The sequence below is a fragment of the Rattus rattus genome, chromosome 14 (assembly GCF_011064425.1).
Source record: "Rattus rattus isolate New Zealand chromosome 14, Rrattus_CSIRO_v1, whole genome shotgun sequence".
Lineage (NCBI taxonomy): Eukaryota > Metazoa > Chordata > Mammalia > Rodentia > Muridae > Rattus > Rattus rattus.
The window spans coordinates 17,670,489-17,731,436 of record NC_046167.1 but is presented as its reverse complement, the minus strand read 5'-3'; the positions used below and the strand labels follow the sequence as shown (position 1 = coordinate 17,731,436).

The 60,948-nt window shown below is 44.9% G+C and overlaps 1 protein-coding gene and 1 pseudogene across 1 annotated transcript; one reads left to right on the top strand and one right to left on the bottom strand.

Annotated features, from left to right (window-relative positions):
• The first annotated feature begins 1,460 nt into the window (after positions 1-1,460).
• Positions 1,461-10,437, top strand: LOC116883949 (annotated as a pseudogene).
• A 4,324-nt stretch (positions 10,438-14,761) lies between these two features.
• On the bottom strand, positions 14,762-58,243 carry Il2ra (interleukin 2 receptor subunit alpha). The gene is made up of 8 exons (XM_032884646.1): positions 58,140-58,243; positions 30,169-30,345; positions 27,741-27,851; positions 24,556-24,771; positions 22,797-22,868; positions 21,997-22,068; positions 20,203-20,269; positions 14,762-15,921 (listed from the first exon to the last, which is right to left on the bottom strand). Exons 1-8 carry the CDS (start codon positions 58,201-58,203, stop codon positions 15,897-15,899), a joined length of 804 nt encoding a protein of 267 aa, XP_032740537.1. The 5' UTR covers positions 58,204-58,243; the 3' UTR covers positions 14,762-15,896.
• Positions 58,244-60,948: the final 2,705 nt, after the last annotated feature.

The window sequence follows — 60,948 nt, the reverse complement described above, 5'->3', positions numbered from 1 at the left end:
TAGAAGTCTGCTAGGATGTGAAACTGCATAAAACAAGAGAAATATCGTCTCGGCCTAGAGTAGTCCAAAACCAAAGTGTCAGTGTGACTGAACCAACATAATTTATAACTGCCCCTCCCCTGTCATTTCAACATTAAAAAGAGTCCTTTAGGGCTAAGGACACGCCTCCCTGGGAAGAGTGTTTGCTGCAAAAACATGAGATTTGAGTTCAGATCCTCAAGACTCAGGTAAAAGCTAGGCATGGTGTGGCCCATGTCTGTAAAGACCGCACTGGGAGACAAAGGTAGGTAGATCCCTGGGGCTGGCTAGCCAGCTAGTGTAGCTAAAACGATAAGTTCTGGTTCAATGAGGCACAGTGTCTCAAATAAATGAAGTGGGAAAGTGATTGAGAGAGGACAGTCTAGCATCAACCTCTGACATGTGCACCAGCAGGGGCAAGCACACACAGACACACACACACACACACACACACACACACACACAGACACACACACACACACACACACACCACACACACACACACACACACACACACACAAAAAAAAACCTTAAAAAGTATCTTTATAAACCGCACTTTGTGAATTTAAGATTCTTTAAACTTGATTTTCTTTCCGTAGATCCCAGTGGGCAGAAGTGCATTTGTGAGCAAGGCCACAGCTTTTACAGTGTTGAACTTCATATTTGGGCTGGAGACTGTAGCCCAGTGGGGAGCGTTTGACTGGCATCCATAAGAGTCCAGGGCTCTGTCGCCAATACTCCCAGAACAGGAAAACATATGACTCCATCACTGATTTCTCCAAGTACTTGCTATCCATTCAAAGTATGCTGTGCTGCCTCAAAATGTCTGTCCAATTTCTTTGGCTGTTGACTTTTTTTCTTTTTACTTTAGTTCATTATGATCTGATGAAATCCAAGTTACTAGTTGTGTTTTCTTTGTGATCCATCTTGGAGAAAGTTCCAGTAAGATGAATGTGTACCCACAGCTTTTGGACAGGATGTTCTGAAGATGTCAGATAGCCGTTTGACCTATGGTGTAGGTTAACCCTGACGCTCACTCATTAGTTGTTTTTTTTGTTTGTTTGTTTTTTGTTTGTTTTTTTGTTTTTTTTTTTTTGGTCTGGATAATCTGTTAATAAGAGTTGGGTATTGTAATCTACTTCTGTAGTATCTAGTGCTATCTGTCCTTTTATGTCTGGTAGTATTGGTTTTATAAGATTGGATGGACCAGTGTTTGGACTTGTGTATTTACAATTAGATCTTCTTTTTATGTGAAAACAAATATTTATTATAGAGCATTAAAATGAAAACGCTAGCCACTTTAAACAAACAAACAAAAACTCCATGTTACTATAAATCTAGTAGCATGTAAATACCTCAGGAAAGACATGCTTGTTTCTTATTCATGTACACATTGTGGTGGTTTGAATGAAAATGGCCGCGGAGTCGTGTCGCGATCCAGGATGTCGAAGAACACAGTGTCATCAGCCCTCTTCCGGAAGAGGTGGATGTGGGTGAATATGATGATAAGTCTGCAGATAAAGAGGATGGCAGCAATGTGGATAATGAGGTGGACTCATGCCTGCAGCAAGGAAACGGGAGAGCTGCCCTCCACACCGTTCTGAAAGCTCGTCTTGAAGCTGCTCATCTCCTTTAAAGCTAATGATATTGAAAATGCTGTTCAGTCTCTGAACAAGAATGGCGTGGACCTCCTAATGAAGTATTTATAAAGGCTTTGGGAACCCATCTGACAATAGCAGTGCTATGTTACTACATGGTATGAAAGGGCACTTGCTCCTGGAGGAGTAGGGTCCATTGTTCGTGTTTTGATTGCAAGAAAAACCGTGCAGTCCAGCTGGAACTGGACACTGTTTGCAGGCATGGGAGATGCTGGTACAAAGACCAAGACAACCAAATGGAACCTCTTCCCTGGGGATAGCATCTGTTTCTCTCAGCTTTGCCTTCTTGCTTCCTTTTTCATATCTATAAAGAAGAAAATTACATATCAGTTTCCTTTAATGAAAATTGAAGTAATGTGGAGAAAATTTTGTCTCAGTGGGGGTGTTTGATTCTTTCATAACCATGTCAATAATGTGTATCCCATTCTGTACTTTACATTCAAGTTTGATTGTGCAATTTCTAACTCTGTTGACTGGTTTAAGGGTTTTACTTTCTTTTTAACCAATACCGAGAGATGTGATCAAAGTTGAGGCCAATTTCCTAACTCACTGCTGGTCAGGAAGTGATCTTTATTTTTAAAAATGACTGGCAGCTAGTAACATTGCAAAACTTCCCTTATTTAAGCAAAATGTGTTTCCAGAGTGAGGAGGTGAGCCCCACTACCAGTTTCCAGCTTTCTTTCCTCTTGCCTCCAGATGATGAGTGTAAGTGTGCACTTCCTGTTATGTGTGCATGCAATTATCATGGCCTCTCAATCTCTTTGTGGTGACCAGGGTCCAGAGCAAGAAGTCTTGCTCTATATAAATGTATTTACACAATATAAGCGCTTCTTTGGCACAAACATCCCATTTCCTTCTGATAATAAGGCTGCCTGGGGAAACTATCCCAAGTCGGAGAATGGACTCCAGCAGCCTCTGAATGGATGCTTTCATCAGAAATAAGTTAGCTGCCTTAGACATTTACGCAAGGGTTCACTGTAACACTTCATATGCCGGATGATGTCCTCAGTGTTCTTCAGGTAACGGGGATCTCAGAAAATGTGGTTCTGATCCAAATACATAGTGTGTGTTTCAGCTCAGTGTCTTATAAGAAAGAAAAATGCCACATAGTAAAAGAAAAGTGTTTACTTTGTTGGACAAACCAAATTGGTTCTCAAAAAATGACCGGTGCCTGTAAAAAGTTATTACAAAGTATTTCTGAAACCAATCACCTGAAATGCGTGTGGCCAAGAGGGAATCAGCCTGGCTTTCCCTAACATGCCAATTCCAGAGTCTCTGACTGAGGTGAGAACCAGGACAGAAACTAAAAACTGCTGTTTTTGATACCTGCTTTTTGTTTTGTTCTGTTTTGCAAGATCATGATAAACTTCAGAAAATAAAATGTCAGTTTTGGAAAAAAAAAAAAAAAAAAAAGGACAAAAAAAAAAAAAAAAAAAAAAAAAAAAAAAAAAAAAAAGCAAACAACTTCGAGAACTCACCATGCAAAAAAAAAAAAAAAAAATGGCCCCCATAGAATCATAGGGAGTGGCACTATTAGGAGGTGTGGAGTGGGTGTGGCCGTGCTGGAGTGGGTGTGGCCATGCTGGAATGGGTGTGGCCATGTTGGAGTGGGTGTGGCCATGTTGGACAAAGTATGTCACTGAGGGTGGGCTTTGAGGTTTCAAGTGCTCAAGCCAGGCTCAGGGTCTCTCTCTTCCTGCTGCCTGGGATCCAGATGTAGAACTGTTGGCTTCTCCAGCACCATGTCTGCCTGTGTGCCACCACGCTTCCTGCCATGACAATAATGGACCAAACCACTGAACTGTAAGCCAGTCCCAGTGTAATATTTCCCTTTGTAAGACTTGTTATGGTCACAGTGTCTCTACACAGCAATAGAAACCCGAGCTAAGACACATATTATAAGTTATTTTAGCAAACATGGCTTGATATGATTTATAACTTGAATATACAGAACGTAAATACAAGAACAATCTAAGCGATAGCATTAATTTATAGGCTCCAACCCAAGCTCATGAACTGGGGAACTATATAATTTTTAAAAGTCTATGATAGCAGTAAGTAGGCAAACCGTGAAACTGCCCTTTAGATCATGATTGAAAAGCATTTATTAAACACATTGTAAGGAAACGGCAGGCAACAACCAGAGTACACCTGTAGTGAACAGTCCTAGTTGGCTGGTATGCACTTCTGGAAGGTTGGCATGAACGCCTATACCTTTCAGTTGTGAACCCTCTGACATGCAAACCTGAATTAGGAAAGTAAGGAGAGTTCCAGTTGAAGGGTATGTGTCAATAGGGTTTAGGGCTACCTAGCACTCCAGTTTATAAGACCTATCACCTCTCTTGTGTAAATTCCTCATGAGAACCAGCTTCATTTTCTGATGTTTTGTATAGTGACTTTCCCTCTACACGTGTGTGTGTGTGTGTGTGTGTGTGTGTGTGTGTGTGTATTATATTTGTAAAAGGTCAGTGAGAAGAAAAATCAGAAAAGGGAGTGGGTGACTTAAGGCAGGACGGGGGTTTATTTGGGAGAAAAGCTACAGAGGTGGTCTTTGTAAGACTCAAAGCTCCTAACTGACTAACGAGATGGGGTAGTTATAGGACAGAAGGGAGAGTCAAAAAAATAAAGTTCAAAAGTTTCCTTTTTTGTCCTACAGTTGGCCGTTGCTAGGGATAGACACTGTGAATTAAATAATTCTAAGAGATCAAGTGATGTGCATTAATTTGTGTTATTTTTGTGGTGTTTTCTTGACCCTCTTTTGATTAACCATTCTGGTATTGTTTATTTCCTGTGATCTCTTGAGTGTGTTTATCGTTATCTTCAGATCAAAATATTCCTTCTGGTGTTTTATGTTATAAATGTATTTAATGTGTTTTTATTTCTCCTTCAATTTTAATAACAGTTTTGCTGGGTATAATAGCCCCAAGGCTCAAGGTATAACAATGGTTAAAGAAACAACCAACTACTTTCTGGTTGTAGTTAAAGCCTACTCCACAAATTAAAATCCATGCCTGGTACAATTATAGATGTTGGGAGAGAGAGAGAGACAGAGAGAGAGAGAGAGACAGAGACAGAGACAGAGACAGAGACAGAGACTGACAGAAAGACACACAGAGAGAGACACAAAGAGAGACAGAGAGACAGAGACAGACAGAGACAGAGACACACACAGAGAGACTGCCATGTTTGTTTGTCTGAGGGCTATAAACCATGAGAGGCTAACCATGGGCCAGGGGTTTGTTTTTTTTTTTAATTATTCATTTCTATACAAACAAAAAGTATAAACTACTATTAAGACACTATTGGGGTTGGGGATTTAGCTCAGTGGTGCAAGGCCCTGGGTTCGGTCCTCAGCTCCAAAAAAAAAGACAAAATAACAAAGACACTGTCGGGATGAGTTCAAAATTGTGCTGTATTTGAAGTTGTCTTTGAATCACATTTTAAGCCATATCTTTTAATCACGAGGTTCTAAGAATGTTCTTGCTTTAATTAATTTTGTTTCCATTTTCTTATTCTTCGTAACTGGCACTGTCACCTGCTTGACATGATATTTTCCTGCTGTTCCCATCAGGGTCTCCTATCTTCTTGCCATTTCTTCCTCTGACACATCAGGTTTTAGCTTCGTCTTCTTGTGCTTTTGCCTTAGTCACTGTTCTATCGCTGTGACGAGGCAACGTGATCAAGGCAACTCTCAAAAAGGAAAGCACTGAATCGGGGCCTTGCTTACAGTTTCAGAGGCTTAGCCCACTATCATCATGGCACAGACGTGGTGGTATGTGTGGGGCTGGAGCATATGCTGAAGTTCTGATCCATAGGCCAAAAGAGAGCAGCACTGGGCCTGGTTTGGACTTTTGAAATCTCAAAACCCAACCCCCAATGACACACTTCTTTTATAAAGCCACACCTACTTCAACAAGACCACACCTCCTTCAACAAGGTCACACCTCCTTCAACAAGGCCACACCTCCTTCAACAAGGCCACACCTCCTTCAACAAGGCCACACCTCCTTCAACAAGGCCACACCTCCTTCAACAAGGTCACACCCACTTCAACAAGGCCACACCTACTTCGACAGGTCACACTTCCTAATCCTTTCAATCCTTTCAAATAGTGCCACTCCCATGACTAAGCATTCAAATATGTAAGCCTACGGGGTCCATTCTTATTTAAACCACCACAACTTCCTTCATGTGAGGAACTCTTCTCAGTTTCAGGATTAAATCATCTGAATGGCATTTGTGCTAGTTCATTTCTGTGTCAGTTTGTCGCAAGCTGGAATCACTGGGAAGAGAGAACCTCGGCTGAGGAAGTACCAGCCTCTGAAGCATTTCTTGATTGATGATTGATGTGGGAGGGCTGAATTCACTGTGGGCAATATCATCCCTCCACAGATAGTCCTGGGTGCTATAAGAGAGTAGACTTGGGGGCTGGAGAGGTGGCTCAGTGGTTAAGAGCACTGATTGCTCTTCCAGAGGTCCTGAGTGCAATTCCCAGCAACTACATGGTGACTCACCACCATCTATAATGGGATCCAATGCCCTCTTCTGCTGTGTCTGAAGACAGCAAGAGTGTATTTATATACATAAAATAAATAAATGAATCAGAGGGGGGGGAGAGACAGAGAGACAGAGAGAGAGACAGACAGAGAGACAGAGACAGACAGAGGTAGAGACAGACAGACAGAGAGAGAGAGACAGACAGACAGAGAGAGAGAGAGGTGGAGGGTGATGGATTCATGGGGAGCAAGCAAAGAAGCAGCAGTACCACTTCAAGGACTCCCCGTCAGTTCCTGCCTTGAGCCTTTGCCCTGACTTCCCTTCATGACGAACTGTAAGCTCTAAGGCTGAATAAACCCTTTCTTCTCTGGCTGGTGAATCAGCGTCTGCATCTGGACAAAGGGGTGGACCTTTGCCTTGTGGACCGCCACCTCTGTGGACTCTGACTCTTTACTGTGAAGGTGGAAGCAGCCAATCTTCTCCCCAGCTGTCTCCATGCAGGTCAAAGGGCAATGTGTGGGAACTGTTTCTCTCCTCCTGCCACATGGATCCCAGGGATCAAATTCTAGTTGTCAAGTTTGGTGGCAAGTGCCTTCGTTGGTGAGCCATTTGGCTGATGTGGAAGAAGAATTTCTGTGAAGTGGAAAGCCAGCAATGCCTATTAGAGCTGTGTACACTAGACAAGACTTTTTGCTTTCCCGCCAACTAGTGGATGGGGCCATATTTACTCTAGATCCAATGAGGAAGCTATAATTTCTTGTTTTGAAAAGTTTTAAGTTGATATAAATGTTCATTGTACATAATGATGCGTTTCCTTTTAATACATGTCTATAAAATGCACTTGGGTCATATGCACCCTCTTTACCCCTCTCCCTCCTGCTGATGGTCTCTTTTCTTATCTCAGATACACATGTACATAGGGTGCACTTGGGTCATACTCATCCTCATTACACTCTTGTCCCTCTACCACTGATCCCTTTACTCACTACAGATAGTTCCCCTTGGATTTCCACATTGTGTGTGTGTGTGTGTGTGTGTGTATGTGTGTGCACAAAAGTGTGCGCACGTGTATGCGTGCATGTGCATGTGTGTGTGTGTGTATTTGTATGTGTGTGTGTGTGCATGTGTGTGCATGTGCATACATGTGTGTATGCATGTGAGTGTGTGTACATGTGTATGTGTGTATGTGTATGTGTGTGTGCATACATGTGTGTATGTATGTGAGTGTGTGTACATGTGTATGTGTGTGCATGTGTGTGCATGTGCGTACGTGTGTGTGTGTGTGTGTGTGTGTTGCATTCAGAAGCTGTGATTACATACATGTTCATAACCTGCAAAGGACCCGCCAACACTCCATCATAGAGGTAAGGGGCTCTCTGAGCATTTACAGACAGCTATTGATCGCTGGAGGAGGGAGAGAGGTTTTCTCCAGTGTTGTAACGCTGGTAAGAAGAAAGTGTTCCTCAACCCCACCCAACTCCATCCTCTGGCCTTTATATTCTTCCTTCATCTGTTTCTTTGCTCTTACGTGAGCCTTGGAGGAGGGGGGATAAATGTCCCATGTACAGCTGAACATTCAACAGCGTCTCTGCATCTATCGGTATGCCTATCTCATCTCTCTCTGTCTCTGTCTCTCTGTTTCTGTCTCTGTCTCTGTCTCTCTGTCTCTGTCTCTCTGTCTCTGTCTGTATCTCTCTGTCTGTATCTCTCTGTCTCTCTCTGTGTCTCTGACTCTCTGTCTCTGTCTCTCTCCCTGTCTGTCTCTGTCTCTGTCTGTCTCTGTCTCTGTCTGTCTCTGTCTCTGTCTCTGTCTTTCACTCTCTTGATGGGTTTCACTATGTAACCGTGACCATCCTGGAATTTACTCTACACAGCAAGCTGGCCTCAAACTCACAGAGCAATTCCTGCCTCTGCCTCCCAAGTGATGAGAGTAAAGACCAGCACCCCCACTGCCCAGCTTAACACTGTCTGATCACCAGCGCTTCGACTAGTTATGTCTCTACCATAACTACTTGTCACGGCAGAAGGAAGCTTCTATGACCAAAGGTGACCAAATAGAATTCTATAGGTATAAACATAAATAATCAGGAGGCAATTCGACCGGACATCTTGTCCATTTGGCAAAACAGCAGCAGATGCTTCTCCAGTAGAGCCTTTGACCTTCCTGGTCTCTGACTTCTGATCAAGTTTACTGTACCAGGCATGAGCTGAGCAGAACAGGCCTCAAATATGATCATAAAGTAGTTGGTCATCCCATAGTAATCATACCCCTGTTGAACAGTGGGCATATCTTGCCTACCAGGTCAGTAGTATGACATACAGGATTCATAACTGAGTAAGACTGTTGTTGAGAATTCTCCCCCACAGCCTACCTAGCACCTTCTAACACTAGGCCAGCTAAGCCAGCAAGACAGGAGAGGCAGCTCTTCTTTCCATCTGGGTCCAGAAGTCTGTGTCAGTCAAACAACAGGCGGGCTTCAGTACCAAAGACTTCTCACTTCTTTATGGTTTGTAACCACACAAATGTGTCCTGTATTCGAGCTACATTGTATCAAATATTGGTTGAGTATATTCTAATTGGTCTTTGCACCCTGATACACTGATAGAAAAAAAAAAAAACACCTTATCTTTAAACTTACCAGGCAAGGAGACCGGAAGAGTAGTTGGTAGGGCAGGTGGTGTCTCTTTAAGCTTCAGCTTGGGGAATGCATATGTGCATGCAACTATCATATTTTTTTTTTGTCTAAGTCAAAGCATATAGCCTTGCTTGATCTTAAGAGTGTGGTGACAGGGCTGGAGAGATGGCTCAGTGGTTAAGAGCACTGACTGCTCTTCCAGAGGTCCTGAGTTCAAATCCCAGCAACCACATGGTGGCTCACAACCATCTATAATGAGATCTGATGTCCTCTTCTGGTGTGTCTGAAGACAGCTACAGTGTATTTATATATAATAAATGAATAAAAAAATGTGTGATGATATCACCCTGTCCAAATATTAAAAAAAAAAAAAAAAGAGTGTGGTGACAGGTATTTTCCCCAAGTGGACCACCAAATATGTATGGACATTTGTACATGCTCTGAGGTAATATGATGGGGTCTCCTTGTAGCCAATGTCTCCCATCATGTGCCTTTTACGATTTCTTTGAATTTGTAATTGTTAACCATGATCGCCCACCTAATTGGATTTAGGATCACCATGGAAACGCATCTCCATGTGGGTCTATGAAGATGCTTCTGAGGGGGGGTCTACCCCGAATGTGGGTGGTGCCATTTCATGGGCAAACTGACCACCACCAACTCATCTATCTCTGCTTCTGGATTTTAGATGTGACCTGTTCCTTTTGCATCGCTTGTCATATCTCTCCTGCCAGGATGGGCTGCATTCCTTAGGACAGCAATCCCAGACAAGCCCTTCTTCCCTTAAGTTGCTTCCTGTTGAGTGTTTGATCACAGTAACTAATACAGAATTATAGTAGATGGTTTTTGTCAACCCCAAGAGATCTTCAGGGATGGGAATTGTTGGAGAGGAAAGGACATAGCCATGACTCCCAAATGTGTCCTTTGTGGAGCAAAAATATCTTTTTTTTCCCCCTAAGATGAGGAGGGAACAAACTGGCCTCAGAACCTAGGGTAAGAATCATCGTTTAGAGTCATAGTCATTGATGTCTGATTCTAAGCACTCGGTTTGAACTCTTTTCACCCCATGCTTATTTCCTTTACCCACTTCAGTGATTTCCTAGATTAATTATTAACTCAATTAGAATTTGGTTTAAAATTTGACCTCAGGGTCAAAGATGTCCTATGATGGAAAGGGAATGTAGCAGGCAGCAGCCTGCAAGTCTGTGTGTCCACTTGATTCCTGGGACAGTGCCCACCTGGAGACCCACTTTGCTGTGGGCCTGTGGCAGGGTCCCTCAGCACTACCCCCGCCCCCCAGAGGTATGCCTGCTCCTGCCCTCAGCTAACCATCCCTCAAAATTTGGGCCGGTAGGAATGCTTGGATCTTGTTTGGACCACATTTATTAAAGGAACATTCAGAGGGATGTCTTTAATGCTCCCTCGTTTTCCTGCATCCAGTCTGCAGGACTGCTTGGTCTCAAAACACGGCTAGACAGTGCTATGTTCCCAGGCACTTCGGTTTCACAGAAACTCGGGGGTTAGAACTGCCTCTCCTCCACAAATCACAAAACATCAAGGAGACTGAAGCTTTGACCCAGACCACTCCCTCTGCATCTTTCCGCTGCCCCATTGCAGTACGGCCATGAGTGGGTAGGAAGGAAATGAGTTCTGTTGTTCCTTGCTTCTCCACCTTCCTGGTCATACTGGAGGCGGGGTGATTTTTCAACCCAGCAGATTAACATCTAGGGATTTTAAGTTCCCCAGTTCATGCGTAGGTGGTTACAAGGGACGTGCACACAGTCCAGTTCCTTCACTTGTTAGCTACAGTACAGAATGTCACCCATCATCCTGTCACCCCAACTATGGATGTACGGTTTCTACAGTTTCTGCATGTAGTGCTCCCAAACCGCCATCTTGATGTATGTGGGACAGAGGTTCTCCTCATCTATATTTACCACTAGAGTTCAGGTTTATCTGGGCTGTTTGCTCAGCACAGGGGGCAGAACTTACAGCTCTAGTTGCAATTCTGGAGGGGAAGAAAAGAGGGAAGATTCGAGAGTTTCCTAATATAGTGGTGTCTGTCTCAGATTTTTTTTTGTTTTTAAGTCTGGCTTGTCAGAGTGCTTGCCTAACCTCCACTAGGCCCTGTGACTTATTGCCAGCACTGTGTAACTGGGGCGTGGTGGTGTGTGCCTCTGATCCCAGCCCTCACGAGGTAGAGACAGGAGGACCAGTAGTTCAAGGATGTCCTTCCATACATAGGAAGTTCGAGGCCCAAGAAAAACAAGTTTACAGCCGGGTAAGCCAATGCATATCTGAAATGCCGGAAGTAGGAAGATTACAAGCTTGAGACTAGCTAGGGCTACATGGTGAGACACTGTCTCAATAACAAAATCGTCAAATTTGTAGGTTTTTTTTTTCCTCTTCTAGGTCACCAGTAGTGTTAGGTTTCTCCAAAGACCAATTTAGCTTTATGAAGCTTGTTTCCCCAAGTTCTGCCTGTAATATATAAGTGTTGAAAAAAAACCTGTACGATGGTCTGCATGTGGAGTTCATGGGATAAGTTAATGAAGTCAGGTCTCTATTTCTTTTTTTTCTTTTTTTCTTTCTTTTTTTCAGAGCTGGGGACCGAACCCAGGGCCTTGCATTTGCTAGGCAAGCGCTCTACCACTGAGCTAAATCCCCAACCCCAGGTCTCTATTACTAAACATGTGGTTTCCAGGGATTGAATTCAGTCAACAATCTTGGCATTGAGCACCTTTGTCCACTGATCCATCTCACTGGCCCCTTTCTATATGTTTTTTGATATATGGGTAAAGGACCAGACTAAAAAAAATCCAAATCCTTAATATTACAGCAGAAGAGGAAATGCATGTTATCCTTCACCCCTGAAGAACAGAATGGGAGTAAGAGGAAGGAAGGGCTTTAGAAATCCCCCAAAAAAAAAGAAATCCCAAAAAAAAAAAGAACCAAAAAAAAAAAAAAAAAAAAAAAGAAATCCCAATAGCTTTCAAGTTCCCATTCGTGACTTAGCCTGAAACCCCATTCAATGGGAACGTCTCCATAGCAACTCATGCATCTCATCTCAGGAACTTATCTGCCGGAGGGGAAACTCTCAGGTAGAGAGCCAGGCAACACAAAACAAGTAGTTACTTGAGTCAGTGCTTCATCAAATGTTAATTCTCTCCCTCTCCCCCTCCCCCTCTCCCTCTCCCTTCCTCTCCCTCTCCCTCCCTCTCCCTCCCTCTTCCTCCTTCTCCCTCTTCCTCTTCCTCCTTCTCCCTTTCCCTCTCCACCCCCCATAAAATATTTTGATGCTAACATTACCATAAGAAAAATTTTGGTATGGGAAGAGGGTATGTGTATAGCTGACAATTGTACAGGTGTTAGTGACCGTTCATTTCATCCTAACAAGGTAAAAGTCATAGTGACCTCAACTGAGGTGGCTTTTCTGACCAAAGTACAGTCCAATACAATCAGCCATGTTGCAACTCCTTCCCCGGCATCGGACAAATGTCTAGACTTCTTCAACTTTGTTTCCTTGTCAAACTTAAAATGGGCTTCCTGCCGTTGGTGGAGTTCTAGCTCCCACCACAAGGCCATGCATGTGCCTGCTGTTAAGAAGAGCTAAGACAGGAAACGCAGTTTACATTCTCTTCAAGACACACCCGGGACATCGTGTGCACTGCTTCTGCTCCTATCTCTGCGTTCAAAACTTAATGACCTGGCCACGTGTAGCTGCAAAGGATGCTGGGAAACGACATTAGCTTTCTGTTTCTGTTTCATTGTGAGCAACGGAACTATGGGTAAGAAATGGTTTACTTCAGCTTCTACTTCTAGGTCACAATCTATCATCGAGGAAAATCAAGCAGAAACTGAAGCGGAAGTCATGGAAGAGCACTGCTTCTAGGCTTACTCAGAGGCTCGTGCTCAGCCTGTTTGCTTATATAACCCAAGTCCTCCTGCCAATGGGTGGCGCTATTCACAGTGGGCTGGGCCTTCTCGTATTAATCATCAGGGAGGACAATCTGATCAAGGGGAGTCTTTAACTGAGGTTCCCTCATCCCAGACGTCTCTAGGTTGTGCCACGTTGGCGATATGAGCTACCTAGAACACCAATGAGATGTGTTCTTCTGAAACACAGAGCTTTTATTACCGATGGAAAGAAGGGAAGAGTGGACGTAGGGCGCCATAGAAGTTTGTGTCATAAGGGTTTGTTTTCCATTGCTTAACATCTCATGCTTGATAATTCCCACATCTCGCCACACCTGAGTCTGGCCGGGATGCTCACATGAGTCTCCAAACCATGCCTTGCCTTTGTCTTAAGTTATGCTTTCCATCACTGTGACAACGACATCAGCAGAGATAACGCAGGGAGGAGAGGTGAGCTCTAGCTCAGTTTTGGAGGGAAGGGCATAGAGCGGGTGCTATGTGACAGCAGATGTATGTTGTGGAACTCCTCACATGGTGGCTTCCTGGGACAGCAGAGAGAGAGACTGGAAGCAAGGCTGGGCTGTCACCCTCAAAGGTTCACCACCAGTTGACCTCCATACGCAAGGCCCCAGCTCTTAAAGGTTCCAAACCCCAAGGCAGCACAGCTAGCTGGTGTTTGAACACAGAAGCCTGTGGGGGCTCCGAACAACAACAGCTTTTTAGCATAATTTGTCAGACCTTCTTTATGTTATCAAAATAATTAAAACAATCCAAAGCTATTGAAGAGGATCCCCCAAAAGCTTTCCTAATGTGAACTGGTATCTCTCGATATGAATCATCTTAAAGACTAAAACCAAGAAAAGCTTAAATATTATTTATTAATTCTTTTATAAACAGCAAGATAAAATCCATTATATGTTAACACCAGACTGATGATATCATGCATGTAGCTTCTAGAAAATCCCACTCTACACTTGTGAAGGAGAGTAAAATAGTTTAAACATCTTTTTTTTTTTTTTTTTTGGTTCTTTTTTTTTCGGAGCTGGGGACCGAACCCAGGGCCTTGCGCTTCCTAGGTAAGCGCTCTACCGCTGAGCTAAATCCCCAGCCCCACTCCAAGTTTAAACATCTTAGTATTATATTAAAAAATTGTTATCATAATCCTATCTCCCATAATGAGTAATGGCAATAAAATTCAATTTAATGGGTCTGTAGAGATGGCTCAGGGGTTAAGAGCACTGACTAGCTCCTTTTTGGAGGACAGGGGTTTTAAGTCCCAGCACCTATATGTAGCTCATAACCACCCGTTCCAGGGAAATCCAACATATTCTTCTGGCCTCCCTGGGCACCGGCCACACACATGGTGCCCAGATAGATATACAGTAAAAATTAATTTTATACAAGTAAGACTGCTTTTATGGAAAGGGTGAGGGGCAAGGCAGGGTTTTGCTAGGTAAGTAAAGCTGACCTCAGACTTACTGCGATCCTCCTGCCTCAGTCTCCTGAGTGCTGCTGGGCTTACAGGTGTGTACCACTACCCACAGCTCCTTAGTAAGATTTTAACATATTTTTTTCTTTTTTTGAGATTCTGCTTAACTTTCCTTCCTGTCACGCCCCCACACGGAAAGGGAGAGCATAGACTGGGGAAGTCTGGTTCGTACTTGGTCACCTAAAAGATTCAAAATGGCTGTCTGACCTTTGAAATCTTTTTCGTAACACTTTCCGGCCTTTTCAGAAACGAAAACTGAGGGTTTAGGCTTCTTGTGAATCCCCTAAAACACTGTCAAGCATGAACATCTGACTTGACTCATCTGAGAGGAAATCTTACGCAAGAGATTGGACAAGAAGGCTCTCAGGAGCCTGGGCATCAAAACCAGTTGCTTTTGGTACTAGTGGGAGAGGAGAGCACACAGGGATAGCCCAGTGCCTCACAAAGTGTGGTCTAGAGATCAGCATAGAAACACCACCCAGGACTTGTGAGAAATCCAAATTGTATATTACTGACTGAGAGACGGGCTGGCTCTGCAGTCTGTTTTCACAAGGCTTCCTGGTGACCTGGATTGGGGGGGACATTATCTGAGGATGCCTGGGATATCCAGTCCATAGTTAATCTTCTGTATAATCACCTTCTCTGTTTGCTTCTTTCTTCCTCCCTTCCATAAACTTGAAAGCATTAGTTTCTTTTCAGTGTTTTCATGATGCGTACGTACCAAGTCCATACCCGCACCTCCTGTGTTCACCTGCAAGCATCAGATTAGTGTAGGCCAACCTGAGAGTACAGTGGACAGCAGTTCCAAAGAAACCAGCTCTTAGCGTGGCCTACCAGTAAAGCACCTGATTCACAGAGTTCATGTCCTGGGACTTCGTTTAGCCTTCCGCTCCAGGCACTGACCCTAGACACGGGCTTCTGAATATTGAAGCCCCACAGATCCCACAGCTTCCCCACTTTGTCTTGATGTGATCCCTAAGTGGTTCTGCCACCGTGTCTGTTCTTCAGAACGTCGAAATCGAAGCTTCGGTGGAAAGGGGGTTTCCTTCTAAGAACATAGAGTCCTCATTGTCAGCCCAGAGTTTTAAAAAACTGATCAGTAAGTGATGAAATCACAAGAACCAGTTAGGCAAACAGAGGTTGAGAAAGGAGCCAGCCATGCATGTGCCTAGGATGACCGTGAGAGCAGAAAGGAAGAAGGAAAGTGGATGGGTGGAGGTGGGTGGACCCAGGGGAGGAGGAAGGAGGAAGAGAAGGAGGAAGAGGAGGAAGACGAGGAGGGAGTATTTACATTAGTGCTGGGCTCTCCAAAAGAAGTCAACCTAAAGCAACTTTTCTATATTGTGTGTCCCACGAAAAGTGACCACACCATCTCAGCTCCCATCAACACATGTACACAAAACAAAACACACAGGGCACCGTTGGGCCCTCCCTCCCATTCGTTAAAGCTTTAGAACTGCTGCACTGAAATGGTCAGATCCTATTCTTCAATGGTAAAGTTCAGTTTAGTGATGAAGTTGCTATTTCCCGATGTGCCGTTGTGTCCCGGGACGTCATAACTTTCCAGGACCCGAGGGATCAAAAGGAGACAGGCACCTGTCGAGTGCACGTTTGACCCCTCAGGTGTCTCTTGAGCTTCACGAGTCCCATCATCTTCCCTTGGGCTCCGACTGTTCTAGCTTGCTAGATGGTTCTCCTGCTCTTCCTCCTGGAAGAAGATTAACCCCGTCAGAGCATGCCATGGTATACTAAGAACCATACGGTCCCCACCCAGACCCGTGTGAATTGAACAGTCCCTTTGAACCCTAATGGAGATTCTTCTAACTTTGAATTCTACCTCAGAATCTTGTTACTTTCCTACCTAACAAAACCAGCCTCAAGGCTTTTGCGTTCCTCCAGAGGAACTGGCTGTCCACTCAGCCTCTGCTCTGTGCATCGGTAAGTCAACCCAGTCATCTCACAGGGCAGCTAACTCCAGGCTTGACCGTAGAGATGTGGAGGCTGATTGGGTGTGAGCAAGTGGATGTCATACTGGGCCGTGCTTGTGGCTAACCTCCAGGGGTGTGTTGCTTGAGACCCCCACTTTATATTTCATGGTAGGATCTAGTGGTCGCAGAGGCTCTCTATCTGAGAAACCCAGGGCCCCTCTCTGAGTCGCCCCTCTTCCGTACTCCCCATTTTTATACAGCTTACCAACCATACTAATCTGCTCAGTTCTTTTCTGTACCCCTTGGTTTGTTTCCTCCATTCAGCCAGATCCACAGATCCACAATATCACGATCACCAACTTCTATGTAGATTTATTCCATCGTGATGCAATCAAATGGCTGGCACATTGCCCATGGTAAACCTGGCCTCTCTGCGGGGTGCAGATCACCCAGAAGCCCGGGGTTGCTGTTTCTCTCCTAGGTGAGGTGATCTGAGGGACTGTCCCCATTGGTGTCTTGTCCCAGCTCCTCAATGTGACCTCATCTTCCACGACAGTGTGGAAGTGCCCATGTGGGCAGTGTAGCCTCGTTGTGGCCATGGTTCCCATTCATTTTACATCCTACAACCCAACCTTCTCCCAGACATCACCACTCGGTTTCACACCTCCATAGGCACCCCAGCTTCCTCTTCCAGAAGCTGTTTCCTGCCTTGTTTTACCTGACACTTCGGAGGCTCAGTAAGCTGTCTTTGGATCCCACATAGATTAAAAGTCCTTTCTGTTTACATATCTTCATCTGAAACTTTTAACAAATCTCTCTCCCTTCCTTTCTCCCTCTCTCCCTCCGAATCTCCCTTTCTTATTTTTCCTCTATACTTAGGATTGAACCCAGGCCAGAGAAAACATCCTACTACTGACACACAAAACCCAACGATCTGACCGGGGGAAGAAAGATGTCTCAGAGGGGTAAAGGAGTTTGGTACCAAGCCTGGTGACTGAAGGAGAGAACCGACTCTCAGAAGTTGCCCTCTGACTTCCGGATGCATGCAAGTGTCCCAATCCCACCCAAAAAATCAACATTAAGAAACAGAAAAAGGAGAGAAAAGGATTAACAAAACAGTTCAAAGGGCTGGGTTGTAGCTGAGTAGAACACGTGTCTAGCATGCTCAAGGCCTCAGATTCAATTCCCAGGACGAAAATTTAAAGCAAAACAAAATTTCCAAGAGCATAACCAACGTGAGCTGGCCCGTGGACACCCCCAACTCCTAGCAAGTGTTCCAAAACAACCAGACCACCTCTGGCAAAGACCAAAATTTCCAGAATCCAGAGGTAGGATTTCCAATTGGCCACAAGAGAGCAGCAATGCATGACATTAGCTCTAGAAAGTAGACTTTATATATAATCTTACTTTTAATTATGCGTCCAGATGGGTATGTGTGCAAATGTGAGCACAGGTACCTATGTGTCTGCAACATGGTCTTGTTAGGCTGGACTCCTTGGGGCTGGGATTTCAGAAGCGTTTTGTTTTGTTTTCTCGGGCGAGAGACCAAAGGGGTCCTTTTGAGATTATATTTCAGTCTCCCTGATGACCCTGGTACGGGGAGGTCCAGGTGAAACCCACACAATCTTAGACAGTTCCCGACTTCACATTGTAAGGTCTAAGCTCTCATCACTCACGAAGAGCCCGGTCCTCTGTTTCTGGGCGTCTGCAGCTTCAAGATGCCAAGCGGAAAGGTCTGTGCCTGGTAGATGCTGACCCTGAGAGGAAGACGGTCTCTCAAGTACTGAGGGCCTAGACTGACAGGGATGTTACATCATGTTTCATCTCCCAGAACTCTAAAAGAACACCTTAAGGAAGTGGGTAGATGGTCAGGCCATGAGTAATTCTTAGCTCAGCAGCTATGGGGCATCCGCATTTGGACCTCAACGACTTCTTCTTGCTTCGCTAGAGGAAAGTGAGGAGTAGGCCACATGAGCAGCACAAGAATGGAAGAAATGGGATTCCCACCCACCTGCCCCATGACTGTGCTATTAAAGATTTAAGAGTATCAGGGCTGGCCAGAACCCGCTCTGGCAGGAGGGGCACACCCTTGACATCTGGCAATGTGATGCTTTGGTGTTAAATTGCCAATTTAACGCAACCTAAAGTTACTGGAAGGGAATCTCACTGGGGGGTGACCTGGGTTAGGTTGTCTGGGGACGTGTCTGAGGGCAGTGTCTTCATTACTGCAATTGATGTGGGAAGACCCGGTCTAACCGGGTTGGGGTCCTAGACTGTACGGAAAGAGGAAGTGAGCTGGGCGTAAGTGTGTTTTCTTGCTTGCTTATTCAGCGCTCCCTGCTTTTGACTGAGGGTGTGATGGGAGGAACGGCTTCAGGTGCGGCCACCTTAGCTGCCACACAAGGACGGACTGCATCCCGGATGTGGGGGTCACATGAGCCCCTTCCCTCTTAGGTTGCTTCTGTTGGGGCGTTTTTATCATATCCACAGGAAACGACATGAAGACAGAACATTTCGCACAGTCGACTCTAACGAGGATGGATTTGGCTTTTCTCAAGATGGTTTTACATCCCTAACTCTATTTTTGTCTTTAAATAGTGTGTTTAGCTTTTGTTTTGTTTTGTTTCCTTTTGTTTGTTTTTTTGGTATGAGATCTCATGTAACCCAGGAGGACCTTGAATTTTGGATTTCCCTGCTTCCGCCTCCTGAGTACTAGGATTAGAGGTGTATACCGCTGTGCCTGGTGTCTTATGGTGCTGAGATCCAGCCCGGGCTTGGTGAGCAGGATTCACTGTACCAACTGAACTACATCCCTCGGCACGTTATGGATTCGTTTATTTTGAGACAGGTCTCACTATGTGGCTGAAGCCGGCATGCGACTTTCTATGCAGCCCGACTGCTCTCAAACTCAAACTCACGATCTCCCTGCCCTCAGCTCTTGAGTGCTGATAGCAATGTACTGCCGTGCACGGCCCTCCCACAACCCCCATTGTATGTGTGAGTGTGTGCACGTGTGTGTGTGTGTGTGTGAGTATGTGTGTGTGCACATGCGTGTGTGTGTGCACGTGTGTGAGTGTGTGTGTGTGTGTAAGTACGTGTGCTCACCTAGATTTCTGGTTTCTGTCTCACACAAAACTCTTTACTCAGTCATGGCTTGAAAATGTGTTTATCCTTAAGAAGACATTCTATGAGCCATGGTAGATATCACTGACCAAGATACTTAGGGCCTAAAAATCGAGGGCACTCCAAGACAGGCAGACACACAGACACAGACAGAAAACAGAGCCTCCCCTGCTCTTGCTAGCAGAGGCCTTTCTCTATATTTAATGCTAAATGCTAAGAACTGTTTTTAAAGCCTTGTGCATGCCCAGCAACCTCCACCCATGTCATCAAGCCTGGTGTAGCCATGGTCCTGTCTCCCCTCTCCGTCCCTTCTACCCATGCTGGTTTCTAGCAGAGGAGCGGCAGAGTTGGAGGGAGGGTGGGGTGGCATGGTCTGTTCCAGCATCATTGGTAAACCTTGGTGGATGGGCTGCAAGGTTGAAAATATCTAAATAGGATTAAAACTCTTCTATCTGCACAATCGGATAGTCTAGGTTCTCCTAATCTCTGAACAGCACAGATCTCTGAGAGCAGGGCTGATGTTTGCTAATGTAACCCAGACAGTACTGGGCATGCGTGTTCAGTAAGAATACGTGTGCCGTGGAGCAAATGTATGTGGAAGCTAGAGGCCAACTAGAGCATTGTTCCTTGGGATTCTGTTCTCATTAGAGTCTCCTAATGAACTGGGCATTCACCAGATTCGCTAGGCTGGCTGGCCTGAGAGTAGAACAGAATCCAACTCTGCCTGTCCCCAACAGCTCTGGAATTATAGAATTATAGGTAAACGCCATCACATTTAATTTGTTTAAACAAAGCTTTTAGGGATTGAATGTAAGTCTCATGCTTGCATGGGAGCCATCTTCCCATCCTGTCGGCTAAGGTCAAGTTCTAAGTAATGTTCACGCTGCCACGTCAGGGACCGAGGTCGGGGCTCTAGGTCTTCCCAGGGTTGGACTTACCATCTATGTTGCCAGGTGAACCCACTCAGGAGGAGGATGCTGAGGAGCAGGAAGATGCAGCTGGCCACTGTCAAGAGAGAGGGAGTTCAGGTTGGGGCTATGCTTTGGGGAGGTGTGGGCGATGGGGAGGTGTGGGGGGGAGGAGGGGCTGCTGGATCCATAGCTCAGGTGAGAAAATTCTCTAGGTGACCAAGGACCTCCCAAACAGCCGAGGCCTATGGTTTCAGTTTCTTTATCTTTCTCTCCTCCTCTCCCTGGGGAGCCCTTAAAGGAGGCTGGTACTTGTCCTCCCGACAGAACAGCTCAACCTGAGGAAGGCCCAGAGGACAGTCCTCACTAACTGCATCTCTCATGAAGGAAACACTGAAACAAGATCCTAAACACACTGATATCCCCTGGAAGTGCTCGCACTTCCCAAAGGCTGACTCTGAAGCTTCCAGAACCCGCCATTTATTCATCGGCCCAGGAAGGTGGAGCTCTGAAGCCTGTTTTTGCCCCTCCTACCAGGGATAACTGAAGTGCTTATGGACAATATTTTTTCTCTCCCTGGGTCCCTGTTTCGTCCCTCACTAAAGTTGAGGGGTGTGGGTTGTTCTTGAAGATGTATGTGGGAGGAACTGGTTCAGGGCGATTTAAAGTTTAGCTCTGATAATGCTCTTGGTTTATGCTGATTGGCAGGTTCTAGAATCACATCAGAGATAAAACTCTGGGCACGTCCATGAGACGGTATCCAGATTAGGTTAAATGGAGGTAGGGAGACCTGCTCTAAAAGTGGGGCCCCATCCCCTGGGCTCCCTAAAAAGAAGAGTGTGAACTGAACACAAGCTTTTATCTTTCTCTTCTTAAAATTGTGTTTTATTTTTATTTTTTTATTAAATCAGGATCCCACTGTGTCAGTCTGGCTGTCCTGGAATTCACTGTGCAGACCAGGCTGGCCTCTGCCTTCCAAGTACTGGGATTAGAGGCGGACACCAGGATGGCTAGCTTGTCTCTGTTTCTTTTCTTTTCTTTTTTTAATGGATTTTTTAAAAAAAGATTTATTTTTATTTTACATGCATGGGTATTTCACCTACATGTATAGCTGTGCATCATGCACGTGCTTGGTACTTTTGGAGGCAAGGAGGGGGCATTAGATCACCCTGGAGCTGGAGTTACAGGTGGCTGGGAGCTACTATTTGAGTGCTGAGAATCAAACTAAGGTCCTTTGGGAGAGCATCCAGTACTCTTAACCATCGAGCCAGCTCTCCAGACCTTACTGGATTTTTTAAAAAGATTTACTTATTCATTTTATCTATACGAGTACACTGTTTCTGTCTTCAGACACACCAGAAGAGGGCATCAGATCTCATTACAGATGATCATGAGCCACCATGTGGTCGCTGGGAATTGAGCTCAGGATCTCTGGAAGAGCAGCCAGTGCTCTTAACCACTGAGCCATCTCTCCAGCCCCTCTTCTCTGTTTCTTAACCACAGATGCACTGTGACCAGCTGCTCAGTCTCCTGCTGACATGGGTTCCCCGTCGTGATGGACTGAATTCCAGAACTGTGAGTCAGAACAAACCCTTCTTTCCTTCGGTTTGTTTGATCAGGTGTTTGGTCACAGCAATGCAAAAGGTAGCTGGTGCGACTCCCATCGTACTACAGCTGACCCATGGGATTATGAGCAACAATAGCTATTAAAGTCATCTTTTTCCCCTTAGAAACATCAGTGAAAGAAGGGCTATTTCAACCAGCCAAGCTACCACATCTTGGCATGAAGCACTACTTGTCCGTGAACAAAACGATCTGACCCACCTGCTACCTGATACTCCTTTGTGAACACGAATGTCTCCATAGTTGTAGTCGCTTCTGTGAGTTGTGAGAAGCCTGTGGAAAAGAGAGATGAGGGGACACTTAGTTTATGCTAAGCATAGGACTGCATGAGGCTGGGAGAGGAAGGGCTTCTCACTAGGTTCGGGGAAGGGATATGAGGGGCCAGGAGAGCCGAGTCTGTCTGGAGACCTCAACCTCTGTCCTGTGGTTTCTCCTTCTTCAGATTGTGTGTGTGTGTGTGTGTGTGTGTGTGTGTGTGTGTGTGTGTGTGTGTAGGGTGTATACATGTGTGTGTGTGTGTGTGTACACGTGTGTCTGCAAGTGCCCATGCACATGTGTCTATGGAGGTCAGAGGCCAACACCAGATGCCTTTCTTAATTGATTACCTTATTTTTGACATCTCTTACAGAACCTGGAGCTCATTGGCTCAGCTACACTAGCTGATGGCCAGCAAGCTTCGGAGATCATCACATCTCTGCCTCCCCAGTGCTAGGAGTATAGGTGATCACTGCCTTACGTAGCTTTTTTAAAAAACTGAGTATGGTTTCTCGGAGCTCAATCTCAGGTCCTCGAGCATTGCATGACAAGCACCTTACCAACTAAGCCATCTTCCCTGACTGACTTGGGCTGATCGCTATGGTCATAGTCTGGCTTTGGAGAAGAAGGAAGCGACGAGGGTTGTCTTCCCCTCCTCTTCGCATTCATCGCCCGAGAGGCTTGCATAGCCACTGTCTGCCGTTGCCTGATGGCCAAATAACTGTTTGGGGAAGTTTGCTCCATACCTGTGTTGGGGGTGGGACAGGAAGCCTCACTCTCTGGGAAAGAATTTCTGCTTCCTTGAGATTCTTCACTAGCTGCAGAAGAAAGAAAGAAATTATTTGGAGCCAAAGATGGTGATGTGGAATTCTAATGCCTTCCTCCACCCACCCTCTGGGGCTCCTGGCTCTAGATATACCTGTGAAGGCATGGCACCTTTTTGGGGCATGTCTCTGGGACACAGTTCCATATCAGGGACACTAAAAGCAGTAAAGGAGCCATAGAAAGGCACGTAAATGGGAATTCTAAGCTGGATAGTGACTGTCTATGGAACTGTGGACAAGTCTTTCTCTTTAGGCTTTGTACTCAGCCCTGAATTCCACCCTTGACTTGGAAATGTGTCAGAATAACACACACACACACACACACACAGAGAGAGAGAGAGAGAGAGAGAGAGAGAGAGAGAGAGAGAGAGAGAGAGAGAGAGAGAGAAGACAGAGAGAGAGAGAGAAAGAGAGAAAGGGAGAAAGGGAGAAAGAAAGAGAGCGCAACCACCACCACCAAATGGAGACAAATGGAACTTTGACAGTTCCTTTTGTGATCCGTGACCCAGTGTGCTGGCTAGTTTTACATCAATGTGACATAGGCTAGAGTCATTGAAGAAGAGGGAACTTCAACTGAGAAAATGCTATCATAACACTGAGCTGTAGGCAAGCGTGTAGGGCATTTTCTTAATAAGTGATTGATGTGGGAGGGCTCAGCCCACTGTGGGTGGGGCCATCCTTGGGCTCCTGGTCCTGGGTTCTATAAGAAAGCAGGATGAGCAAATCATGAGAAGCAAGCCAACAAGCAGCACCCCCCCCCCATGGCCCAGGTATTGATTCCTGCCTCCAGGCTCCTGTCCTGTTTCCTGACTTCCTTCCATCATAAATAACAATGTGTAAATGTAGGCCAAATAAACCCTTTCCTCCCCGAGTTGCTTTTGATTATGGCGTTTCCTCACAGCAATAGTGACCCTAAGTCAGACACCCAGGGGCTTGCCATTCCGTGTCTTTCAAGGAAGATTATTGGCATGCCCTGGCCATGGGGGTGGCTCACTGGAGGCAAATTCTGAGAAGCAATGAGCATCCTGAGAGAACCCTGGAGGGAGTCCTGAAATAGGACATGTGGCAGTAAGCAAAGAAACTAGGAAAATTCATAGGAGAGAATATGGGTAGCTTTTGAATATGGGTAGCTTATTGAAGGAGTAAGATTTCAAACAAAGGTGGTTGAAGACCTCAACGCAGGCAGCTTGTATGTGATCAGGACTGGGTATGGGAAAACACAGGCTGAAGCAAACTACTTCCCACATACTGATACTTTTTACCAAAGGTCAGGGGAGACCTTTCCAAGGGACTGTAATGACAATGGAACATAGTACGAATGACATATAAGTTCAAAGAAGAGACATGTGGGCGTGACGCTGAACTTTCCCTGGTGAACTATGGGATATCTTGGCTATTGAAGTTGTGGAAGCTCGGGCTCAGATAGACACAGGATAACACTGTTACCAAGAGACAGCATCCTGTATGATCCGGAGCACTGGAGAGATCCTCATTCCCCTACCTTTAACCATCTCTATGTAGAGTAGAGCTAAGGGGACCTCAGCATTTCATGTGAACTGTGTTTTAAAAAGTGAGACCTAGAGTGTCGAGTGGCTTTTTCCCAAGGTCCCGTGGCAGCATGGAGTCTCACCTTGGTCCAGACAAGAAGAGGAAGGATAGACACAAGAAAGGACCAACTTACCCAGAAATTGATGGTGTTCTTTTTCATCTACACACGTGAGCTGGGGATGCGTCCACCTTATCTCCCCACACACTGTCTTGCAGATGCTGATAGCAGGACCTCTCTGTAGAGCCTTGTATCCTTGAATACACGTGTAGAGGACTATCTGTCCTTCCACGAAGTGGTAGATTCTCTTGGTGTCTTCATGTCTCCAAGGAGGGGGCTCCCTGCAGTGACCTGAAAGAGGAAAAGAATGCTGAGGGCGAGTTTGGGAAAGCACAGCGAGTGCCTCTAGGTTAGCAACTCTGGTGGCTAAAGCTGGACCTCGGTGCTTCTTTATTGGTTTCACTCTTTCCCCGAACCTACAAGAGCTGACAGACTCCAGCTGTCAGGAACGCAGGCACTGTAGGAAGGCATGGAACGCGGAGTCGTGCAGCTATTTCCTCTGAGTTGGAATATCGCCTCTTGGAGGAGGGCTCCTTGGGAGTAAGAGAAATAAACAAACCCCACAGACGTCAGGATGCTCTGGCAACTCATCACCCCTCTTCCCTTATTGTTACATAAGCAGTTACGATATCTGAGGGAAAGGAGACTCAAACTATTGGGGGGGGGCTGTGCCAGCCCTGCAGGGAGCTCCAGCATTGCAACTGTCAAGGGTTCTCATCCATGCTGGGGTGGGGTTTCTGACCATGCAGCTGTATTGGAGTTACCCATGCTCCCAAGAGTGAGCCCAATGAATTCATTGGCTCATTACACGATACTTGGGTGGAATCGTTTCTTTAGTTTGAGGGTAGTGCTCTATCACTGTCTGTTCAGGTCTCCCCAGGAAAAGTCACATGGTGGTCACTCCTGCAAGGTTGGAGAGTTGATCAGCTGAGAAAGACATAGATGGTGGACCGGCAGGTGAAGAAGGTATGCTTGCCCAGAGCACGGGGTGATGTGCTTTTCATTTGACCCATGCTGCAAGGAACCTGGGGGTTTTTTGAAAAGCGAATGAGCGAGGCTCTTCGCTGAGAGACAGCAGCAGGTTGGAGCAGATGGACAGACGTCTCTGTAGGCCACTGGATGCCTGAGGTGGAACACTTCTGAGTGGCAGTTAGTGGTCAGCCTGGGACTTGGGGAAGCTGGCCAAGGATAAAGCTAATGTCTGGAGGAGGGAACACTGAGAGAATCTCAGAGAAATGCACTGTGACCTTTGATAAAACCACAGCTGAAGCTGACCCACATGGACCCTGTCAAGCTCCTATACCCAGCAACTTCACACTCACTGGAGTGAACCCAGGCTTGGCTGAACGTTGGCCCCCAGAGATCATGGCCTGTTCTGAATTAATCTTGGAATTCCCTACCAATGGCCCTCCATCTAATCAGACAGAACTATACATGCTGTCGAACTCTGGATCATAAATTACACACAAGTTTAGACCCTCTCAGGTTTTCAAAACACCTGAGGACCTGAAACAACCCCCCAAAGAACCACATACAAGCTCTCTGCCCTCACAGGAAGCTGGGTGTCGCTGACCTGAGCCATTTTCTGTTACATTACACTTTGCGTAACAGCACTGGGACTGAGTTTTAGTCTCAGAACAAATTTTTAGATCAAGAAACAGTATAGTTGATAGAACCTGTTTAAATTTGATTTTTTTCCCCTTTAAGGTGTAAACCCAAAACTATGGCAATTTATGAAACATCCTTCAGCTAGAAACTGTTTGTCCTCTCCCTCTCCCTCCCCCTTTCCCTCCCCTCTCCCTCCCTTCCCCCCCCCCCATTCCTTCCCTCCCCCTCCTTTCTGTCTCTCTGTGTGTGTCTCTGTGTGTGTCTCTGTGTGTCTGTCTGTCTGTCTCTCTCTCTCTCTCTGTCTCTGTCTCTCTCTCTCTCTCTCTATTATTTGGGGGTGAGGAGGGTATCATACAGATCAGGATGGCTTTGAACTTCTCATTCTCCTGCTTCTGCTCCCCAAATGCTAGGATTACAGACATGTACACGTATGCCCAGTTCATCTGATTGTCTCTTGAGTAAGGACAAATATTGACACCCCACCAACGGAGACCTTTCAGTAATTGCAGAGGTGGGCACCAGTTATCAGGAGAGCAGAGAAAGCATTAAATGTATCAGAGAACATGATTCCAGGACAGAGCTGGGAGAGGAAAGGGGCTGAAAACATCGCATTGCAATTACGCTTCACAATATTGGACACTGTGAGTGATTTTAAACAGCTAAAAATAAACTCTCAGAAGAAAGGGACTGGAGGTCTTGCTTCCACTCTGTGTTGTGACTTCAGCTAAATCATTCCATGGCTCTGTGTCTTTGTTTCCTTGGTAACCAAGAACTTCTTGCTCCTTGACTCACTCAGCCAGGGGAGGGGGGCGTTCAAATGGGATTATACACGATGTAATAAAGTTCTTCATAAGGTTATAACTTTATCATAAAACTATGGGGTCTTCTAATGGCTCACTGGTCCCTGCAAATCTCAGGCCTAACACTAGCAAACTCTCTCTCTCTCTCTCTCTCTCTCTCTCTCTCTCTCTCTCTCTCTCTCTCTCTGACATCACGGTTTAATTTAAGTATTATCATTTTGTCTGGGAGAGTGTGGGGCAGGCACAGAGCCTACTCCATCCACACCTCACTAAGTAGTGAGCGAGTGTCTGGGGTTTTCATTTTACAGCTGTGTTCTGTAAAAGGCAAATTGTTTATCAATTGTTTTGCTTGAAGATCATTGGTTTGTGCTTAAGAGAAAATAGGGGGAATTCGTAAGGGCAGGGACCTTTGTCTATTCAAACACTTTTTTCTGTGGGTAGCGCCTAGATCGCAGATATTCCCAGCACATGCACATTTTGAATTGAATCTGTAGGAGCTGAATTATTTTTTTCCTTTTTCTTTTTTCTTTTTTTTTTCCGGAGCTGGGGACCGAACCCAGGGCCTTGCGTTTTGCTAGGCAAGCGCTCTGCCACTGAGCTAAATCCCCAACCCCAGGAGCTGAATTCTTATGCTCCCAAACCGTAGCCTGTGTTACTATCAGAAAGTGTGGCTTGAATTGCTAAGCCAATATTAGGCAATGTCGTCATCTGCATGGAGTTTGGAGAGGAAGAGAGTGAATTGCAATTGCCTGTCTAGAACAGGACTAATCTCGCTCCTTGGGCTCATCCTTTCTGTGTAACCAAAGGCCAGGAGCCGGAGAGAGAGGATGGTTGTGGAGACGCATGTCTTACCTGCAAGGTTCTCCTGGTGCACGGACTGTGTTGATTTCTGCCTGTCCGTGGTCTGTTGCTCTTTCTGTTCTTCAGGTTGAGGTGTAACTTGCTCTCTTGAGTTGTCATGGGCTAGAGCACATGGGAGAAACAAGGCAAGATAAGTTCCCAAACGCTCAGAATAGAAAAGGCGATCTACGCAGTCATTCACCCTGGGACATCTCTCTGGTGCCCGGGGATTGTCTGTCTATGCAGTCATTCACCCTGGGACCTCTCTCTGGTGCCTGGGCATTGTCTGTGTTGAGTGTGCAAAGATAAACAAATGAGACCTCCCTCACGTAGGGCACCTGGGACCTTGCTATCAGACAGGCACGAGAATGGTAAGCGAGTGAGCTCAAACCCCAGGGATCTCAGAACTGAGAGTGGCAAGAGTGGAGCCATCCCCTGCCTGCCTCTTCCTGCTCTGGAATACGTAACCGTGACACTCCACTGCGGGCCGTGGGTCACACGGCATAAACACCTGCAGTTCTCCTTGCTAATGAGCTTTCTAGGCATCCCTGAGCCATGAGCCAATGAACTTCCTTCTGGGTATCCCTTCCGCAAAAGGAAGAAGCCCCACTAGCTCACCCTGAATAAAGTATATGAAGTCACATCTACCATCAAAGAAACCAGTTTGAACAAGCAAGGATCATCTCCCTGGACTTAAAGAGCAGCACCGAAATCTCCCGAAAAAAGGCCTCTCTTCCAGCCCCTCCTTACTCTTGACACTGAAACAAACCGGGTTCTTCCTGTCTTGGGCTCTGCCTTCCCCTCCCTGCCTGGCCCGTTCCTAACTCACAGCGGTTCAGCAATTCACCTGTGGCGCCCAGGTATACACAGGAGGCTGGGAAACAGCATTCACCCCAAACTCCAGCCATTTCCCCTTCCGGGAAAACACGGACTGTGGACCCCCATTCTGCCTCTCCTTCTGCCTCCCCTGAGCAGCATGTCAGCTCTGCCCAGGCACCCCAGCCGGGCAGGGCCCAGCAGGGCAGCTTGGATGGGGCCAGCACACTTAGCTTAGCATTAACCTCTCCATACTCATACGCATATTGGCGTTGGGCACACCATAATCCTAAAAGAAATGCAAGATTCTTCTGGAAAATCCTATGTACATGTGGATCAAACTCAAGTGGCTTTGTTCCTTGTCACCAAGGCTGCCAGTGTCACATACGGCAGGCGGGAGTAATCTATCTCCACAACGTTTATTTAACTCCCTCACCCCCTTTAATGGTTCAAAGCAATTCCAGTCAGAGAAATGAGCTCTTAAGGCAATGGTCAGAAAACTCCTGCACCTGTGAAGAGCTGGCAGAGCGGTGACAGGTGAGTACCTCGGTGAGGGGACAACAGATAGTCAGCTTTGTAATAAAGGGAGATGTTGGGGAAACGAGTAAACCAGGCACTTCAACAGAGCAGTCATCTTCAAACTCTGCCCTCCAGCCATGGTTGGCTCACTCCGTCTTCGTGGTTAAAAAATAAAGGTGACTGGAACAACAGATCAGTAATGGGACCCACCTAGGTGTCTAACAACGGAGGAATGATTAAAGCAAATGTGGGATATAAGGATTTTTTTCTTTAATATTTGTACACACACACACACACACACACACACACACACACACACACACACGAGTCACGATCCCACTATTTGATCCTGATTGGCCTGGAGCTCACTCTATAAACCAGGCTGGCTTCAAACTCACAGACATCCACCTGCCTCTGGCTGCTGAGTGCTGGGTTTTAAAACCCGTGGTCACTACCCTCAGCTCAGCTAGGATGAGATTTTTTTTTCAGCCATAAAGAAGAAAATGAATGCACCTAAAGGTAACAATATTAAGCAAATTAAGTCAGCTGCAGAAAGAGAAATATGTTTTCTTCCATGTGTAGCTCCTAGACTTTCTATAGGTAACTAAAAGTAAGTGTATCTATATGACCTGAAAGTACAAGGAAACTGTCTAAGGAATCCAAAAGTTAGTAATGGAGGGGAGCAGGAATAGAGGAGAGAGCAGGGGTTTATTCAGTGGAGCAGAATATGCTCATTCTACAGTGTATGAAAATATTCTTTTTATATTTTTGTTGTGAGCCTAGCCTTAATAATTATACAGCCAAATCTCTCCAGCCCATGAAATATTCTATGAAAAACTATGCACATCCCAGAATTAGAAGAAATATATACAATGAAATAACAAATGAAAAATATGTATATGCATAGCTCAGGCTTAGTCAAGAACTTAGCAAGCCTAAGTTCCTAGACCAAGTAGACTTCATCAAATAACGTTAGACGAGTGGATATTACAGAAGCCTTTAAAATCTGTTATTCATAGAGTCGTCCACCATTTTTTGGGAGCTGGAGTCTGTCCCCTCTTATCCCCAGTTCCTTTCCCATCCAGGTTACCGAGGGGACACTCACAGTTGCTTGTGCACTGACAGTTGTTGCTCCAGGAGTTTCCTAGACAAGCCATATAGACCAGCTCATTCAATCTCCGGAAACCTCGCTTGCATTCACAGTTTAGGATGGTGCCGTTCTTGTAGGAGAGGGCTTTGAACGTGGCATTGGGGACCTCCGGGGGGTCAGACAGACACAGCTCTGCAAAGGCCAGAAGAACGTTGGTGAGACATGAGTTTGATTGTGCAGTAGCTCACACATTCTTTTTTCTTCCTATTTACAGGATTGGTACGCACTCCACCTCCTCGGAGGCCCACCCTGCAGTTCCTGTCCTGGCTGGGTTTTAGGTCAACCGGATACAAGATAGTCATTTGAGACAAGGAAACCCCAAGTGAGAAAATCTTAAAGCAGCCAGAGGAAACAGTTACACACACTAGCAGGGAAAGTGTTGGATGGCAACTGACTTCACCACAGAAACAAAGGGACCCAGAAAACACTGGAACAGAGCCAGCCTCCAAACAGACACACAGACAGGCTGTCAGGTCAATCCTGATTAGACATGAATCCCTTCAAAAATGATGGTGGGGTTAGCACATTTTCAAGTAAAAAGGAAGTTTACAAAAATCCCACCAGCACACTTATATTGCATATTAAAAGTGAGAATAAAGCTAAGGACAAAATGTCAAGCCTCAGGGAAATTATATTAGTCAGAAGTAGCAATCTACTGGGAACAATGCGGGTATGAGTAAACTTATATTCATGAGAAAATCCCAGTTTTTTTTCCTTCAAAGAATTTCCAAAATAAAACAATTACATGGTGTGGTAAGTCTTTTGTTTATTTTAATTTAATTGTGCGTGTTGGGGGAGGGGGTGAGCACATGTGTGCAGTTCTCCTAGAGACCAGAAGAGGGCGTCAGATCTCCAGAGACAGAGGTGATTGTGAGCTGCACAGGGTGCCTGGAACTAAAGTCAGATCTTCGGGAAGAGCAGAATGCATTTCTTAACCACTGAGCCATCTTGCTAGTCCCTACAGGACAGATCTTAACACCTATGTACATGTCAAACATGTGACAACTTTGGCAAGAAAGTTGAGAGGTTGATGAGCCTTTAGCTTTTTAAATCCTTCTAGCATGTCTGAAATGGTACAGTGCTAACTAAATAGAACATAGGAAATTAAGAATGTTAGTAAATATTACAGAGAAGGCATTTAATAATGAGATAGTACAGGAATAAAAATGTAACAGAATAAATTAAACAGAACATTCCAATATGTATTAAATATGTATCTGGTTAAACCAAAATGGAGAAGCACAAAGATAGAAGAATACAAATGGGGCATCTAGAAAAAAGCAAGAAGGCAGATGTCAAGGTCAAACTGTTACCAGTGATTACATTAAACATAAACGAACAAATTTTTCTAACACAGAAGCTTCCAGACTACAACAAACAGCAGGGTTCAACTGAGTGCTGTCTAAGTGAAGAAAATGCTTAAATATGAAAACCAAAATAAATTGAGTGAAAGTACAGAAAAAGGATACACGGAGATAAGCACAGGAAAGCTGATATAGTTATGTAACCATCAGAAAGTAGTTTCGTGGGAAGGGGCATTTTACACAGCTAAAATGCTGCTTTCCATGAAAGTACCAAGAATTCCACATAATGGCGTATGTAAGTAAGTCAGTGGGACCGTCTCAAATTTGTCATATGTTTTTACTAAGTTAATTAAATGATACAAAGTTAATTGCATTTACACATCAGAATCCTAAACTACTCAAGAAAAAATTCAGCCACACCTACAAGAAGACTGGACTTGAAAATGGCAAAAGAATTTCTGCTGAGAAAAATTTTTTAAGAGAAGTAAATATAGAAACATAGAATATTTATACATTAGAGGATTGGGTCTTAAAAAGACATGTCGGTTTACCTTCAATTCATCAGTTCGATGTACATTTTAGTAAAATTGGAAAGTTGTTTTCAAACGTCCTTGGAAGTGTCTAAGATTGTAAAATAAAGTCTATGCTCAGAGACTCGTAACATCTGTCACCAACAGCATTAATAAAGCTAGTCATGGAGACAGCAAGCAACTGGGACAAAAACATGTACAGCAACGGAACATGAGTCCTAGAAGCTCATGAACACTTAATTAGCCGCCCTGCCACCAATTTGCCAAAGCAGTTCCACGAAAAGAGGAAATCATTCTCAACAAATACTCTTGAGTCGTGTGGATAAGTGTGTAAAGTGAAAAGAGTTTCCTTCCATGGATAGAACTTATTTTTTCTTCCATATTAAGAATATATATACATATATACACACATACACATACACACACACACACACACACCGCATGCAACCATAGGATTAAAACTGTAACGCTTCTAAAAGGAAATAAAGGCTGACAGTTTCAGAAGCTGTGCATAGGTAAAGGATTTCTTAGGACCCAACATGCACTGAATATAAAAGAAAAACAGGGCTGGAAGATGGCTCAGTGCTGCCTTTCGCAGAAGACCTATGTTTTGTTCCCAGCCACCTGAACAGCAGCTCACAAACGCCTGTAACCCCAGCTTCAGAAGGTCTGACCCCTTCCACCCCCTCCTCCAGATTAAAATTATTATGAAGAAAAAACCCACAAAAGCATCAGCTAATCCGAAGACCATAAGAGGCTATGACAAACTGGGAGAAAACCACTTATTATGTATAGATGACAATATTTCTTCCTGGAATACGTAAAGACCTCCACAGCAGCACCAAAAGGCAAATGACTCCACAGATGAACAAACACTTGAGTAGTCATGTTTCCACAGAAAACATGATTATCAAAAACACACAACTGAAGTGGCGCTCACCAAGCCACTAAGAAAATACCGGGGGTGGAGAGAGAACTTGGCCGGTTAATATACTTGACACCCAAACCTGACGGCCTGGGTCCAATCAGCAGAACCCATAGAGGAAGGAGAAAACCCACTCCTGAAAGTTGTTTCCTGACCTCCACACATGTTGTGTGCTTATGCACTTCATACACACACACACACACACACACACACACACACACACACACACAATAAATAACTTAAAAAAAAATAGAACACAAATTGAAAACCACCATGAATATTGCCCATTAGGATGGGCAAAATGAAAAACAAAAACCAAGGTGTAGGATGGTGTCATTATGCAAGTGAAGGTAGGTACATGCTAGAACAAGGCCTGTCATTGGATGAGAAGGAAGGATGGGCAGGAGGAAAGTTTTAGAGAGGGAGGAGGAGGAGAGAGAGAGAGAGAGAGAGAGAGAGAGAGAGAGAGAGAGAGAGAAAGGGAGAGAGGGAGAGAGGTGGAGGGGAGAGGGAGAGGGAGAGGGAGAGGGAGAGGGAGAGGGAGAGGAGAGGGAGAGGGAGAGGGAAGAGGGAGAGGGAGGGAGAGGGAAAACATAGAGAAATTAGACCAGTGGTTTCTTGTGGTAGGCAGGATCAACCGGAAGGAGACAGTAAAAAGAGCTCAGTGTTATTCAAATGCTTGCCCACACAGTTGCCAAAACTCACCAAGTGGCTTCAGAGTCATACGGCTTCCCTATAAACAGTCTGTCTTACATACCGCACACATAATACTTAGTAAACTAAAACAAAGCCTGCGTGTTGGGGTCTGGAGAGATGGCTCAGCTGTTGTTCTTAATCATGCCCCACCATCACAAGGACCAGTTTTTGGATCCCAGCACCTACGCAGCAGGCAGGATGCTCCTGCAAATGCCCGTAATGCTAGCCCCGAGCGGCAGGCAGACAGGAAGACAGCTTGGACATGCTAGCTTCCAGACTAGCTGAGAAACTATGAGCCTCGGGTTCAGGGAGAGACTCTGCCTCAAAGGAATAGGCAGAGACTGGCAAGCGGGAGTACCGAAATGTATTGTGGACTTTAATAACACTCAGGCATGTGCTCTTATACACACACGTGTGCGTACACTCACACAGGCACAGATACACACACGTTAAGTAAGCTAACATAGTAAATAAAGCCTTTTAAGAATAATTTCTCTATAGCTAATTTCACCTCGACAAAATCAATTAATTTAGCAATCCTTGAGTAACTACACATCATTGCGAGTCGTCAAGGATTCGTCTAAATCATATTTGGACTCTGGTTCCAAACCACACGCCAAGAAATCTTCCAAGTGCGTAACTTTGAAAAGGTTCCGATAAGTTATCTTTGGCATAACTTTGCACCCCTAGGCATTCTCCAGTGTGTGGTGGCGTTTTTCTGGGAATGGAAATTTCCACAGTCATCAGACACTAGTCCAGTGTCCAAGGAGGTCATGTGGGGACATGGATGTCCAAGGAGGTCATGTGGGGACATAGAGATAGTGGTAGAACTTTGTACTCACGTAGATGTTCCATTTCTAAAAGACCCTTTCTCCGAATTGCTTATAATTTTCTCCTCCTGAAAGGCCTTGCCAAATGTGTCCTAAAATTTATTCAAAGACTCTGATGCAGAAGAGCCCGTGGGAAATGCAGCCCTGGAGACGTTTTCTTTTTAATCCCTTAAGAAAAAATCTGGGTTATTCTTATCTCTTCTCACTCTGTTGTCATAAAAGAAACATCATCACAACAGCCAAAAATGAATAAAAAATAATTTTTTACAAGAGAGGTCACAAAGGAGAATTTCATGTACACAACTCAAAAAAGGAACCCTAATTTATTGTCCAAAATAACACCAGGGGGCGGGTGTCTTCGCTCTCTACTTTTATCTCCTGAACACCACAAAATCATTTTTCCCAAATTCACCTCCCAGGCCTTTTCTGCCTTAATTCTTGGGATACAGGACTCCCAGGAGAGTCCTATCTTAGACTCTGAGGTATATATGTGGTTTTGCCTTTCATGTAGGCACAGGGTCAAAGAAGCAGCCAGCAGTTGTTAACCAACCCAATACAAGGGTTCGGATCAGAGATCTACACTGGGGAAGTTATGCCAAACTCTTCCAGGGTTGAACATGTTGCCCATCTTATGTCAGATTCACCACGAGGGGTAGTCCCATTCTCGCCAAATCTCTTCCCCCGTCACTCTCCCTGAAATAAGACCATAATGCAGTGATTATCTGGGGATCTAGTGTCTCCGGGAATTTCCTGAACAAATGGAATACAAGACGTTCTAGGAACGTTTGACTCCTTCAGCTAATACTCTATAAAGTACACATGTGATCGTGTCGATCATAAAGCCTCCTCCCTGCGGACGGCAGCACAGAACAGGTAGAGAGAGAATGGCGTTTGCCGTGGTTGTGGTTTGAATGGGGAAAGTCGGTCCTTAGGCGGCTATGCTTGAACACTTAGTCCCCAGCAGGTGGCGCTGTTTGAGACGATTGCGGAACTTTTAGGGGTAGCGCCTTGCTGTGGAATGAGGTCATTTGTGCTTTTCTCACCAAGCCCCTCTGCTCCCAGGAAGAGACACCTACATATAGTAACCAGATCACGGAGCACAGACTTGGCTCGGTCCTTCTTACCCTAACTGCCACCCTCTTTGCGTGGTTTTATGGCCTCGCCTCCACTCCTCAAACAGAAAAGCGTCCCCTTTGTTTTTTAGCAGATTTTTTTTTTTTTTAGAAAGAGAATAAAACTAGAAATAATTGCGCCTTGACATACTTCTGAGTCCCTTGAATTAAGCGACAATACGGACAGTTGGAGCGGACTCGGAAGACAAAAGATAAAAGTGGTTCTTTTATCAGTCAGACAGCACCCCTAATGGAGGACCACAAGAGAGCTCACAGTGGTGAACATTCAAACCACCTGAAGAAACAGCCACACAGGGGTAGCTAAGCTGTAGGGACTGAGCACTACTCTTGCCCTCCAGAGCACACTGAGCAGAGCCTTGGCACTTTGGAGTGTGCCTTCAAGGTGGTTTGTATTTTGACTCCGGAGGAAAGGTGGGCGAGTGGGAAACACTGTGGGCTGGGAGACAGTAGCATTATTTATCTATGATGTCAAGGTTGAGAACTTATTGGACCCCTGTTCCCAAGGTAAATGACACGAGAGGTACAGAAAAGCAGAGGGGCTCCCAAAGAGAAAGTGAACAGAGTTTGAGATAGGATTCGTTGCTACATGGGAGATTCAAGGAAACATTGTTTTGTCTGTAGTGCAGCCAGCACTGAGAAAGCCTTCTCCTTGGTGCCTCTCGCTTTTCCATCTACGGGGAGTGAGGACTGAGATTAGAAATCTCACCAAGCATGGTTTCTGCTGGACAGGCATTGACTGAGCTTTGTAGTCGACTCACAAATGTATCAAGAGTGTGAGTCACCTGATGAACAATCTGGCTTTGCCTGAAACATCCCCTTCGGCATCAAATCCGATAAGAAAGCCAATGTCACAGATTTCTCCAGCCCAAATCAATGGTTGGCTTTAACAGTCGGTGTTTTATGGGTGAAAGCTAAGCCACAGAACACGGTGGATATCATTTAACATGATCAAATGCTCAGCGTGGGAGACTCATAAGGAAGAAACTGTCCTTTCTGTGCCCTGTCTGTGAATGGTGGCAAACCCTAAGGGAAGACCTGAGTTCTCCAGGTTCAGAGATCCTCCTTCTGTGTCAGAGAGATGTAACCTCCAGGAGACGGGATGCCCTTCCCCCTTTCTGGCAGCCATGATTTGCAGGGAGATGTCTCATCCGTCTAAGCTATCTGGGTACCAGGTGATGTTTATTGATGTTGTGGTTCAGTTTAGATCATTATCTATGAAGTCAGCACACCCAGCCCCCCCCCACTTGGGTTTTTTTTTTTAAATATGTAATAACAGATCTAATTTCCGAGCTCCGCTTCGTGTATATTACCTCAGTACTCTGTGCAGCCACACAAGGGAGACAGTCTCACCCGGCTCACACAGCTGGAGACGGAGGTCCCAGGAGCTCAGGCTACCCAAGCCACACTCTCATGGTGGTGGGAACTGAAAGCCAGGAGTCTAATGGCTGCCTTTATGTTTATCCTTAAAAAAATTTTTCCCTTTTACCTCAGGAAATTGCTTCAAATAAGAAAACTCATGTGTGTTAGGAGAGATGTTACAAAAAGGGTGAGGACAATGTGAATCTCCAATGGCCTTGAAACAAAAAGTTAGAAAGAAACACACACAAACCACCCCGCTTCCCCTTCTGATCTGCTTCTCTTAGTGACTGTTACCATCCGAGCCAATTCCCATATATTCCTGATCTTCACGTCAGCTCAGCTCTCAAGAGCCACAACACTCTGACTCCCTCTCCATTGACTTTCAAGAGTCTCATATAACCCAGCAACTGCCCACCTCTGTGGCAACAGCACTACCATTTCCCTCTGTACCACCTCTCTCTACCCTTCCAATGGCATCCCTAATACCATGGAAACAAAGAACTAACCTGAAGGGAAGCCCAACTTTGTGATTTACCGCGGATACAAGCCCTCTCTTTCCTCTCTTTCACCTAACATATGCTAAGTTCTTGGCAAGGAAGGTTGACTTCATTCTCAGTTTATTTTAAGCATCCAGGTGTCAATCAAATAGCAGGTGGCAGCTTCCTTGAACTGTCAATCAGCAATATGATGAAAACAGCATCCCAAATGCCCTAATCGCCTTTCTCCCCATGGACTTGTCCTTCTGGGGTTTTTATATTGGTGCCTATTGGGAAGAATCCTGGTCCCTGCCTCAAAGCCAGCTTTGAGGTTACCTTCAACTGGATCCCATTCAGCTCGAACAAACAAGCTATCCTAGCAACTGTGAAACACAGTATACTATCTTCTTCTTTATTGTAACAGAATACTCAACAGAAGCAACCAAAGGAAGGAAGGCTTTATCTCGCTCAGTGACTGCAGTTCATCATGGCAGGAGGGCTCAGCAGCTTCCTGAGCTAGAAAGCTGACCATGTTACATCCACAATCAGGAAGCAGAGAGTGAGGAATGCTAGTGACCAGCTAGCTTTCTCCTCTTAAGGAGGACCAGGACTACGGCCACTGGAAATGACACCACACTTTTTTGGTCTTCATACTTACTAACCTAATCTGGAAAATCCCTCAGATACGATTGGGATTTGCTTTCATGATGATTCTAAATCCCCTCAAGCCGACCAGGAGGTTAATCCTCACAAAGGCACTGCTGTGTTCAGTAGACTACAAGGAGGCTCTTTTACTAGAAAGGATGGGAAGATAAGAATCCCTTGAAATAATAGCTCCTTGCCATATTATCAACAAAATCCTCCATGAGTCCTAATGACTGCTTAGATTACTTCCCAATCTTGTTCTGCTGTTGTTTTAGAAGTAACTGGTAGGTAAAGCTACAGGGCCAGGAAACAGGGTTTCTTTTGAATTAATTTTCTAAGAACAGTAAGAGAACTCTGAACTCGTTCCCTCCCTCCAATGTGCAGTCACTGAAATACATAATAGTTTTTGAACCATCAGTGTCTCTTAAAACATGGTAAATTTCTTATTTTTGTTTCCTGTTGCTCTGATAAAATGTCCCAACTGTCCTTGTTGTGGGTTTTTATTTGTTTGTTTGGTTAGTTGAGGTTTTTTTTGGGGGGGGGTGTTGTTTTATTTGTTTTGTTTTTACCAATTGACAGACGCTAGAGTTACCTGAGAAGAGAGAACCTCAGTTGTGAAAATGCCTCCATCCCAATGACCTGTAGACAGCTTTGTAAGGCATTCTTGGGAGTGATAGGGAAGTAGCTTCTCCATGGAGCGAGCACTGGTCCTCGTGGCTTCTGCCTTAGTTTTGCCTGTAGGTTTCTTTCTTGAGTTCCTGCCTTGCCTTCTCTCACGATGACTTGGAAGAATAAGACAAAATAAACCCTTTCCTCCCCAACTTGCATTTGGTCATGGTCTTTACCACCGCTGTAGAAATGCTAAGACATTGACAAAGACACCTTATGGGAGAAAGGGTTTACTTCAGCTCAAAATTCCTGGTTACGGTCCATAAATGGGGGGCTTGAACCGGCTACATTATGGCATTTTCAGAGATTTTTTTTTAATTAATAAGTTATCATAGCTTTGAATCCATTTATGTTACTTTATTTTTTATTGCCCCAGACTAGGTAAATTTATGAAGTACAAAAGTTTATTTGGCCTAGAGTTCTAGTGATTGGACAGACTAAGTCTTAGATCCTAAGAGATACCGTGGTCTCCTCTAGACATCTGGTGAGCGGTTTCTTGTTACATAACAGCAAGGTAAAGAGTGTCACATGAGGAGATGGAGTTTGACTATCTCTTCTTGTAAGCCACAAATGCTACCAATAGGGCCCGACTCCCATGACCTCTCACATGCAATCAGCTCCCACAGGACTTACTTTAAATATCATCAACAGGGAGAAGGAAGATGGTAGGTCTCAGTGGCAGTTAGAGAAAAGCCAGCATTCTTCAGGGACATATGAAACCAGTTCCTTTCAACCAAAAGGAGACATAGCCTTGACTTCTGACAGAAGGGACATGTGGTGTCTATCAGCATATCAAAGCCCATGCTGGCCTCTGGGCTCCTTCAGTATCTTGAGTACCAATTGTAGCTGCTCCTATTGCGAATGCTAATTGTTCCCCCAAAAGCCTGCTTACTCAGAGGATCTGCACTAGCTTCTGGGAACCTGTCCCTAGATGGTTCCAATTGGTAAATAAAGATGCCAACAGCCAATCGCTGGGGAGAACAGACAGAGGCAGGATTTATTTTAGGATTCCCAGGCTTGGGACCCTGGGGAGGAGAAGAGATACCATGTCTGAGAAGAATGGAGGATAGAGAGGCGTGGCCACCGAGTGAAGAAACCGGGAGGGCATGGCCGAGAGGGCTGCCCAACTGGGTCTAGAGCAGCCAAGACAGAACATAGAATTAGTAAGTAATAACTCAGGATTAACTGCATGGAGGTCTGGCAGTGGCCCAGCCACTGTGCTGTTTCAGGCACATTAGACTATAAAGGCAGTGTGGGGGTCTTTTGTTCGGGAACATAAACCATTGAGGCAGGAAATAACCCGTGTCGGGGTTAATTTATTACTTAAATGATTATTTCAACAACCTGTTGTACATTTCAGTCTCCAGACCGGTCCCTCTCCCCAGCTACTCATCCTCCATATAACTCACTCTTCACCAATCCTGTCCTTTCTGTTGGCTTACCCTCTCTTACTAGGCTCTCGTCTCTGTCTGTTGGTATCTCCCAGTCACTGCTATTCTCTCCTGCTCCCCTTGTCCTGGCCATGGCCTGTCTGCTTCTTTTCTTCTCTGCTTTCTCTTGAATCTACAGTAAAAACCACACCATGGGAGGAATCACGTTAGCAGTTTCTTTACTGCACCCCCTTGCATATGGTAGGCTAGCACGGTGGTCCTTATTACTTGTCACACAGGAGGCACAGCAGTGAGAACTGGTCTGGATATTAAGGGTGGCTGTGTGTACTGGCTGGTTCTGTGTGTCAACTTGACGCAAGCTGGAGTTACCACAGAGAAAGGAGCCTCCCTTGAGGAAAGGCCTCCATGAGATCCAGCTGTAAGGCATCTTCTCAACTAGTGATCAAGGAGGGGAGGGCCCAGCCCATTGTGGGTAGGGCCATCCCTTGGCTGGTGGTCCTGGGTTCTACAAGAAAGCAAGCTGAGCAAGCCAGGGGAAAAAAGCCAGTGAGTAACACCCCTCCGTGGCCTCTGCATCAGCTCCTGCTTCCTGACCTGCTTGAGTTCCAGTCCTGACTTCCTTTGGTGCTGAACAGCAATGTGGAAGTATAAGCTGAATAAACCCTTTCCTCCCCAACTTGCTTCTTGGTCACGGTGTTTTGTGCAGGAATAGAACCCTGACTAAGACACTGTGTTAGTTTGAATGTAACTGCCTCATAGGCAGTGGCCCTATCAGGAGATGTGGCCTTACTGGAGGAAGTGTGTCACTTTGGCGGTGGGCTTTGAGGTCACATATGCCTGAGCTATGACCAACGTGTCACACATCTGTTTTTGCTGCCTGCAGATCAAGATGTCAAACTCCTTCTCCAGCATGGTTAGCTACGTGCCGCCATGTTTCCCACCATGATGATCTTGGACTAAACCTCTGAAACTGTAAGCCAGCCCCAGTTAGATGCCTTCCTTTATAAGAGTTGCCGTGGTCATGGTGTCTCTTCACAGGAATGACACCTCTAAGAACATCTGTGAGGGATTGTCTTGAGTGCTTAGCTGATGTCAGAAGACTCGTCTTAATTGTGGGCTGGCTACTCCCTGGGCAGGGGTCCTTGACTGGACAAAATAGGGAGAGCAAGTTGGACACTAACATGCATACATTCAATGTTGTCTTTTCCGACTGTGGTTGTAATGCGATCTTACGTTCTGAGAGATCGTAAGCTACTGTGTTTGTTCTTTCCTTTTTAAAATATAGTCCATTGAATGTCTTATATGTGGTTTGGGTTTGTTTGTTGCACATGCATGCATGTGTGCGTGTGTGTGTGTGTGTGTGTGTGTGTGTGTGTGTGTGTGTGTGTTGAGAAATGGTCTCTGAATGTAGCCCTGTCTGTCCTAGAACTCTCTATGTAGACCAGGCTGGCCTCTAACTCAGAGATTCACACGCCTCTGCCTAAGTACTGGGATTAAAGGCGTGTGCCCCTGTGCCTAGCCGTGTGTTCTTTTTATTGTTGATACATTTGTTTGTTTACATATTTATTTACAGTGTGTGTATATATACACAAATGTTCATATGCCGTGGTCCGTGTGTAGGCATCGGTTCTCTCTTTATCCTATGTGGGTCCCAGGCTCATAGGATAAAGAGAGGGTCACCAGGCTCTGTGTCAAGTCTCGTCCCTCTTGGTTGACTCAGTGTGTAGCCACGCCAAGATTCCGTGTAGACCTAGGAAACCACAATGTAGACTATGCTTTCTACCATACAGACGCTCATCTGTAAAGTGTGTGCGTGTCACAGTCAAAGGGAAGTCGAAAACACTCTGTTAATAAGCAGGGAGGGGCAGTCGTCCGGCATTTGGAGGAGGCAGCGAGTCAGTCAGTGCTGACACCTCACTTGTACCTCAGCACTAAGTGGCTTGGTCATGTCTCCTGTTCTGAGGTTCTGAGACGGTTAGAGGATTAACCAATGACTTGGGCATTTTCCACTCCTGCAGGCCCAGGGACAAGACTGGTCAGTGATAATTCTTAGCCTTTCCTCTAGGCTCTGCACGACAGTTACCTAGCAACCGCCAGGTTCTAGCCTGGATTGCTATAAAAGTATTGTTTGGCCTCCTTCTTCCTCTCTTTCCCCCTTCCCCTTCCCCCTTTTCTCTCCCCCTCCCTGTTCTCTCTCTCCCTATTTTCTCTCTCTCTTTTCTCTCTCTCTCTCTCTCTCTCTCTCTCTCTCTCTCTCTCTCTCTCTCTCTGTGTTCCTGGAAGGCCTCATCCTTTCTTTCTCTTTCCTCCTCTCCTCTCTGTCTTTCTCTGTCCCCTTCTTTCCTCTGTCTCTACTCCCTTCCCCAGACCTCCTTCCCATGTCCCAAATAAGCTCCATTTTATACTAGACCTGTCCTATACTGGGTGTGGGGAGTGGGGGTGGGAGTGACAGATGTCTCAGCATGGGCCTGCTAAGACACCCCCCCCCACTGCATTATAAAACATAGCAAGAAGAGCATCCCTGTGGTTCCTATCTCACCTGGGGTTTGCTAGGGTAGCTCAGGGGTGTGAACACAGCCTTGCAGTATCATTGTCAAGGCAGCTGGAACTCAGTCTGTGCTGTCCTGTCTGGTTTGACCTGTTTGAGTAGAAGACAAAGTCCATCCCCAACACACACAGACACCATGTACGCACACACGGTACATGTACAAACACACACACCACATATACCATATGTACCACACACACCACATACATCACACACCACACATACATCACAAACCACATACACCATGCACACATACCACATGCACATACACTGCATATACAAGCACACACACACACCACAGGCACATACCACACATAAAGACACCACCGTATGCACACACACCACACACTCACTTACATGCACACACATGTACATGCACACGCATATGCACAGTGAACTCTGAAACCAGAAGCCGGGAAAAGGAACATTTCCATCACCTAGGCTAGAGGGAAGCTTCAAGCTGCTTAACTTTGCTTGTTAAGTTTGCCTTGTTTCCCCTCATTAATCTTTTCTCACTCCTTTATCTAGTTGTTTTTATTAATTATCTAACTCAGGCCTTTCCCATCTATTTTTCACCTTTGCAATATATTCCTTATTATATATAAATATTCTTACATTAATTCTACTTTCACTATTATATATCTTTTCTGTGTGTTTGATGTTAGCTCTTCACTCTCTTATGGTCATTGGTGTTGTAGACATTATTTCAATAGTATTTTATTGTATTGTATTGTATTGTATTGTATTGTATATAAACATTGTAGAACGTATTTGCCTCTGAGCCATTGGTGTTGCTGGTGGTGCTGGAGATCAAGCCCAGCACAGAGAACATACAAGGTAGGAGGTGAGATACACTTCCATCCCACGTGAGAGAACTTACACCATCTTCCATTCATTACTTAGTCCTGCTCAAACGTAGGCAACATCTCGACATGAATAATGAAGGAGATAAAAGACCCAAGATGCGGAGGAGTGGGATTGGGGTCAGGGCTGAAGACTCAACACTGGATATAACAACAGAGAGAAGTAAGTACCACGTTGTGCTTTCTCCACACAGGAGAGGCACTGCTGTAAATCACCCGCATGCCCTTCCAAGTTACACAACACAGAGTCTACAGCAACAACCAGAGAAAATGCATATCACATGCTGCAATGCCTATAACACAACTCCTGAGCTATCAAAGAGACCACACTCATGGGAATCCTATAGTAAAAGCAGGTCAACCAATCAGATGCTACCAAGTACAGCCCAGGAAGCCAAGGGAAACCACAAGAAGTAACCCAACTAGAATTAAGCCCAACACTCACTACAAAACAAACTGGTGTTCCGAGGACCACTATTAGATAAGGTTATTCTATAAGAAGCTCTGTTAATTGTCAGTAAGCTCGATTTGTGCATACTTATGTAGCTGCGTGCCCCATACACAGGAAATACACATTCCCTTTACCATGCATGGAACCCGTCACAAAAGCTGGACTCCTGCTAGGCATCAGAGGTGGTTTCTACAGATATCAAAGACTAAGCATCACACAGACTCATTGTCTAACCACAGTGTAATGAAATCAGAAGTTAAGAACAGAGAGCAAAACCACGAACAACAATAAAACTTCACATGTTTTTTTAAAAAAGAAAGCTTTAAACTTCCAAATGAATCCATGGATCAAAGGGGGACTCAGAACTCATTCTGCAAAATACTCTGCACTGAATGGTAATGAAAATGGTAACCATGAACCCCTGCAGCACTCAGCCAGCACAGTATTCCAGGGTTGCTTACAACCCCAAAGGAAAATACGTGTTTAAAGAACAGGCATTGTCGAATTTAATATTTACCGGAGGAAGTTAAAACCAGTGGGCTAATGTTAGATGAAAACTATAAAGGAAAGATCGATTGAGGCGGGGAAAAAAAAAAACCAGCAGGGAATGTCAGCCAAATTAAAAGCTATTCATTTATGTAGATTCTGAAAATACCAGGACTAGAAGGAGCAAGAACAGAACAATGCTATGAAGAAAAGGGATGTGTAAACTACTGATCCACTGAAAACTCAAAAACGAGCAGGTTCGCGAGTTCAAGTCCAGCCTTAAGGTACATGGCAACACTTGGTCTTAGAAAGAGAGGAAGAAGCTGAAGAAAGAGAACTATACCTAATAAACCAATCATTTGGAAAAGTCAACTCATGAACCAATATATGGAATAGGTAGTAGACATTTAATGCAAACTATTTCAGAGGGCGCTTTGTCACTTTTTTTTTTTTTTTTTTTTTTTTTTTTTTTTTTTTTCGGCTGGGGACCCAACTCCAGGGCCTTGCGCCCTAGGCAAGCGCCTACCACTGAGCTAAATCCCCAACCCCCCTTGGTCACTTTTCTATTGCGAGTAGGGCCACCAAGACTTACAAAGAAAAACATTTACGCTAGCTTAGGTTTCAGAGAGTTTGAATCCATGATGGCAGAGTCATATCTTTGTCCACAGCCACGAGGCAGAGAGAGAACCTTGGGGTATCACATGAATCTTTTGACACCTCAAAGGTCGCCCCTCCTAACCCTTCCCAAACTGGAAATCCCACCCACTGGGGGACTAAGTATTCAAATATATGAGCTGATGGGAGCAGTTCTCATTTGAACCACCACAGGTCCTTAAACAATTGTTTCTAATTCCTTTTACAGAGTTATTTTAGTCTTCCTATTAAACTTGGAATGAACTGCAGAGAAAATGGCCATAGGACCCTCTTGCTTATTAAAAAAAAAACAGGGGTTGGGGATTTAGCTCAGAGGTAGAGCGCTTGCCTAGCAAGCGCAAGGCCCTGGGTTCGGTCCCCAGCTCCGGGGGAAAAAAAAAGAAAAACAAAACAAAACAAAACAAAAACCAAACCAAAACAAAACAAAACAAACCAAACCAAAACAAAAAAAACAAAAAACAAAAACAAAAACAAACAAACAAACAAAAACCAGATGTCAGAATATCAGCTACAACATTTGTACTTAGTTTTAGCCAGGTATGATAAAAACTAATATTCCGATCAATTAGAATGTATCTCAGCAGTTATGGGTGGTACACTAGTGGAATGTCTCCTGATATGACTCTCTTTAAAGGTAGAAAATGATACGGTCATGCCAATAGCAGGAAACGAATCCAAAGATGATTAAAAGAATATTCATTAAAGCCAGACACAGTGGCATATTCCTTTAATCCCAGCACTCAGGAGGCAGAGGCAGGTGGATCTCTGAGTTCTAGACCAGTCTGGTCTCCATAGTGAGTTCCAGGACAACTAGAGCTACACAGTGAGACCCTGTCAAAAATACGTGTGTGTGTGTGTGTGTGTGTGTGTGTGTGTGTGTGTGTGTGTGTGTGTGGTGTGTATGTGTGGGTGTTAAAAAAATCTTTCAAGGTGGTCATTATTAAAGAAAAGTTTCTTAAAATTAAAGGGAACATACTGAAATAACAATATTTGCAGAATGGCCTTCTGTCTGTGAGTCCTGGTGTGATTTGACCGACCCACCACTTCTGAGGCTCTGCTCTCTCAGGCCTCACCAAAGAGGCCGTTTCCACCAGGCAGGAATGTGTGACTCACCAGTAAGATCGTTTTGGAGAAAACCCTGTGCCTTCTTGGTGGTGATTACACCAAAGACAAACAGCGGGTCTAGAGGAACTAGGAGTTTGCTCTTAGAAAGAGAAACAGGCAGGGAGCTGAGGCCTGCCCTCTGTCACACAGAGCGCTTCTACAGGTCGCGTCTGGGAGTCTGTAAAGCTTCAGCTGCACAGTGAGAGGTTGGCCTTTTTCTAACTCTCCAGTCTCCTCACTGAAAACAAGCTTCGGCACTTGAAAGAGTTAACCACAACCTTACCACAGAATGTCAAGTCGATTTGAATTAAAGTGTTATCAGATTAAAACAGAAAGAGAGAGAGGGGGAAAAAAAACAGGCAGGGAAGAAACATTCCTGTTCTTTGAAAACTAAAGACAGTTTTCCCCTCAAATCTTAGAAACTGATTTCTTGGGAAGGAGCCATATTTTTGACAGAGCTCTGCTAAATTGGTAAATCCCACCCACAGTCTTCTGAAAAGACACAGAGACTTCCGAGAAGTAAGTTGTAATCATGAGGGCTAGTTTCAAATGGATATCTGTGGGATTTCCCCTGTGTTTGCAGTCCCAGCACTCAGGAGGCTGAGGGACGTGAGTACCATGAGTTCGAGGCTGGCCTACCTATATGGTGAGTCAGTTCAGGATACATAGCTGGATATATATATATATATATATATATATATATATATATATATATATACACACACACACACACACACACACACACACACACATATATATATATAAATAAACAAATACAGGCGGAGAGAAGGCCCAACAGTTAGGAGCCGTGGCCTCTCTTCCAGAGAGGCCCTGAAGTCAGTTCCCAGCGACCACATGGTGGCTCACAACTATCTGTAATGGGAGCTGAGGCCCTCTACTCTCCTCCACGCATACCTGCACATAGAACATGCACATACATAAAATAGAGAAATCGCTAAAATAAACAAACACATAAATAAAACACAATAAAACCCCAGAGAAGTAACCGTGGTGTGGGACAGCTATTTAAGATTAGAAGGGAAACAGGAAACAGAGAATTTGAGGCACCCAGGAGCAACTACGCCGAGCGCACTTATACTGTATACTATAATATGAATGTGTATTGAAATATGTGAAACCAAGGCTGGGAGATGGTTCTGTGGGTTTGCCACGCAAGCGTGAGACCCGAGTTCACTTCCCTGTTACTCCATAAACTCGGTTTGGCTGTGCATGCTCAAACCCTGTCGTGGGAGGATACGGGGGCGGAGACAGACAGACCCCCTGTGCTCGCTGACTATCCAGCCTAGGTTATCTGAGGAGTGGGACGGCCTGCTCAGCATCTGCAGCTAAAAACTGCCTCAGAGAAGCAGCCTCTGAGGAGACGTGAGAAAGGGAAAGTGATGCCTGAGACCAGACAGGGAAACTAGAAGTGAGCCCTCAAGGGCGCCTCCCCTCAGGGGTACCAGCGGGACGCCTGAACAGAGGGCCCTTTTATTCTGAAGAGACCTCTTTAAAAGTCTGGTTTACTTTCCTTCAAATAAGGAGTTTTCTCTTTACTAAGGTTCTTTTTTTTCTTTTGTTCTAAATCAAGCTCTGAACAGAGGTGTTACTACCACAAGGACAGGAAGCACATACCACGCTGATACTCAGCTGAGTGACGGGCTTGGCAGGGAAAGCCACCGCAGCCTGCCCACAGTCAGCAAGTGTCAAACATACAACCCAGTGTCAAGTCACTGGCCCCAAAACTCCCTGGAAACTCTCAGGGTGCTGGGCAGGAAGAGGTTGACGTCAGCGTACAAGTCGGGGACTTCAAAAGAAACTTTTAGAAACGTTTCTTTTGCCATTACCCGTAACAGGATGAACTGACCTTTTCCCTGGGGACATGGGCCTGTTTGATTTTAGGGCTACTTTCACTTACATATATACATCGTGGGTTTTTTTTTTAAAAATATATTATTTTATTATGTATTACTGTTATAGTTTATTAATACATCTTTAAAGCACTGCTTTATTTTTTATTTTTATTTTATTTTATTTTTGGCTTTATACACTATAGTAAGAACTGGGGGCCCAGCTCAGAGGTAAAGCGCTGCTCATCTATCATGAATTGAACCCTGGGCTCAATCCTCCACATCACCATGGAAAACAAGAACGAGAGACTAGTGTGATTAATTCACTTTGTAATCCCGGCACCCTGGGGGATGCTGAGGAAGGAAGATAATGCACCTAAGGCCATCCTGGACTGTGTGGGAAGTTCAAGGTCAGCCTCAATTAGAGTCCTTATCTAGCTTAGCGTAGTAAGGTCCTGAGTTAGACCCTTAGAACTATAGGAGATGAAAAAGAAAAAGAGGGGGGTGGGGATTTAGCTCAGTGGTAGAGCGCTTGCCTAGGAAGCGCAAGGCCCTGGGTTCAGTCCCCAACTCCGAAAAAAAGAACCAAAAAAAAAAGAAAAAGAGGGAGGGCAGGGGAAGGGAGGGAAGGGAAAGTAGGGAAGGGGAAAGAGGGCAGGGGAAGGGAGGGGAAGGGGAAGGGAGGGGAGGGGAAGGGAGGGAAGGAGAAGGCAAGGGAAGAGAAGAAAACTCACTAATGGTGTGAATTGGATTAATGAGGTTCCTTCCCTCCTGCCCTCCCCCCCTCCCCTTTTTCCTTTCTTCCTTGAAGAGGTTGTAGACGTTGAGGACCGGAGGGAACATCACATGAACTCAGACATGGAGTAGTTGGCCTGTAAGTCATGCCGCTAAGATTCCTGAGACCGTGGCGACGGTCAGCTCCTGCAGGACTCCAAATATATCCTGCCCGAAATGTCCCTGCAAGGTATTTCTTGAGGCAAACGAAGCACACAGCCTCTGTGCAAATTGTTCTAAATTCAAAATGGAAAGTGTTGGATTCTAATAATTCCAGCTATTCACGCTGACAGAACAGTGCTCTGAGCCCTTCTCTCTCTTCTAAAGGCACGTGTAGTGGGAGGCCTTCCTAGCTTACAGAGTGGTGGACCGTGGCCTAGGTGTCCACCAGCTCTGGATCCTTCCTTGAATCTCAGCCCTTGGCTTGGGTGGCAGGAGCCCAGGCTGTATTTCTTTCCTCTTGAACAATAAGACTCTAGAGGCCAAGAGTTAGGTCTTCCTCATCTCCACCTCTCCCACCTTGTGAGAAGTTGCTCAACAGATCGTGGACAAATCGATGAGAAGACAATTCATCAAAGAAGCAGACAGAAGAAACAGGAAGTCCTGCCACAAGGGTCAGATGTCCCTTACCACAGCTCCTCTCACCTGTCACATATACTTGTGAGCGGCTTCTTAGTCTGCCCTCAGAAGCACATATCCATCTTGGTCTGTTGTTTTTATTACTGAGAGCACACGCACACGAACCGATTTCTGAGGGAGGTATCTATTTTGGTCCCACACAGAAAACAGTGGGTGACCCTGTGGGCAGAGATGGCAATTCCTGAATGAGGTGTGGTGACTCACGACCAAAGGTGCTCAGAATTTCCTTTGCTTTGCCAGCTGCCAGCACGCACTCGACTGCAGTGGCTTCTTTGAAACGCTATCAGATGCGAGGAAAACACCCCAGGCTACTCTTTGAAGGTAGCAGACAGATTCGGAGAATACAGGATCTAAGACTATAAGGGTTCTGAGGAGCTCCTACCAGACTGAGAGAGAGGCACACACTTGAATTCCAGACACATGCAGGTGAGACCAGAGGGATCAGGAGTTTGGGGCTGGCCTCATTCACATCATGAATGTCTAAGCTACCCTGGGCTACATAAGACCATGTTTCAGAAAGGAGGGGGGGAAAAAGAGGCTGAGGCTATGCTGGAGTGTACCATCCTGAGAGAGCAGGAGGACTCATGTTTGGATCTCTACATCCAGGTAAAAATCAGAGCAGAATGATATGTTTGTAGCCCCAGCAGTGGGGCTGGGGAAGTCAGGACCGCTACAGCTTTCTGAGCAGGCTGTCTAGCTGAATTGGTGAGCTCCAGGTTCAGTGAGAGACTCTGTCTCAACAAAGATAAGATGAAGAGATAAAAGAAGATGGAATATGAACTCTGACCTCCACACACGTGTATAAACATGCATGTGCACACACACACACACACACACACACACACACACACACACGAGATTCAATAGATAGGGCATTCCGGCTGCTGTATAAGGTGGCCATGGGTCAGGATGGTAAGCTTAGCTTCTAGAGACTTCCTAGTCGTGTTACACCAGCTACAGATTTAACTGACCAAATACTCCGTGGGTCAACTACAAAGTGGAGATAACAAGAACTGCTTTTTATTTTTGTTTTATTTCCAGGGCTCACCATGTGGCCCTAACTGGCTTGGAAACTCTCTGGGTCTGTGGTTCTCAATCTGTGGGTCACCTAAGGCAATCAGGAAATTCAGATATTTACATCACAATTCATAAAAGTAGCAAAATTACAGCTATGAGGTAGCAACAAAGATGATTTTATGGTTGGGGGTCACTACAGCGGGAGGAACTGTTTTAGAGGGCCACAGCGTTAGGCGGGTTGAGAACAGTGCTCTGTGTAGAGGAGGCTGGCACAAAACTTAGAAAGCTGCTGCCTTGTTTTGCTAAGTGTTGAACATAAATGCATAGGCCACAGTGCCCAACACAACCACCTTGTTTTGAATTTTGAAAATTGAATAGAAAGACACTGATTTAACACAATACCAGGAGATTGCACATAGACTGTGAGCATAAGCTCTTGTTATCATCCCTGTTTAAAATGCTTCCTCTAGAATGGGAGGGAGACCTCAGCAGGTAAGAGCATTTGTTGCTCTTGCAGAGGACCCAGTCCCACACCCACATAGTGGCTCACAACCTTCCATAATTCCAGTTTCAGGGGATCCAATGCCTTTTTCTGGCCTCATTGAACATCAAGCATACCCAGAGTACACCACACACACACACACACACACACACACACACACACACACAAACACCAAAATACACGCATGCACACACTCACGCATGAAAAAATAACTTAAAAACTTTTAAATAAATAAATATAACAGTGCTTCTTTCGGGTGAAACCATTTACCATTGGTAGCCTGTTGTGTTAGTCTAAGCCTCCTGCATGTGGGATGCCTGGCGCTACCTTAAGAGTTGCTGGTCTGAGCCTAGTGAACTGGCAGGGTAGAAGTAGGCTGTCCTGTTAGAAGCCATGGGATTCTGGCCTTGTGGTATGAGGCTGACAGGGCTGCATCAGAGTTAAAAGCATGGATATAGGGGTAGAAAAAAACTAAAAATTCTTTGACTATATCCAGAGTGTCATGTGGTAGTGGCAATAGTACTCAGTAACCCACCATGTCAAAGAAATCTACTAGAAACAACTGATGCCTGTAGGCGCTGGAGGATTTAAGAAGGATGAGGAACATGCAAAGTCTTATGTCTGAGCAAAAATGTTGTTGTTGTTGTTATTATTGCACATGTCCATGTGTGTGTGTGTGTGTGTGTGTGTGTGTGTGTGTGTGTGTGTGCGCGCACCATCCATCTATCCTCTTGAGATAGTTTCCCATCATCTTTGAGCTCACCTATTTGGCTGGTAGACCAGTAAGCCCCAGCAATCTGCTCATCTCTGCTTTCCTAGCAATGGGATTACAAACAGGTGCCACCATGGTCAGCTGTTTTATGTGAGAAAAGCATTAATTTTTATCAGAGAAACACTATGCAATATATATATATATACACATACATACATACATACATACATACATACATATATACATATATATACATATGAATATGACAGATATAGTTCATCGGCTTGGTTGTTCTGTTCAGCTCCCCAGTCTTCAGTTGACCGCAAATGGATAACAGTCTGTGTGCACAGCTTCAGCAGAATCCTCACAATATTCAATAACATCCTCTGTTATTCTTAAGCACCCTTCAAGCTAGGTTCTCCAACAGCCCTTCTCAGAGCATCTTCCTCAATTATCCAGGCAGTAGGCTGCTCTCTATATTCTGACCACTTATGATGTTCATAGACTGTGCAACCTTTGACCAATATTTGATCTTCCCTGGAGTTGCTTCCCATTTTAGTCATAAGCTCTGTGTGGATATGTAGTGTGCACTTTTTGTTGTTACAGGATCCAATATGAGAACTGGGTCCATGCACTGACAACGCAACTCTCATATTGGATCCTGTTTGAACTAGAATTTCAAGCTGCCAAATCCCTCTCCAAACAGAATGCTTTATAGTGAAATCTCCAGGGGTCTTGTAAAGTTTGAGAAGTGCTCCTCTGCTCTCAAAGAGTAAAAATGAAGCAAAGGAACTAGACCAACATGGGAACCATTTGCCTTCCTCTTCCTCCTCCCCTTCTCCCTTCCCCTCTTCCTTCTCTCCTTGTTTATTCTTTTAAAATAGTCTCACTGTGAAGCTCTGTGCTGGCCTCAAACTCACAATCCTCCTGTGCCAATCTCCCAAGTGCCAGGGTCACAGCTGTGCATACCGTGCCTGGCTGTAGGATTGGGTTACTCCATTAATTTACTTCTCTACAGTAGTCGTTGGGTTTCACTCCTCACCGCATCGTCATTGTTTGGAGGGACATAAAAACAATGTCATTTGGTATGTCTGGTTCTTCTCCCCTGAGTCTGACTTCACTAGTCTGAAGAAGTCCCAGCCATCGATTTAACAGGCATTCCAGATGCACATTGTAATTGCAGCTGGCCTTGGGAAACATGGTTCCACAGAGATTCCCCCGTGAGACCTGTGTTTTCTCATTGATGAAGGCAAGGCCCAGGATGACCATAAAGTCAAGTAGCCAAAAACAATTTGAGCAACATTAGAGTAGAAAGCACCCAACATCTTCAGAGATCACTAAATGGTTGTTTTCCCTGCAAATGGGTGATTTCCTTGACAATGTGATGGAGATTCTGGAAAAGAACGCAATGTTGACTCATTGGCAGATGTCAGCTTTCCCTTGGCAGTCTTCCTGTTCAGAATCACACAGCAGATGCTTAATCTTCATGTTGGAGAACAAGGGCTGTACCTTTTTCCATCCCTATAATTCTAATGCATGAGTAGATGGCTGCATGGATAGAGAAATATCACTTCTGAGAATCAGGATAAAGGCATAGGAGAGATACTGTAATCAAGTCATCAAGAGGCCTGGGTTTACCAGGCGGGAATGGTACATGCCTTTCAGTCCAGCACTTGGGAAACAGAGATAGGTGGATCTCTGAGGTGGTGGCCAGCCTGGTCTACAGGGTGAGTTCCAGGATTGCCAGGAAAACAACAACAACAAAAGCAGCAGCAACAACAGAGAAGCCTGAGTTCAAGTCCAGGATTTATTTGAAACCCATTTAAAGAGAAAGGGCTTATAGCATCTTTAAAAGGAATCATTCTCATTTAGGTATGTGTCCATATGTACATGCAAGCCAGAAGAGGTCACTGGATCCAAATAGGCAGTTGTAAGACTCCCAGCATGAGTACTAGGAACCAACCTCCACAAAAGTAGTATGCACTGTTAACCACAGAGGCATCTCAGGTCTGGGATTTATAACTTTTTGAAATAATGCATTGAATAAAGGCTCTCTTTTTTTTCCTCAAAAGGAATGGCTTGAGATAAAGAGAAGAAAGAGACAGATTCCCATTCCTTTTGCAAAGCATGGATGTGGTTTGACGGAAGAAATCCTCATAGCAAGCAAACTAGCAGAGAAGCCTTCACCAAAACACAGTGGTGTTTTTACCCTACACCCACAACTCGAGCAGTTCAGAATTAGTGATCATGCTGTAGTGCAGAGCACTGCACTCTCGAGAGTGGGAAAATAACCTAGAGCCCAGCTATCAGGCTTTGGTCTGCTGATACTGGGTGACCTTTCAGTCCACATGGTACGGGCCATGTCTTTGGTTGGGAATGTTTCTTGTTTCCAAAAGTACTCCAGCATAAAAACAAAAAGGATTGTGTGTGTGTGTGTGTGTGTGTGTGTGTGTGTGTGTGTGTGTGTGTGTGTGTGCGCACATGCACAAGTCTTTTTTTTTTTTTTTTTTTTTTTTTTTTTAGTATTTCCAGAATTCCTATAATGATGGAATTGGATGGGGATTTCAAGATACCTGCAACAACCTTCTCCTGTTGGAGAGAGAAATTAGCCAAAAGCTGTGGCTTGCTAGGTCTTGCCTTTGGTTTTTTCTAACACCATTAGGTTTCTTGTTCCATACTACTCTTTAAAAGTTTATTTGCCTCCTATCTCTGTCTCTCACTGACCACCGGTGGCATGCTGTATTTCTGGAGGGAATTCAATCTTATCTGTAAAATGTATGGCTGTCATCGGACAATAAGGAAAACAGAGTTAACATGAACAGCCACTGCGTTGGGGTGCAGCCTAGCCTCGGGGCTCTCATTGCTACCACAGGAATGGTTTCCACAAAAAAAAATTGCTCTGGAGTTCTCAAAGTTATTGAGCGTGTGTGTGTGTGTGTGTGTGTGTGTGTGTGTGTGTGTGTGTGTGTGTGTGTGTGTGTGTTTCAGGGCTGGGGAGATGGCTCAGTAGGGAAGTGCTTGCTGTGTAAGTATGAGGAGATCTCAGTTCTGAACCCTAGCACCCACATAAATCAGTATGCAGCTGGAGAGACAGCTGGGAGGTTAAGAACACTTGTTGCTTTGGCAGAGGACCCAGGTTCGCTCCCCAGCACCCACATGTGAGTTGAAAACTATCTGTAGTTCCAGTCTGAGGTGATCCAATGCCCTCTTTTGACCTTTGAGGGTACCAGGCAGGCATGTGGTGCATATGTATATGTGTGTATATACGTATGTGTATGTGTATGTGCATGTGCATGTATATATGTAGGCAAAACACTGATACATCATATATATAATATATATATATATATATAATATATATTCTTTTGCATACCTTTAGTATCAGCCTAGGAAAGCAGAAATGGGCAGATTCGTGAAACTCTGACCGTCAGCCAGCTTAGCCTAACCATGTAGTCCCCTAGACCAGCAAGAAACTCTTATCTCTAGACAATGACAATAAAAACTCCAAACAATAAGAAAACCAACTCATGTGAATGGCACCTGAAGGATTAATACCAAAGTTGACTTTTGGTCTCCACACACATTCACCTGCACACGCACTCACACATGTGTTCATGCATGAACACAGAAATCCTTGCCTTTGGGAGGGACCGAGTGACCAAGGTGTTGAACAGGAGAAGCTGTTCTTTCAGAGCCTGGCCAGATGACACGCGCGTGGATGAAATATGAATCATTGTTTTTTCAATGTTGAAAGCTAAATGGAGCCCAGACATGGGGTTACAGATCCAGCCGCCTATTTAAGACCCTTAGAAACAAATGTCATGTCTGCCTTGGGAATCCCCAGTGCTTAGCAAAACCCCGTATCTCCAAGGTCTAATTCGGATGACGAGCAAAGCCACAGTGGCTACAACACTGTGAAGAGCCTGAAGGAAGCCCTGTGAAGTGTGCATCTTAAAACAGAGCCAAAGATGGGAAATTCTAGTGTGGGAAGTAGCCTTTACCAGAACGGATAATTAGACGAGCCTATCGCCTCGATGTGTTTCCACACCGTTTTGTCTTTTGACCCTAGAGGGATAAGGATTTGATTACAGAATTCCTAGAATGAACACCGATCAGGAGGCGGCTCAGAATTTCCACGGTTCTGAGAAAGGTGACCGGTTGGCTGCTGCTGTGTTGACAACATCGGGGAGAATTCCCTTCTAACCACATCCCAAGACCCAGTGATACCGAGACTAAAAACACCCGGGTTGACTAATACATCCCTTGTACTACATCACAACTGCAAGTGGCTTTGGAAACTTTCAGAACTAAAATCTGCCGTATGAATCAGCTAGAAATCGCAGCAGTTGACAGTCTGTCTTGCTTCATGAAAGTCCTCTTGCCCCCAAGGAGTAGAAAGACTTGTTTATTTATTTTTTTTTAGACTTTCTTAAAATTTAGTATTTATTTATTTTTATATGTATAGGTGTTTGGCCCACATCTATGTCTGTTTGCCATTGTGTGGTGTCTGTGGAGGTCAGAAGAGGTGGTCAGATCTCCTGGAACTGAAGTTACAGATGGCGCAGAGCCACCATGCTGTTGGGTCCTGGGGTCCTTTGTAAGAGTAAGGAGTGCTCTAAACCAATAATGAGCCATCTCTGAGCCCCATTAATTGCTTAAACTGGATCCTTTCTGGAGAATAAAACAAGGGTGAGATGAGATTATCTCTTGCCCTGGGGTAGATTCTGAGCTACTTGCTGACCTCAACAAGCTGGGCCATTTCTTTCTCTTTCCCACTGGGAACCAAGTTCTTTATCCAATAGCCCACATTCAGAGAATATACTTATGGACTCCTCAGTCATTTCTATGTCTTTATCCAGGTGCCTTCTCATCTAAAAATCTTCTCTTATCAAAATTTGCCAGTCTCCAGGGCTCCTTGGACACACTATGTCCCAGAGGCCTTCTCTGACAGCCCCACACCCCTATAGTTCTAGGCACACTCCCACCTGTTTAACTGTCATTTCTCCATGTACATATTCCCAAGAAGTCATGGAGAGACGTTTTTCAAAACCAAGTAAAGGAGCCCTATAAAAGTCAACCACAGTTCATAAGACAAATTTAATTGAAAGGCTTTCCTCAGAGACAGAATAACTTTACATAACTGTAAGCACTTGTTTGTTCTGACTTGGACTGCCCTGGCAAAGACACTGTTGAGGGAAAGATGCTGTTGAAGGAGAAATCACATTAAAGGCTTTCTAAAATTATAAACATCTTAACTCCAAAGCCAAGGTACTCCTAAGGGGCCCAACACACTATGATCATTTGCCCCCAAGTCAGCAACCAAGCTTTAGGTATAGGTCATAATTTTCCTCTTCTCAATATGTTTTTTGCTGGAGTCATTTAAGAATAAATTCCTAGAAATTAAGAATATGAAATTGTAGGCTTTCCAAAAAATATATATTCAGCCCAGTGTGGAGGTATGCACAGAAGCAGGTGGATCTTTATGAATTTGAGGCCAAACCAGTTTACATGACATATTCCAGGCAACCCAAAACCACATAGTAAGATTCTCCTATCTATCTATCCATCTATCTATCTATCTATCTATCTATCTATCTATCTATCTATCTATCCATCCATCCATCCATCCATCCATCCATCCATCCATCCATCCATCTATCTATCTATCCATCCATCCATCCATCCATCCATCCATCCATCTATCTATCTATCTATCTATCTATCTATCTATCTATCTATCTATCATCTATCTAATCTACTTATCTATTATATCTATCTACCTCTATATCTATTATCCATTATCTAATAGACCTGAAATATATATATTTTCACAAACCTATTCCTCTTTCTGGATTAGCAAGAAAAAACAGTATTAGGAAATTTATTCTCAATTAAGGAGAGTTGTTTGATGTCTGAGATGGGATGGTTTTATTTCTTAAAATAATACCTGACAAGGTCCTCCGGGATAGAATTCACAATTTACATACTTGTCCACATGTACACACACAGAAGCTACACCCAGAGGAGCAAAGGAAAGCCATGCTCTGAAAATGAGTATATTTATATCCTGTATAAAATGACATTTACAAGAAACTTCCCAAGACAGCAAAACCAAACCATCCCTGGGGATGAAACTTAAACAGGACTATGAATGAAAAACCCCTTCCTGCTATTTTAAGAATGGTTGATAGATTAGGGACCACTGAGGCACAAAAAGAGGTCCTGCTGGACCACAGATAAGAGGTAGAGCCCATGATTCAGAGTTTTCCACCTCATTGCTCCCTCTGGTTGTATAGCTGAGGAGATGTAGACTTACCAAGACTCCATTAGTCTTCCCAAGATTCCCAGGGCAGCCCCTGGCCTCTTACCTGCCCAACAACCGGGTACTATGGTGAATGAGAGAAACCCCAACATCAGCAAGCGTGGCTCCATCTCCCTGGCACGTGGGATCAGGATGCAGGAAGGAACTGGATGAAATTCTCTGCAGAATGTTGGGTCAGCCCCTTTTCTGCATCCTCCTGGGAGAATGCCAGAACAAGGGCTCGGTCCTCTCAGGCTGTCATCTTGGCTTTTATACAATGTCAATGACAGTCAGGACTTGTTCTATTTAAGCATTAGGCTGATCGGCTCAGCAGGAAGTTGTGCCTACTCTGTTCTGTGATCTCATATAGGAAGTGTTTTTTGATGACAATATAGTTTGCGGTAATTTTTCAAACTAGCTCTTTTTTTTTTTTTTCTTTTTTCAAGTTTAATTACTGGGAGGTGTGGGCAGTGTTTGGTGAGAAGGATCGGGCTCTACTTATGAGTACTTCTCTGTGCTTTGCCTGTACAAGGGAAGGGGGGATTCCCTACCGTGGCAGGAGGGGTGAGCAAGCAGTTCTTGGCAGTGGTCTCGCTTAGGGTTTTGTAAACTGAGTCCTCTGAGGGAGACTCCCCCTAGAGGACTCACCAAAGACTGAGAAGCAAGGTCATGCATGGGTGTGGAAGGGCAGCTTTAGCAGACACAGGCATTTTATCTAAAGTGGCCTGACCCTAGAGCCCTCTTAGAAGTGTAGCTGGGTTCAAGGCTGTGCTGTATGCTTAGAGGATGTCAGTAATCAAACACATCTGTATTGGTTCAGTGCACTCATGGTGGTTTTGAGTAATTCTGATGCACGGTTCATTGTTCCTCGGGTGTGGGGTCCACAAATGCAGAAGACAGACTGTTGCCCAGATGTGTTTGCAGTTGCAATGGAGGATTTTGAGTATAACTTCTCCCAGGAGGCCTTTCAGAGCCCTTTGTAGTCACTTGTAGAGTGTCACCAAGCTGTCTCGTCACCCACTATTTCCAAGACTTTTTACCTCTAGCCTAGTTGCGGATCATTTATTATATAAGTACACTGTAGCTGTCTTCAGACACAGCAGAAGAGGGCATCAGATCCCATTACAGATGGTTGTGAGCCACCATGTGGTTGCTGGGAATTGAACTCGGGACCTCTGGAAGAGCAGTCAGTGCTCTTAACCACTGAGCCATCTCTCCTGCCCATCTGGTGAGATCTTAATTTCCTCCCTCCAGGGGAAAAATGCACACCCGCATATAATCAGTCAATCTACAGACCGTATACAGGAGTGTCACAGGCACTCTGAACTCTTAAGAGTCTGAGGATCGTAGGATGAAGGTACCTCCTCCCTGTGGGCTCTGGAGACAGGCAACATCTGATATATTTTTGAAATCAGCACTGATTTCATAGCACACACAGGTATTCAACCACAACACATCAAGAAGTGCCAACATGATTCTATAACAAGCACACATTTCACGCCGTTTCAGACAAATGCTTGTGAGCACATGTCCAAGCTTTGTCTCAAACCTGCTGGAAATAGGTAGTTTCCACTAAGTCCATTTCAAATATTTCTTCCCTGGCAAAGACTTTTAAGGAAGAAACAGTAGTCCAGGTAACCCCAATAGATTAATTTAAGAAACATCTGCCTAACTCTAAGTGTCACTAGATCCCTTCAGGACAGGCAGTTGGTTGGTTGGTCAACTCTATAAAGCTGAGTCTAGCATATCAGGAAGTTGCTCAACTCTCTTATCAGAAATGTTTGGTTCTTCTCAGAAGAAACTGCATGTCATATCAGGCACCAGATATCTGACCCACATGGCCTCTTCTTAGGTTAGAGGTGAGTCTTTGCTCTTTCTGACAGTAGAAGGTAGTGGTTGCCCAGTAACCACGATGAAGAAGAGCGGGAGACGCTTAGCTAGGGGAACATTATGGATGGCTATGTTCAGGAAAGACATCAGTGCTCTCCTTGAAGGGCGAATGCAGCCTTTTTAGGTCGGTCCTGTAGGTACAAGCTACCAGAAGTGCAGCTGAGTGGGAGGCTAAAGAATGTGAAGCTAGAAATGTCGGTTGGGTTGATGGGAAAGAGGACATTGAAGGATAGAATCTGAGACATGTCCAAACAGGGTGGAACAATGTGCCAGCCAGTTTTGTGTCGACCTGATACACGCTGGAGTTAGTGGAAAGGGGAGAACCTCAATTGAGAAAATGCCCCCATAGGATCCCACTGTAGGGCATTTTCTTAATTAGTGGCTGATGGGGGAGGGCCTAGCCTATTATGGGTGTTGTCATCCTTGGGCTGGTGGTCTTGAGTGCTTTAAAAAAAAAAAAAGCAGACCAAGGTAACCATAGCGAGCAAGCCAGGAAACACTCTTCCATGGCCTCTGCGTCAACTCCTGCCTCCAGGTTCCTGCCCTGGTTGAGTCCCCCACCCCACCCTGCCCTCGTTGCACTTGAGGATGAACTGTTATATGGAACTGTGAGTGAAATAAATCCTGTCCTCCCCAAGTTGCTTTCGATGATGGTGCTTCATCATGGCAATAGTAGTAACCCTAACTAAGACTCCCAGGAATGCCAAAACTGGTAGGGCCTGCTGGGAAGAGTAACATTTCAAGAGAAGGGAAGGCTGAGAGATGTTAAAACACTTTCCAAGGCATGAAATAATAAACACCTAAATAGGGTTATTATAAATACAAATTACATAGAGGGGGCTTCCTGGCAGAGTATTTGCACAAGGAAAAGTGAATGTGGGAGCAGAGACCTGAGGTTGTGGGCACTAGCAGAGGTCAATTCCTCTAGCTTGAGTTAACCACGTGGTTATTAAATGAATGGTAGAGAAATAGATTAGCTCTACTTA

What these genes read in the sequence shown, in the direction of transcription:
- Il2ra (XM_032884646.1), bottom strand. Translation starts at nt 58,203, where the DNA reads ATGGAGCCACGCTTGCTGATGTTGGGGTTTCTCTCATTCACCATAGTA. An exon ending in GCACCAGGAGAACCTTGCAG is followed by an intron (nt 24,772 to 27,740) that starts GTAAGACATGCG and finishes TTCCTCTTTCAG; the next exon opens with GTCACTGCAGGGAGCCCCCT. An exon ending in CTGTCCCACCCCCAACACAG is followed by an intron (nt 22,069 to 22,796) that starts GTATGGAGCAAA and finishes TCTTTTCCACAG; the next exon opens with GCTTCTCACAACTCACAGAA.